Source organism: Camelus ferus, chromosome 3 (genome assembly GCF_009834535.1).
Source record: "Camelus ferus isolate YT-003-E chromosome 3, BCGSAC_Cfer_1.0, whole genome shotgun sequence".
Lineage (NCBI taxonomy): Eukaryota > Metazoa > Chordata > Mammalia > Artiodactyla > Camelidae > Camelus > Camelus ferus.
This window is the reverse complement of record NC_045698.1, coordinates 19,976,145-20,048,233: the sequence shown is the minus strand read 5'-3', so window position 1 is coordinate 20,048,233 and position 72,089 is coordinate 19,976,145. Positions and strand designations below refer to the sequence as shown.

Sequence of the window (72,089 nt, the reverse complement as noted above, 5' to 3'; positions counted from 1 at the left end):
CTCAGTGAAATGCTTTCAATCCACTAGCTCCTTTATCCTATAAACAACTTTATGAAGCAGGCACTGTTGTTATTCCAATTTTACAGGAAAGAAAATAGGCACAGAGAAGTTATGCGAATTAATCAAGGTGACACAGCAGGAGTGGGGCAAAGTCAAGTCCTAAACCTGGATTATCAGACTCTATACTTTGAGCTTTTCTTTCCTAGGTTGTGCTGTCTTTTACGATAGAGTTCTATCCAAACTCCCACATATTTTCCATTTCTGACTTAATGGAGTGATGTGTTATATAAACAAATAACCAAATGATGAAAACTTCTCCAATTTCTCTATAAATCCTACTTGTGTATAACGTATTAAGTTTTTTTTTTTAATTGAAAAAAGGCAGTAACTACAACGAGTTGCAACAGAATAAACATGAAGATGTAAAAGAGGACATCAGAATCATTAAAGGTGGGGGAGTGGAGCAAGAAAATATAGATTTTTCTCTCTTCTTTTCATTCTTTTTAGGATGTGTTTGAGCTTATATGACTATCAGTTTAAAGTTTTTGGCCTGACGTCGGATTCACAGCTTCCTTCCTTCCTTCCTTTTTCTCTTCCTTCCTTTCTTCCTTTCTTTTTTAATCTTTTTAATTTTTTTAAAAATAATTTTTACTTCTATATCTGTAACATTGGGTTAATGTTTGTTTATTAGTTTCTTTCCCTAGATTACATTTGTTAAAAAGGAGGGTCTGGGAATGTCTTTATGACATATATATTTCAACGCATTAAAAATTGGAGCAAGTGATCATAACTTAACCAAAGTTGTCTGTTGGGGGGAGGCTGTTGTTACTGTTGCTGCTATTGATTTGTTTGGTTCTTAACTGGAAAAAAATTAATTTGACTTTAGGCACAGGTGGGGAGAAGGAATCAGTAGAAAGACAGGTTGATGTTACAAGTGGGAGGAGAATTGAGGAGGAAATATAGGTACTCGAGAGTCAGTTAGGGAAGTAGGTAACAAGAGGACAAAGGTTAACCTTAGGATGATAATGTACACCTTTCAAAAAGAAAAGAAAGAAAAAAGGAATGAGGAGGCAGATAAACTTCTGCTGAAAATTTCTATCCCCTGCAGCAGAGGTGGAATAGGCAGTGGGAAAATAATCTAATTATGGACACGAGCATTTAACCGCCTCACTCATCCAGGAAAAAAAAAAAAGTGAGGTAAACAAATAACAATTTTAAAGGAACTTAAGAGAGATTCTGGTTTTGAAATACAGTGTTGTGCATCCCAAACACTGAATGCATAACACAATTGTTACCAAAGCAGAAATGCAGAATTTCAAAGTTTACTTTTCTTTCTTAAGAAATCCCGTGTTGCTGCGGTGCCTTTCTTGTATTTGGAAATGAGTAATAATTGAGCACACATATTTGAAAATTAATAAGTTGGTGTCTGTTTACTTGGTGCCCTTTGATGATGCATCGTAAGTGAAAGAACATATCAACAAATAACAACAAAAAGATAAAGAAGAGCATCCAAAAGCAGTGCATCAAATATCCTAAGCGTAAACACAGATGCTTTATAGATGATCAATCATTTTTAATTTTTAACTAAGATTTTACTTTTGTTCAAACCAATAACTATTGAATTATGCCTTGATTTATATCTAGGTTGATTTATCTCTATAGCCAAATCTGTAGCCACTAATCACATGGGACTGATTAAGTTTACATTTACCTTAACTGAATGTAAATACAATTAATTATTCAATAACTCAGTCAAAATAGCCAAATTTCAAGGGTTCGGTTGCCACACATAGCTAGTGGCTACCATATTTGCCACTAAAGAAAAAGAGTATTTCCATTGACCAAGGCAGCCTTAATTTCCCTTCAGCTTGACTAAACTCTAGACAGGCTGCTTCCAGACTCTAGGTCCAGACCTCCCTTTCCTTACAGCTTTTGAGCTTTTTCTCTCCCCCCTTCAAGGATTTAAGGATCCCTTTGAAATGTAAATATCAAGGAAGATTGCACCTCTATTTCCCAGTGTTTGGGAGAAAGTAGAAGCCTAACTTCAGTAGACACTTCACTCCAGTAATAAAAATCTGAGAAAGTTTACTTTTCCTTTTCCTCAAACCAATTAGCAAATTCAGTAGCCCTTCCCCTGCTCTTAAAATCCTCCTGCTCTTTATCTCAGCGGAGGTGAGTTCATTCTGGCCTCCCTCACCTTGAAGAAAGTCTTCCTTGCCTGCTTAACATTATCTGGTGAAATGTTTTACTCTGGCATCATTAAAGTAAAAAAGCTGTCCTGCAGAGTGGAATCCACGTTAAGGAAGAACAAAGGGAAAATGTTCTGTTAACAATTGGCTGATGTTAGAATAGTCTTTCTTGAACTTTTAAGAAAAATCATTGTCCTTTCTTCCTCTGTGCTTTCATGTTCTTTATGATGGAATACTCATGTCTAGAGAAGAAAAAAGAAATTACCTCAAAATTACAAGATTTCCTGGCAGAATGATTTAAGAGCAACAGGAACTACTGTTCTTGAAGCTCTGATTTTATACTTTGCTTTTCAAAATTAAGTTAGTTATAAGACATTATAAAATAGAGATAACACAATTCACCTCAAGCTTTGAAAACAACTGGTAAATCTTTTACCTGGGGTATCAGCTTGACAACTCCAAACTTGCCAACCTAAAAAAGTAATTAATGATTGAAATCAGAGTTGTTTTTTCTTTCTTTTTTCCTCTTTCTGTGTCTTCAGAGTAAGTCAAATAGAAGTAAATGTTTGAATCAATTAAGTTAAAAAAATTTTTTTTGGATTCTTGAAATGAGTTCAAAAGTGAATAATGAAAATTATATGTAAATATGTATGCATGCATGTGGGGGGTGTGTGTGCACATGTGGGCATCAACAGCTATGTATTTACATAACTTAGCAAACAGAAAAACATTTTTATGGAGGAGTCATTTTTACAGATACAAGTTGTCAAATGACAATAATGCATATTATCATAACTGCATGAAACATATGCATCATATAGCATTTAATATTTCTGAGTTTAGTTTTATTCACTCTACAAGGAGAATTTGGAAACACTTGTGGGGAAACCTATACAAAAATCTATTATTTCCACATTCCGGTCTTTCAGTTATTTGGCCCACACGTATTTTCCTCTTCTATTATTTTTATTGACTTACAACATAATACACAAGGGTTTGTATCAAAATAATAAATCTTTTCTATTTCAAATCTATTTTAATTTACTTTCTTAATATTTAAGCAACATTGCTGTAATTATAAGTACAAGTAGCATAACTTACTTTGAAAAATCCAACTTATTTTCTTAGGTATAAAACCCACAAGGTGGAAGCAGAACTTAATGGCCATCCAGAGGGAAGCTGACCTGTTACAGGCATTTGGTGTACCCAAGCCATCAATCAGTCTGATTTACAGAGGCAAAAGTGCTCATAGACTTGTCCAGCAAGTAGTTAAGTGAAAAAAGGTCAGCTTATCAAATTCGTAAGATTTTATTTTTTTTTTAATTCTGCTGAGAAAAGTCATTCTTACTTGGATATCTAATTTGGTTAAATATATTAATTAAATATCCAAGGTCATTTAGTAATGTAATAACATCTTACATAGACACTGTATGGTGTCATTATAAGACTCACTCTTCCAGTAAGAGTTGGTCCATTTATTAGGACATAATATTGATTTACTTTTCCTAGTGCATCATGAGGCATATTAAAAACTTGACCCTTATCCATAAATAGGTGATATATTGAGGAACTAAATTATAGATATTAATGTAGGACAAACATGCACATGTATAAAAAGTTAATACATCTCTCACATTAACATTAGGTTGTAATGTAAGCATCTAAGTGTATGAAGATCCTGATTAAAATCACAGCTTGGCTTTGGACATTTAATAAATATTACAGGAGAATATAGCAGCAAGAAGCATAGGCTTCCAGAAGTCAATGAAGGTTCCAACACCTGAGTTCAGCCAGCAAAAACAAACAAACAAAAACCCTAGGCTATGAAGTATAGGCCAGCCCTATATGGTTAAGGAAACAAACAAACAAAACCTTTCATCAAGTTAACATTGATTTTTCCTTTACAGGAAAGTGAGTTTTCAGATCTCTTGTTAAGGATGAGGAATCTCGTGCCAAAGCCAACAACATTTGCAGATGTAGGCTTGATCCTTCTACTGGTCATTGAGAAAACAAACAACCAGTCAACCAAAATACACCAATTTTCCATTCTCCTTTCCTTGGTTTTCTTCCTCTCAAATTCATGTCCCATTTTCTGCTTCATCAATGAATTCCCTGCTCTAGTCATTGAAAGTATTTAAAGACTTTCAAGTTAGTTTGATCTAATAAAATTAGACACATTCCACGTTCTACAAGCTAGCTTTTTGTTGATCTAAAAATCTCCTTCAGTTTTGTTTTCTTTAATATTTGTTCAAATGGTCTGTTGCATAAACTCTTTGCCTAGGTTGGAGCCCTGATTTTGGTACAACTAAAGAATCTTTATTTACGAGAGAGTAGGAGAAATATCACAATAAATTCATTTATAAATAAGGAGCACTGGAAAGTAAATTGAAATTTGCTTTAGGTTTTATGTCAAGGGGGGGGTGGCAGTGGGTACAAGAGAAGATTTTTGAGGTTCTGATACCATTAGAAAAGTTCTCAAAGAGGAATGATTTAGTGAGATAGATATTAAAGGTCCTCAGTTAAAATAAGTAAATCACATATTTTTTTCTCTATATTATCGTATTAGCTACTCTCAAAACATTTACCTCTAGCTATACTGTATCACTAATCTCTTAAGGGGTAACTGTTTGCAACCTATCAGCTCCTGTCTGTGCTACTGGAGAGGACACCTCTTGGGGACTCTGGTTCGCCTTAGCCCCAGAGTCTCTTGCAGCAGACTTGTGGGCACATATGTCCTGTGTGACCCAAGCACTTCTGGCTATCACTGGTATCCAGAGATAAACACTTCATGGAAACTGAGCAGTTTCTTTGTCCCCAGTGTTTAAAATTTGGTGCAGTGAGAGTCTAAAATGAAGATACCCTAGAGCTGCCCGAGGCTAATTCTAGCACTCGGAAAGGGGTTTTCAACCCCTGCTGCTTCAGCCTGTGTCACTGCCCTGATGCAGGCTTGCCTGAACCCTGGTGTTCTAACTTCCATTTTCCCAAGGTTTGATTTCTGTTGTTTACTTAAATAATGTAAACAGTTTAAAATGAATAAAAGGTTCTTTTTCTACATACTTCATGGCCAAAACTAAATAAGTGCAGTGGAACAAGAAGAGAAAAAAAAAAAAAAAAGGGTACTCAAGCTGAGAATTGACTTACCGTGATTTAATGATGTACAGGTTGAGACATGCTTGATGATGTGAGAAATAACATCTCACACACTCAAGTGGATTGGAGACAAGAGATCTGCTTATTGTGGATAATAATACAGAGAATGCTCCAAGGCTACTGAATTATCTACAAATGGATAGGGGCACAAGAGGTTTGCACTGAAAGGAAGGATGCTGCATTGAACAGTAGGGTGACCTTGTGCTCACATTATGTTTTCAGAACATCATGATCACAGGCTCCTACTTTTGAAATACATTCATGCACACATACAGGCACACAGGTGAGATCAGGGAACAGTATGTCCTTAGGTCAGTATAGAGGAGTTTTAAAGATTGTGGGTATGTATCACATTTTAAATTGATGATGCTGAGAGAAGAGTGCCAGTCTGTAGTAATTTGTCTTTATCACCTTTGCTTTTAGATGAAAAGATAATTTACCTTTTAAAGAAGGAGAAAGTAAATTTACTGTAAGAGACAAATATATCCATATACAGTTCAATATAATGAAATTGCAAACCATAATAAACCCCTGTGATTCCTTTAGTCATATGCAACAATGCATATTTACTCTAAGGAAATGGCCTCAGCCTTATTCTTTATTGTGATTTGATTTGCTTTGATTTGGTTTTCTACTTGACAGCATTCGACTTCAAAATCTAGGAGGAACAGAACTGCATTATCAATTCAGAAGATGATTTAAAAAAATCATAAACTAATGCAAAAATATTAGGCAAAAATGTCTTTTATACAGTAAGCCAGAGAACAACACAATAATTGAGAGTTACATCAGGAAGAAATTGAAATCACTTTACAGTTTTACATGCACTAAAATAATTGAAATGATTTTTTAATCTAATTTATATATAGTAAATATTGGCAATTCTAGAACTTCCAATATATCCCTTCAAACACCCTTTCCTCCAATAACTGTAAGTTTCTTCTGCATAGCACAGGGAACTATATTCAATATCTTGCAGTAACCTATAATGAAAAAGAATGTGAAAACAAATATATGTATATGTATGACTGAAACACTATGTTGTACATCAGAAATTGACACACTGTAACTGACTATACTGCCATAAATTTTTAAAAAATTTAAAAATTAAATAAAATAATTGACCTGAGTACTAAAGTTGATAGCAGACACAAAGTTCTTTTATAAATTCAAATTTATAGGAAAACTCCCATCTTTCAGGATTAAAAAAACAATTAAAAGATTTAGAAATCATTTTCTCCTATAGCAAGTATTCTTTTCCAGAAAACATCCAGAATAGAGGTAGAAAAGATACTAACAAAGAAGAGTTGATAGTGAAAGTTTAGTGCAAGAATGTTTGAAAGAAGTGTGGTCCTAATTTGAATCAACATCTAATTAGTTCATTTAATTACTCAGTGCCAAGAATAATTGATTTCAGTCCAAGAAACAGAAACACTTCTACTATGGGGAAAAAAAGTAATTTTGGCCCTTTAAATTGGCAGCTGGGCAAAGGTTGCCTCTAAAGAGTGTGTAACATGAGTGAGGTTTTATCTTCTATTTGAACTATTATTTCAACAGCTTCCCCACATTTATCATAACATTAAATACCAAAGTCATTTAGAGCTGGATTATAAAATACTCACATTTCTGAAACAAACTTCCACATCATCTATACAAAAAGGTATCGTGCACACATATAATTAAGAATGTAGATACTAACACTATTAGCAGCTTTTGGGTCATAGCTATTTATAGGTTATTATTTTTATGAAATATTTGTTATATTTGATGTTTTAGTCCCTTAGTGGCAAGAACTACTTTTTTTTTTTAAACCACATTGCTTCCTCTTTGAATCTGTGAAAGGAAGGAAAAACCTCCCTCTGTACTAGTTCTTACTTGTCTACATCTATCAAACTAATGTCTTCTCCGATGAAGAATCATTTTACCCTGCCCTCATCCTGTCCTTAAATGCTTGAACTTAGAATGGGGCACTTCATGTACCATGAAGCAGTTTCCTGGGGTGACGTTTTTCGGGGACTATGGGAACAAAGAAGCTGAACCTGGTCTATGCAGCTTTTTAGGCAGCATGGGGAGTTCCTCCTTTTTATTCTGTAATTTTTTTTAAACTTCTTTCTTTCTTTTTTTTCTTTACGGTGTGAACTGGTCTCAAGTCAGTGTACAGGTAAGCCCTGGCTGCCTCTGCATCTCAACTTACTCCCCCTGGGGACCAAAAGCCTTCATATATCCACAAAATGGGAGCCCACTGATGGATGGCATCTCAAAATAAAACAAACAAAAAGAGCAAGTATTAAAGCGAAGATTTATGTTTAAATGGATTACATAATTTACACAAAAGCAATGCTATCACCATCACCTGAGTGGACTCAGGCGAAGACTGGCCCTTTTTCTAGGGGGAATCCGGGAAGCTTTTGGGAAGGCAAGGGACTTCCTGTAACGAGGCAGCTCACGACATTTGGAATGACTATTTTAAAAAAAGAACAATGTACAATTAAAGTCATCAGCCACATTGTAGAACATTGAAGGTGCTTGTTCCAACTGACTGCTGTCGCATTTAATGTCGTCATTAGCAGGGACCTCTATGCCAACACAATGCTGTCTGGTGGGAACACCGAGTACTTAGGCATTGCTGACAAGATGCGGAGGGAGATCATCACCTTGGCTCCCAGCACCATGAAGATCAAGGTTATGATACCCACTGAGCACAAGTATTCCATGTGGATTTACAGCTCCATCCTGGCCTCTCTATCCACCTTCCAGCAAATGTGAATCAGCAAGCAGGAGTAGGAGCAGTCTGGCCCCTCTATGGTCCACAGCAAATGTTTCCAGGCAGATGGTTAACTGCATTAAACCCTGTCTTGACAAAACCTATCTTAGGCAGAAAATGAGATGAGATTGGCATGGCTTGATTTGGTTTTTGTTTGTTTTATTCTATTCTATTCTGTTCTATTCTATTCTATTTATTTTTGGTGCTTGACTCAGGATTTAAACATTGGAACGGAAGTTCCTTTTAAAACATGGAGACCTGCAGAGGGCATCCACTCCATCCATGAGTCTCTTAGGTCTGTAGGTGCTGGCATTGGCTTCTTATAGCTCAGTAAACATTATTTAATTACTACAAAAACATACCTAATTTTAATTCATCACCTAATCAAATACATAGAGTGCATTTTCTTTCTAAAATGATCCATTATTTAAAAATATTACATACTAAACTCCATCATGTTTTAATGTATGCTTCTGAAGTAGATTCTCTAAGTGCCATGAGCTTGACTTGATCTTTGTCCTACTGAAGTCTCAAAGGCAGAAAAATAAAATAGAAATATCTTACTCTGCAGTGCCACACAGAATTCCCTCCAGGCTGCCTTGCATTTTGTTTTATATTCTATGACTCCTAATATTGCCTTTTAAAAATGTTTCTGCTCATTATCAGATAATACAAGTTAGTTACCAAAATTTGGAACTGGCAGGAAACTATCGACATATTTGCTTATTATACATAGTCTTATAAATATTCATTATTATCATATTTTAGGACTGTACAATGAAATTAAAATTGTAATATTTACTATTGCATTATGAATATATTCTTATTTCAGGAAAGAGTTTTAAATGAGAATTTTGAGTGCTGCATAGTATTTCAATGTATGGGTATATCACTATTCACATAACCAATATCATATTGGAAAATTAAACTTTTTCCTTGTGTATTATTATTATTATTATTATTATTATTATTATTATTATCACTTTGAAATTTCTTTACATGATAGCAGAAAAATCAAGTTGCAATACTGTGTATTTTTGATGACAGTTGAAATAAAATATACAATTTACCTAAGATTCTGTAAAACATTATTATGCATTCAGCTTTGTACATTCCTGTTTCTGATACTGTCTTCCAACTCTCCCACGTTTAAACCTTTGGGCTATGCCCTCTGAACGTAGAGTGAGATGAATTATACCTTCAACCTCTTTTCTGAAGGTCCCCTTTATGCCTTTGCTATAACTGAAACCTGGCTCTTCCTCAGTGACATTCCCTCCTGTAAAATATTGTTTATTATTTTTCATTTAAAATTTCTGTTACCATTGGGTCTGGAGATAGGGTCGTTGTTCTCCTTATTGCTTCCAGACCATTCTCCTTCCTTTCTTCCTAGAAGAGCCCTCCTTATAGTAATTGTTAACTGATCCCCAAGTCACAGCTGGGGATCCTTAATTTTACCTTCTATTTTACCTGTAGTACTGACTCCACAATTCTCTGTCCCCACTGGTAGGTATAAATACTTGGGTCTATTGCTTTGCCCTGTTTCTCACATCTTCCATGCCCTAACTTCTCAACCTATTTATTTTAATTTTCCAGGGTCAGCATCCAAATCAGTCTAGGGTTTGCTCCCTCTATTTCGTTTCCTTTCTCTGGTTTTCATACTCACCTGACAAAATCCACACCCGAGTAAACACAACTTTCCTTTTCTGCCTCACCTGCATGCATCTGAACTTAGGTCAGGGAAACACACCACCCCATGGAGGGATGTCACTCCAATCTCATGACCACTAACCTCAGAAAACCTGGATGTTTCCCTCACGCATTCTCTTCTGTTTCCTTAGTCCATTAACTCTCCTAATTACTTAAACAACGAATTCAACCTGCTTATCTCCCTTAAAGCCTGTAACAACTGCTCCACTGCTGTTGATTTTGTTTCTCCGCTCACCAGAAGAATATCAAAGCAATTAAGAAAGTTTCCCCAATTTCCCATCTCAGCTTCCAAACACCTTGTATCTGAGCTCACATATCCTTCTCTTTTCTGTAACTATGGTTAAATCTGTGCTCCATCTATAACCACCCATTGTGCTACGTTTACTAGATCTCATCTCTTTTTATTTATAAATATCGATTCCTCTGCTTTCCCTTTATCTCCTTTGTTTCACAATGCTGCCCTCATCAAGTAAGCAAATATGGTATTATTTCTCCTGTAAAAATGGCCAACCATGTCTTCCCCAGTAATGACCTTTCTCTGCTCCTTTCTCAATGAAGACAATTAGTATCAGAACTGTTAAAAGTGTTATCTTTTCTCATTATCTCCATTCTTTTCCTATCCACTCTCTCCCTCTTCAACACCTCCCACTTAGGTGTTTCCCTACCATTCTGCCAAAAATTATTTTGTCACTTTTTAATATCTGTTCTCTCACTTTATTCATCAGCAATATTTGACAGAGTAGGGCTAATCCTCCTACGTATTTTCTTCATTTGACTTTGATTATACTCCATTTTGCTCATTTTTCAATTTCACTTATGCTTCTTCTTAGCTTATGGTCTCCCATCATCTATCAAATTCTCAAATTTGGAGTTCCCTGCAACTCAGAACTTGAATCTTTCTCCCTCACTTCTTTAGTTATATAAACCTCTAATGTCCTTTAAATGCTAATACACCACAACATATTTCTTCATTTTGGAACTTTCCCCGATGTCCAGATTCATATAGTCAACTTTCTTCTTAATATATCAGTTGAATATGTGATAACTACCTCATTGACAGCATTCAAAATAGAACTCCTGTCACGTCTTCCCCAAACCTACTAATTCCTCAGTAGTCAGGCACTGAGCACATGGCGATTTCATCATGGCTGTGGTCCAGGTCATAAACCTGTAGAGTTATTTTTGATGCCTCTTCTTCTCTCTCACCTCACTATTACCTTCAAAATATCCAAATTTTGACAACATCTTACTATCTACACCAATACAACACTGGTCCAAGGACTACAGTCCCCTGGATTATATAATAGAAGCATAATTGGTTATATTACCCCATGGAATTTCATCGGCATTACAGTCAGAGTGATCTTTTAAATTCTAAAATCATATCCTTTGACTCTTATGTTCAATATTTCCCAATGGCTGTGCATCTCACGCTCATATTTATGGTGATAAAAGCCAACATACAGTCAAAGTCTCCAAAATTCGGCAAGACACAGTCTGGCAACACTTTCAATAAAAAGAATAACAGTATTTTACAGGAGGGAATGTCACTGAGGAAGAGCCAGGTTTCAGTTATAGCAAAGGCATAAAGGGGACCTTCAGAAAAGAGGTTGAAGGTACAAGTCATCTGACTATATGTTCAGAGGACATAGCCCAAAGTTTTAAATGTGAGAGAGCTGGAAGATAATGTAAAAAAAGTACTGTCTTTTTACTGTAGCATGACATTCGAGTTTTTTTTTTTTTAATCACTATGCTGTACAGAATGAAATGTAGTAATACTTATCACGTTAAATAATTAAGACATACATATATATTACAATAAATATGGCACTTAACCTTGAGAAACATCTGTGTTTGGTTTATGAAAATGGGCATACGAGGAGTTGTAACTTGTGAGTTACTATAAAGCAGTGGGTCGAGGGTCATCTGATTCAGACCAAAAGTCGTAGTACTGAATGTGAATAGGTGAGCTGATAACACAGGCAGTGAACTGACTCTCGTAGGTGTTGGAGTATGTGCGTGTGTGTGTTTGTTCTACATATTCTTAGATGGTTCTATTCAAGTGAGTGGGACATACTGTGTTCACTGGACTTACAGATAAAACTGCACATAAGCAAACCTGGCATTCACATTATGTTTGCATCGTTCCTAATATATCAGTTGTTTTGGAGCAAGGTTTCTTTACAAGGCAAGCATTATGGCAGAACATATGCACTGATTTCTTGTACATGAGCCCGTATTCTCTCTGAAAGTCTGGGTTTTACCCACATCTTGCTTCCAAAATAATGACTCCTGAATAACTACTAGGTTCACTCAAACCATTTAAGCTATGCTAATTTAAAAGATAAAGAACAGGCAAATAAATTTAAAAATTATGATCAGATCACACAGTTTACTTCATAGGAAAAAAAACTGCTCATGAAAATGAGTGCTATTTGGTATCTTAGTAAACACTTAAATTGTGTGCTACAGGATGTACTGGTGTTTAGAGCTTAGAGTGGAATCAACATGGGGAAAACAGGCTCAGCTCCAGGAATTGTTGAAAAGAAAATTAGGCAGTAAGGAATTCAGCGGCTAAGGCAAGTGGATAGGTCACACGTACCGTCCCATGAAGTATTTGCCGTTAGAATGTTTGGGATGATGTTCTATGAGTCTGGGTGGTGGCCAAAGGGTACAAACTTCCAATTATAAGACAAATAAGTTCTGGGGATATAATGTACAGCATGGTGGTTATAGTTAATAATATTGTATTATATACATGAAAGCTGTTGAGAGAGTAGATCTTAAATGTTCTCATCACAACAAAGAAATGGCAATTATGTGATGTGATGGAGGTGTCAGCTAAGGCTATGGTGGTAGTCACTTTGCTATGTATAACCATATCAAATCAGCACATTGTACATCTTAAACTTACACAAAGTTATATGTCAGTTACATCTTAATAAAGCTGGAGTAAAAGAAATATAAATTTAAAATATTCTTACCTACCCATGTAAAAATACATGTCATAGATATCTTAAAAATAATAATCAAGACCAGAGAATTAAGGCAAATAAAGAAAGGCAATAGCACGAATTAGGGAGAAAATGCATCAGTGACGATATCAATTTCTAAGCAAACATCCCTATACTTGGGGTAATCACCACTCTACAGGCTGAGTGATGGCTATGAAGAAAAACAGTTAAAAAAAAACAACAACCATAGCTGGAAATCAGTCCAGCATGTCTGAGATTTTAGTCAGGGTCTCTGGTATAGGTAACAACCGCATCGTTTAGTTCCTATATACATAGTTTTAAGGGAGGGTATTAAACTAGGGTAGATTATGGTAGAATATTGGAATAATAAGTTCACCTTAAAATACCTGGGGATAAACTAAAAAACAAAAACAAAACAATTTTCTTTATGACACACACTCAATATGCAAGAATCAGAGAGAACCCTCGTGTTCAGAGTCATCGGGGGAAAGGTTGGTAGAGGTGGCTGTCACCTGGTGGACTGTCTGGATCACAGGACTTTCTTAATCAATGGGACAGTGAGAAAAGGGCAGAGAAAGGCCTGGCACCAGCAATTCAGTGCTTTGGCCTGGACATGAAACACACTATTAGTATTCCAATCCCATTGGCCAAAACCAATATGGCGTGCCTTCTTTCATAAGAAAGAAAATATGATCTTACTGGAAACACAAAAGGAGAGAAAAACCAGGTTATGACTGGGCTCTAGAAGTCTTGGTATCCTTACCACAGATGGGGACTGAGTATCAGGAAAGCGTGAGAACTCATTTATCAACACCAGCAAAATCTAGGGATGAATAAGTTGTAAGGGTAAGAGACACACTTCTCAACCTCCGAGAATTCATTCAGTCACTCATGTATTTATTTTCTAAGGATAAACAATTTTTATAAACAAACACAGGCCTGAAAGTGCACACTGATGTGAGTATCCAAAATAATTAAATTCCTCCGTAGTCTGTACCGTGTAACAGTGTCGTGGTCACAGGAGTACTGGAGCACATTTTTTTCTGTAGTGCATTAGCATTTACTGGAATTTGGGGTCCTCACAAGTAGCCACATTAGACAATATAGATTCAGTATTTTTTCTAACTAACCCTTAATAAATAAGTGTTTAATATTTTATACCATAGCCCATAGAGAAATTTCCTTCTTTTAAGGCATTATAAATTAAGGTAAGCGATCTTGGGTTAATAGTCTCAAAGACAATCAGAAAAGGGTTTTATATATGTATATATATATATATATATAATTTATATATATTTTTTTATATATATATATTTAGTTTTATACTTCCTTACTTTGACAAGTACCAGCCAAAAGCTCATAAACTAATATTACCCATTTTTTCTTTTTGCATTACTCTCATGATTTACATATTGCACTATGGTTTTTTGAGTAAATTAAAGTAATAAACTCCATTTCCTGCCAAGACTACTTCCTTTCTTCTACTATATGCTTCAGTAGCTTATTCAAGTAAAGTTTACGACTAATTAGAAAAGCCACATGCATTTGGAATTAATATTGTCAGTTTGCGTTAGTGTATATTTAAATCTCTGATCGTGTTATGATTGCAAGGCAGTCTAGTTGAAGTAGAGCATATGTTTTGATCTCTGCACCATGAAATGAAAAAACGAGGTTTTCTTTAGAATTACATGATCATGCATAATAAAGATTCACATGCTGGTTAAAATACATATGGTTAACATGTTAAAGTACTAAATAGTAAAAAGTCCATTAAATAATACCTTGGTTAGATAAGATGATGATGTTATAGAATTAGATAATGGTAGTGCAAACTAATAGGTTTCAAAGTCGTATTTGCATAGTTTAAAGGCTGAAGTAACAGGAATCTAAATGGACATCACATAAAGTCAGTCATCCTGTTTATCTATGGGGAGACCAAGCAGCTTATAGCATCTATAAAGCTGCAGAGGGTTTCTGAAAAATTGAACCAATACTTCCACCAGTCAAAATTGTATCTATGGATTGCTTGCTTGTGCCAAACACAGCTTTGAAGTCACACCTGCTTCTTACATGCTCAGAAGGGTTTATAATCTAGTTGGGGAGGAAATTAAAGGAAAATTGCAATGGAGAGCAGTTGATATTTTGACTGACAAATTGGTTATTTCGAAAATATAAGCTAAAGTATTAAAAGCAAGAGAGAGAGAGAGATAACTATTTCTGTTAAAATTTTATAGAGAGAAAATGTTCTTTTTTTGGAGGACTAATAATAGTGGGAGGAAACTTAGCCAACCAATTACTTTTTTAACAATCAAAAATACACACATATACCACAAACAAACAAACAAACAAAACTTCACAAAGAAACTACTGTGTTTGGTCTAATTGTTATCAGTTAGAGGCCTTATTGGCTGAATAACTAACTAACAATCATAAACCCTAAGATGTGGTCCAGGTCGGTAGTTATACATAGAGATTTATGAATTATTATTCTTAACCCGTGTTTTCCTCTCAATATTGGACACAGTATTTGCATGTAAATTGGCTCTAAATTAACATTAAAACACTTAGATCATGACATATACATTTTAGGGAACTCTACGTGAGGTTTCCAAGTGGCAGGTAAAGATATAAAACAAAAGAAGGCCAGGTTTCTATGGAAACTCTAAGCCTTGGGATCTTGAGCTTCCTGCGGCAGTACTGAGGTGGTTTCAGGGAGGTGTGCAACTTGGGGTTACTTGGGATGTGATGCACATGGTCATGTATAGCCAAGGTTTTATTCTCCTCTTTGTTTCATAGGTCTGTTGCAGAAGAAAATGCTATTTGCAATATGTATAATATATTCATACTACTTTTTTCTTTATAAAAGGTATGAAAGATGAACAGTCCCTGCCTTGTGGGTTTGAAAGAGTGTCTAGGGCACTTAGGCATCTTCATGAACAATCCAAGTATGACTGCACTTCAAAATTAATGAGCCAAGAAAATGAGCCTTGGTTATTTTTCCACTCTCTGACTTCTAATATTACATTTGTTTCTATAGTTAACATTAAAAGCACTACATTAAGTTCATATGAAATATAGCTTTGTTGTTTGATTTAGAAAAAGCTTCCTAAAATCTTCTAATGATAGTCTTGCGTTGGTCTATGCAGTGACCTACATAAAAAATAAAACAGAGATATAAAATTAAATAAATCTGGAAACTGCAAGATGCAGAAAGTACTTTGGAAATGAGTGAGCATACAACACATACTTTCAGAAAGATGGGCTGTATGGTGTGTAAAGTCATTAAGTACTATGGCTATTTTTAGAAATATAAGAAGACATGCTTTCTCTTACCAGTAGAGGTACAAAGTATAAAGTTGGAACTCTGGTCACTTTATGAGAATATTTATCTTGGAATTGACATTTGGGTACCCTGACCTGTTGGATATTTTGAACTGAAAATAAACCCCAGTGGATTGGGCTATATATTTCCGCCATCACACCTGGTGCTATTACTGGCACACAGGTAATATCACAGGCAACAGGAAACTCTGGCAAGGACAGAACAAAAGAAACAGTGTTGAGGAAAACTATCTCTTCCCAGAAAAGAGACGTCATGAGGAAAACAGTAGTTCTGAACCCAGACTTCAATTCCTAAGCACATAAAAACAGGGCTCATTTTGGCAGTATGGCAGTTTTAAACAAAGATATTTGATTTCCACTGAAAAATATACCATAACATGTGTGTGCAGCCTATAGAAATAGCACCAAAACTATAAATACTTTTAGTTAAGTATTGATAAATAAAAATAAACCATTTCAGTTAACTCATATCTGAACGATGCACTGCTTTGGGTTATGTGTGCATCAGAAAACCAGGGCAATAAACTTTTCTCTTTTTTATGACACTGAACCTGTCTAGAGGCTTCATTTTATCATCAGACAACATATGACTCTTATTACTACAGTCCATTTGCTCAGGATTCTCCTAGGCAAAAAATTACTCAAATAAATTAATTTGAGAGACATGTTGTAATGCCTAAAATTATTGTAATGTATCATACTCTCCAGATAATATTTCAATAACAGGGATTACCATTGCCTCATGTCAACAGATTAGATCAGAGCTTCTATTTAGCATAGTAAGGCTGCAGAGGGAGATAATTTTCAAGTTGAGGGAATAGGTCTGGCCCCCTCAACCTCCATAAATACCTAATCTTTGTGCAGGCTCTCAGATGACCATCTTATTATTGAATATCCCAAAGCACTCTCTAATTATCCAGCCTTGATTTTCCTTAATGAATGAGGTTTCCCTTGATCATTTTACTAATTAATACTTAATAGCTAATAACTGCAGATATGATGCTATAAAAGATGCATTTTTTTGTATGTGGTAAATTTTGATTCACAAATATGTAAATAATGTAGATAGAGGTTAAAAGCACACAATTTCATTTCAGACAGTCTAGAGTTTAAGTAAAGATTTTTATAATATTTGAAACAAGCAATCTCAACCTCACTAAATCTCAGTTTTTCACCTCTAAATCAAGGAAGGTATTAAATAAGTTGAAATATGTTAAAGACACAGCGTAGTTACTAGGATATAGTAAACAATCAACATATATTAGATTTGCAAATGGGAAGAGAATATCACAGGGCTGATAGGATTAGTTATTGAAGTTAAATAACCAGGACAGCACGTACTCTGTGTAATTGGGTAACCTAAACCTTCTGAGCTCCCATTTTCTCATATTTAAAGTGATAACGTCTTACTTGAAATTTTGCTTCAAGGTATATATAGGGTACACATTGTAGCTTCTAAGTTTGTACACGTTGGACAAGTATCTTAGCTATTATAAAAATTCTAGGTCATTTACTGGGTCTGACATAATCATATTCACTTTGCATTTTTAATCATAATGATTACTTCCTATTTGATACTATGATTTTGAGACTTAATATTTATTATTAATTTTCCTTCTCCTTAGAATACAGGAAACCATCAGCATAATTAAGTAACATTGGATTAAATATGAATATGAGTGGGGTAACACTGTCCTTCTGCACACTGAGCTAAGTTCAAAGAACTGAAACCTTCTTTGCTTTGGGCACACACCCAAACCACTTTGCTAAGTAACCTAACTTCACTCATCTTCCTCTTTAAAAGCCTAGAAATTGGGTACTTGTTCACTAAAGCTAATCCCATATGTGTTTCATAACTTTTAAAAATTTCTAAGCAAGTAACAATAATTAGGCAGTATCTTTACTACACATGTTTAGACTGACCTCAGAACATTTTCTTATGCATTTTTTGTGCTAACAAAACAACGTCTTAGTCAAATTAGAACTTTTACTAAAATTTACTAAGAATTTACTAAATTTAATTTACTAAAAATCAGCAGTTTATGACTGACTTCTCCATGTCATTGTGGACCAAAGCTCTGTCTATGTGGTTACTTTGCCATGATCAAATTGTGGCTTAAATCTTCTATTTAAAATGACCACTTTGAGTCCCACTGCTAAGTCAGCATTCTATTCAGGATGACCTGAAAAGTGCATACATCACTTCGACTCACATTCCATTGTTGGAGACCTAGTTGGAAGGCCATACCCAGCTGTGTGGGAGGCTGGAAAAATTTATCTTGCTTAGTCAGTCCTGTAGTCAACTCAAATGTCTATTATAGGAGAAGAGGTGACCAGATGTTGTGGGAGAGACAACTAGCTGAATCTGCCTCAATAGTTTTCTCTTGTGATGTTTTTAAGTAAACGTGCAACTAGATTTGTCTTCAATTGTGCAATGGTGTAGTTTGGAAGTCATGATTTCTAGTTAATGCATTTCCAGTACTAAAGTCTGATTTAATTAAAATCATTCTAACACCATGGTAACTTGTTGAACTCTTTACCCCTACACCAACCATCCTGAATTCCCCCAAGTCTGCACAACCCTGAAAATCTCTACCATGCTTGGATTTATGACTATTCAAGGACTGGAAGGGTATCAAAATCTTTAATTTCTTGACAATGACTTAATTTCAATACAACTATAGCCATTGGTTAAATAGCCCTTCTCTTCCCATAAGGACATCCACTTTCTTTTACTCTTCTATTTGTGATTTTTCATAGTAGCCACCAGTTACCCATGTCGGAAGCTGGAGACCGGACCCAAATTTCTCTACCATTTATCTAACATGTCAAATGAATAACGAAAATAACAACACATATAGTATACATATGTACCTATACCTATATATAAAATAAATAACTACATTTTTACACTGTAGGCATTTCTGTTCCAAGCCCCCTCATCTCCATATTTCTCCATATGTATTTTCCTTCCCCTTCTTTTGGTCTCCTTGTCTCTGCTTCCATCAACTCTGCTGTCAGAATAACCCCTATAAGAGGATTGCCTTGAAATTACACTTAAATATTAAAATGGCTTCCCATCACCTATAGGGTGAAAAAAAAATCTCTAACTTCTTAGTATGTTACAAAAGGGATTCATGCCTTGAATTCACCTGCCACTCCTTTCATCTCCATCTTCAGGCAAACTCTGTTTAACTCCCTGCAGTTTCCTCGTCATGCTGCATTTGCTCACACCTGTACATGTGTCACCTGGCAAAGTCTGGACAAAATGTTTAGTAGAACAAAGATGCGGCCTCCACAGAAGTCCTTCAGACGGCTGCCCGGACCTAAATCCTCCCCTGTTCAGCTATCTTAGGCACTGCATCAATGCCGCACTTAGAAACATTGTAGAACCTATTACATTTTATTGTAATATTCTCTTCCAATACTCCCTTCCACGGGGTAAAAAGTGGTATTTATATCTTACTGTTTGCAGCATCCCTGCCAGGTATATGACATATATTCTGTACACAAAATATATTTTAAATAGTCTCATTCTGACTGAGAGCTTTTCAGTTTGTTTGTATTTAAAAAACTTGTTTTCATTGACTCCCTGCATCTATAAAACATTTTCTACCCATATCTTAAATACTGTATGATATATATTACCTTCCATAATGAGTATAATTTTAATGCAAGTGCTTTTAAATGAGTGACTTATGATACAATTTTAGTGTTTTTGGTTTAATAATCCACAGAAAAATAGGAATAAAAACATAATGATAATCTTGGTTGGTTTAAAAACTAAAATATATTTTAAAATATTTAATCTTGAGCATTTGAAATTCCACCTGATTCTAAAAATTAGTCAGTGGATCCCAGTGAGCTTTTGTGCCTTCAGTTCGAGCCTGGGGGCTTTTACTCATAAGTATTCGTAAGTACTTTGCCTTCAGTCAAGGAAATCTGAAGAATCTCATGGGGCAGCAGGGGCATATTATGTTTCTCTAAACCAGGAAAATGAACAAATCAATTTGCATTTGAAATCCGCAGAGAATGAAAACTGCTACTTAGAGTGTTATGCATTCCTCTAGGAACAGTAGGGTGAAGTATTCCTTGCAATATCATATGGTGACATTTTTATTATCAGGAACTATTTTTCCGTGTACAAATAAAAATATGTTCTGTGCTCTTGCTCTCTCGCTGTGAGTAGGGCACTTAGAAAGCTGATTCATAGTGTTAGCCCTGAATCTTTATTGCTTACCACAGGCTGTTTGTCATGTGTAAGTCCTAAGGGCTATTGCAAATTTTATTGCTCCTTACATATGGCTCAGATTATATCAATGTATAAGACCAATTAAGAGGGTCCTTTATTTCATAACTTTGGGTACATTCACGGGAAATTTGTTTTAGAGTTGGCCAGAGTGCATCTATAGATGTAATTTAAATTAAATATCTCAACTGAGAATTATTTTAATGGGACATTATGTAGTATGCTAACTATCAGTCACTTGTGCAAGTAATAATGAAAAAATTATGAGTTCTATGCAAATTTAACATATTAACTAACCAAGGCACGTTAAATCATTACATAGTGAAAATCATGGAACATTCTTGCTGCTCCCCTCACTTTCGGGTCCCAAAGTTCTTTTTCAGAAAATAACAGCAGCAGTCATCTCTAGAACATCTTCCGTCAATGAAGCACCTTTATTCTCCCTTTTATTTTCACACAGTGCTATGTGAGTCATGTGTGTTTATTATCTATATTTTGCAGATGAGGAAATAGCTTCCAAGACAGTAAATGATTTGTCTAAGATTACAAAGCTAATACAATTAATTTGAAAAAAGTACAACTCTAAACATTTTTGTTGCTGGACTGGTTACTTTGTGTTTTGCTCTTCTTTCCAATATCAAATTACTGTAATTAGTGCTTGTCACTTTAGCTTTTGATCACATACTGTCCTGCGAATCTCCTTCTGTGTATCTTCAATTTTGCATTTTCAACTTGCTTATTTCCCTTGGATGCAATCGTGTTTAGTCATTCGTGTGGGGATCCTCTTCCCTCCACTCTGGCTTAAATTCAAACAATGGCCTCAACCTCCTGACCAAACTTATAAAAAAAAAAAAAATCTTCAACTGACCCCTCTGTTTCCTCACTCCCCATTTCATTACTATCTTTATTCACTGCTCTTTTTTTTAACTTTTTACCATAGCCAAATTTTCTGCCTTGTCTACATCTAATTTCTAATTGGTAGGTTTTGCTCCCTGATCAGTCTTAAAATTTCTACCTTGGCTTCTGCAACGCTGCATACTTTTTATTATTTCACCTATGATTTTGATTATATTTTCTACTTGGATTTTACTGGTGCTTTTTAAAAAAATTCCTATATGTGATTTTCAAGATTCTGTTCTAATTTATCTTCCTTTTTCTTGTTAGTCTTACATGCTCAATAAACTATCACCATTATGCCAATGCCAGTTAGATCCAAGACTGATATCACTTCTGAACAGGTACAAATTTAATATTGCTTAATTGCACTGCAGAAGGATGTTTCCATCTCCAGACGTACATTGTCTAAAAAAAATAAAAGTCTAAAACTTATTCATTTCAATGTCTGCATGTTTTCTATCCTGTGTTCTTTCTTACCTTTCTCTGTTTCTCTTTTTCTGTAGCCTAGATAGACTCTTAGTCACCATAATAATAGTCCCAATAATTTTTAAGACTGCTGCTCTCTATCTTCCATTATTCAGCTGTTAATAAATGCCCATTTTTACCTTCTACGTATTCTCTCTTTTACTATAGACTGCCATACCAGATTGTTCACAATAACCTAAGTATATCTCATGACTTGAATTTCCATTACTCTAATGATACTTGAGGGACCTTACATGTGTTAAACAATATTTTTGTGTATACTTATAAATATTCTACATTTTCATATATATATGTATATATATACATTTTATATTTCTGTGTAAAATACTTCCACTTCTATTATGTTTTGATGCCACTTATGTTGGTATTCTCTTTGCTACTAATAAAATTTTAAATGCATTTTTTTAGTAGCATCTCTTCACTTTTTCACATATAACGTGTGTTCTGCCACAGGAAAATTACATAGTTGTCCCTGGATAATTGATTTGTTAGCACTTTTTATTGGAAATCTATCTTTCTATTGAGAAGTGTTGGGATGTAGGTGCCAGTAGAGTTCTTTTATGAGCCTATATTGCTTAGCATAATTGCATAAATTTGACTACTAAAAGGTTCAAACTGAGACATAATCTGATTTATATCTTCTGGTATTTTCATTCACGTTACCATTTTGACACATGAGAAATTTGCTTACCCCTTATTTAGAGAAAAATTATTCATGTTTCACGCCTATAACAAACAGGCATCCAGAATCCACTCAATAACAGGAAATTTAATAATCACTAAAATACAAAGCCAAAGAATAAATCATCTCTTTGTCAATGAATCCCCAGAAGTTAGATAAGAAAATTTCATTATTTTAAAGAGTGATGTGTGGAACATAGGAATTAATCTGGCAACGTTAAGAAAATGAATGTGGCTACATGTAAAATGCCTTCTTAATTAATCAATTTTAATGCCGCTGTTGTGTTTTGGGTAATTTTATAGATGTCTTCTCTGGACAGTGAGTGTAGAGACTATTCACAGCACTATTAAAAATCTGTATTAATTATAGACCGAATTTGTGTAGCGCAAGTTCACTAATTACGTTCACACAGGCAATAGAGTTCTAGCCTTTAGAAAACTGTATTACATAAATATGGTTATGACTTTATTACTCAGATGAAAAAAATAGGGCTGATATATATTCAGTAAGTTATCAAGTGTAAAAATATTAGTAAATGAATAACCAGGACTCGAATTCAGATTTCTAGACTCTGAGTCCAGGGTTCTTACATTGGAACCAAGAGTAGAAAAAAGATTCTCAGGTCTCCTTTTTTCTCACTTCCTAACACTTACGACTACTTCCATCACACTGCATTGCAATAGGTTTATCTGTTGTCATTGTGGTATCTTTTTAATTATTAGGATTCTTTCTTTTCTTTCCTTTTCTTTTTTTTTTTCTTTCTTTTGTTTGTTTCTTTTTGTTCTCCATAGGTAGTTTGAAAGGAACCAATCTGGCTACCAAAGTTCTAACTCCATTCTCATTGGCAGTGAAGCCAGGGGCATTCAGGTGGAAGTAACATCCATTGGCAATCTTGTAAAGGTGTAGCTTTTGTTTTGAAGAACAATGACTGAAGTTATTTAATTTAGTGAAATAAAATAAAATGAATATGAATGACAGCAAATGAAAGTGGCATTACATCTTACTACCCTCTTCTCATATATGCCCCTCTGAGTATCAGCTGTACTTATACTACAGTGATTAAAAACTGAAAGCAAAAGCCACTTGATTTCAAAAGGTATTGTTGGCAATTACTTACGGTCAAGCCCTCACCTCTCTATCAAATGGAAAAACAAGTTCAGTTAAATTTCTTTTCCAAATGCTTTTAAGATTTCTTAAATTTGAAGAATATTTAACAGAAAGCACTTCAATTGGCAGAATAGAAAAGGAAAAAAAAAAGGTTTAAAAAAAAGCAAAACAGTAACTGTCAGATACTGTAAAGAAATGAAACTGCCTCCTATCTTGAACACAGAGAGAGGCTGGGGATTTTGTAGCACAACCTAGGAAGAATGCACAGATGGGCTATTTTAAAAGATGAGATAAATAAAAGTCATGTACAAAAAGCTTTGAACAAAGCATGATTTTGGAAATATAAATTCAGGAGTAATTTTTCTTCTTCATCCAAAACAACAGTAGGCTGTTCATGTGTTCTGCACTAACTAGTTAGTTATTATAGGATCTATTTGGAGATAAAGATAGAGGCAGAGAAAATATAAATGCATGAAAACATGTGAAGAAATTAGCACACCGTATTTTAAAAAAATTCCCCAAAACAAAAAAGATCTTGAAAAATAGACTTCTGCAAGGATATTTGTGTGAATTTGTGTTAACAAATACAAATTAAAATAAGTTGTGATATTTAATGTAAAGCAATACTTTAAATTTGTTCTGCCAAATACTTTTTATTCGAAACTTAGTTTCTTACCAGCAAAGTAATACCTGTTGGAAATAAATCACATTAAAAAAAATCATTTAAAGGCATAGCTTGGAAACATTGATGGTTTGTTTCCAGACAACCAAAATAAAGCAAATTTTGGAATAAATTCAGGAGTATACACAAATGTTTTGGTTTTCCACTGCATATAAAAGTAATGTTTAGACTATACTGTGTAATCTATTGATTGTGAAATAGCATTTTGTCTAAAAATACAATGTACATACCTTAATTAAAAATATTTTATTGACTAAAAAGTGCTAACCATCTTCTTATCCTTCAGGGAGTGGTAGTAACATCAAAGATCACTGATTATACATCACCGTAACAAATATAATAATAATAAAAGTTTGAAATACTGTGAGAATTACCAAAAATGTGACAAAGAGACACAAAGTGAGCAAATGTTGTTGGAAAAATTGTTCTAATAGACTTGCTTAATGTAGAGTTGCCACAAATCTTTAATTTGTAAGAAACACAGTTTCTGTGAAGCACAAGCAAGTGCAATAAAATGATATATGCTTGTATATAGACATACGTATGTATCGATAGATACTTATAATCTTTCTATTAAACAGTTTTGCACTTTAAGGACAAAACAAAGCCTTGTCTGCCTGAACATTGCATAGCATTTTCATGCTCTTGTAAAATATTGACATGAGTGTCACGACTTGAGGATCACTGGAATGTGGGCAATTAACACCAATCTCAGATTTTATATCTTGTGGGAACTTGCTACTTTGCAAATATCTTAAGAAGCTTTGGTGTTAAATAACTATGATGGTGTCACAAAATTCACACACATTTTATTTACTGAGAAACACTGAAAAATATCTATTACAAAATGAAAGAAAATACTAATTCATAATTTAAAAATCACTCAATAAATATGCTGTTCACATTGATACAACTTTAAAGCAATTACTCAGAAATAGAAAAGGTAAATATTGAAAACTCCTAGAGAAACTCGAGCTAAAATATAGTTTATCTTTTCCCATCAAACTAATTATTGTAACCATTAGAGAGTATCTCCGGATGTTAAACTAAAATTTAAAGTGAATATAAAGCACATTTTTAAGTGAAAGAGTATCTATGTATTATTTATGAGAAAAAATACATGTAGTGAGAAAAAGGACATCAGTAACTAAAAGAGATTTTCTTCAGGCTGTGGTTTTATAGTTGATTTAAGTTAAACTAAGTATTATAAATATAATATGAAATTCTACTTCTTTTGCAAGAGAGTTTCAACTCTGAGTAAAAATATTTATCAACTAAAAGTAACACATTTTACATTAAAAATGGCATTTTATCACCAAGTTGTCAAGGGGAACCATGAACAACCTCTTAAAAATTAATTAAAAAAACAATAAATCCTGTTACCCTGGAACACGTCACCAAGAGTTGATAATTCAAGTATTTAAATTCCAAATTGATTCATGGATTCAGCATACTGCTTTATGAAATTGAAATTGCAGCTCATATATAAAATGTCTTCAGATTTTTTTCTTCTTAACATTTTACTATATCTGGAATGTGATTTACAGTAGCTTTAAATTGCTGCATCTCAGTCTTTTTGGTTGCAATGTGAGTAGTCTTTGGGCCTACAGTATCATGTCTTTGCTGTATTCTCCAGAACTCTGGAAAATTCTATCTTATATACATCATGTATATTTTAGGTTAGATCATCCCAATCATCCCTGCTGTTTTCAGCAAAAGTTGATTCAGATATACTGTGAGGGCAGAAATATTGCACAAACCATAATTTAAATTTTATTTGTATTGATAAGATACACATTATAAAATTGTTAAGGTCATTCTTGCTGTCCTGACCCAGATTTCCCACTATCTCAGAATGAATCTCTCCTAGACAATTCTTCCCCTCTGACTACCTCAATCACCTGGAATGGTGACAATCTATCATAGAGACGGTTTGGCCAGCAAACTCTTTTAGCAAAGGTCTCTGACACTCCAGTAATATGACTTTAAACAGATTACTTGATTTCATTAAGCCTGTTTTATCTGTAAATGAGGATAATTATGTTAATTACTACATAAGAATGTGGTGAGAACTGAATGAGCTAAAATTTAGAAAATACTTCACATAGCTCTTAGCATGTTGTGAGCATTAATTAAATATTAGCTATTTGTTGTAATATTTAGAAAAGTTGATATTATTGTCTGATTCTCATATTTCTGGAAACTTCAAAAAATGACTACTGCAAGTACGTAATAAAGTCACATGGTATCATGAGAAACATATTACAACATATTTTTTAAATCACTAAATATATCAATTGTAGAGTTTATTGAAAGAAATGTGAGAGTCACACTAGTCCCTTCCTGAGAATTTGAAATTATTTCTAATGTTTAAAGAAAAATTGTGTTCTATATAAAAGTGTTTCAATGTTGCATTATTATCTTTAAATGTATTCTGGGAAACATACTGTAACTATAAGCAGATGTCAACTGATACACCTTGACCTTTGGCATTCTATTAAATTTGGTGTAATCGCTCTGCTCTCTATCCTTGTAAAAATCCCTTGAATGTCTTGATCTACCTCCTGGTACTCACTTATCCCTCTATACCCGCATGCTCTTCTCACATCTCATTTGCTATGGCTTCTCTCTTCTCCATTGCTCTTTAGGTTATAGTACATAGTACTTGTCTCCCTTTGCTCTTGTGTTCGGTCTTCGTATTGATTTGTATGAGCAATCACGTTCCACTAGTAGCTTAGGAAACGGGCTAAGTCTTGTTCACTGATTAATCCCAGTACCCGAAATATTTGGTGTACTGTAGGCCTGCGGGCATTCGAAGGATACCTGTGACTGAAAGGTGAACAGTGAAGACCTTGTCGTTTCTCCAGGTGTTTCACTTTGTATGCAAACTTTTTTTCTTCTCACAACACTCTTGTCAACCTGTAGTCCAGTTTAAAAAGTGTAACACCTACTATCAATCTTTAACTCTTTTCCAATCCAAAAAGTTGAATGAATTTTACAATTGTCATTAAGCTATAGGAGCAAAGTTAGTTTAAAAGTGTAACAGATTAAAGTTGATGTGTTATATTATATGTGTACATGTTTATATAATAAATGTAAATATATTTGTTTATGATTTTCTTGGCTATCTGAATTGATTATAACTCTTTTAGGATAAGAAAAAGGACACTGGAACTAAATTTAAATTGTTTTTTCTTTCCCGTATTAGCAATAGCAAGGGATACATAAGGGTAGTGTGCTTTTTGTTGTTTAAAGGAAGTCATACATTCAATAATCAAAAAGTAGACTTGTTATGTCAATACTAATTGGGAGGAAAAGCAAAGTTTCTGCTTTTTGTGTGTATTCACTTTCAATGTTCTTGCTTCTGTGCAAGTAATTTATCTCATTCCATTTGGCATGGACCACTGTGGCGTCTCCAGCACTATCATCTAGATTGTTTACATAAAGACCCAGTAGGGGAGTATACTTGTTTGATCGTGTGGAGTTATGTTAAAATAAAACAAATAAATGCCCACAGGTAGTTCATCAAGGTGAAAATTTAGCTGTCTTTCTAAACTGGAAGTTGAAGAACAGGGAAACAATATGAAAATAAAAAAACAAAGGTGTCTGTGTTTGGAGAAATTGAGTGAATCAGGAGGACACTGATTATGAAATCTATGTACGCTTGAATGAATATTTGAAATGTTAAGATGCATGCTTGTTTCTTTAATGACTTTTCCATCTTTATCAAAAAATGCTACAATAATATTTACTAGATATTTAGGACACAAATATGAAGACCACACTCTAGGACACAAACTGTAAACAACTTTCTTTTGTAAGATTCTTCTAAAAGGATAAGAAGTTATTTCACATGTGAGAAGCTAAAAGAAATGTGAAATAAAATCAAAATTGGTAAATACTCTTGACACACTCTCCCCCAAAATAATCATTGTTTAATTCTTCAGAACAGAAGCTTTCCCTTATAACAAATGTATCACTTAGTCATTTATGTGATTTAAAATATCCTAGCTCAATTAGGATCAGCCATGTATAAGGAAAAACTCACAATGTTACTGGCTTAAATAACAATGAAACTTTAGTTTTCATGTGAAAGAATTCCCAAGTTGGGCAGGTAGGATGACTCTCAAAGTCAGCAGGGACATAGGGTCCATCTCTCCTCAACTCTGTCTACCTTAGCAAATGAATTTTAATTTTAAAGTCATTCCAAGGTCCTGGATAACTGCTGGAACTTACATCACTCTCTGCATTTCAGGAAGCAGGGAGGATGGAGGGTGGGTAAGGGCGCTGTATATTTAAAGACTATTTTTAAAGGTCCCATTAAATCACTTTTGCTTATGTGTCATTAGTCACAAGGTTACACCTAGTAGCAAGAGACTGAGAAGTATAGCCTATTAACTTGGAAAACTGCCACATTCTACTGTGCAGGGTTGGTATTACTAAGGAGGAACAGGTGAAGAGATATTTGTGTGGGCAAGTAAAATTCTCTGCCAAGGTCTTTAGTGCAATTATATTACATTTTATTTTTTAAGTATTTTTTTGAAATTACCTTTATCTATATTTTTCCTTAATCAACATATTATGATAGGATTATTTCCTCAAGCCATTAGGTTTTATTCTGAATAAATCATTAAATTTAGGAATAAATAATCTTGGATCTAGTCTCTGCTCTGTCGTAAACTCTTTACATGATCTTAGGAGGTTATTATATGGCACTGGACTTCATTTAACCTGAAATATTTATGTCTTGTAAATTTAATTAACCATAAATAATTATACTGCCTTTCACATATTTTCTACTTATGATGCAGATAAAATAATTACATATTAACACATATTTTTCTAAAATATATCACAATCATAACCCTAAATGTAATTAGAATGCAAGCCCTAATGTAAAATTTCAAAAAAAATATATTAGGTACCATATTTAATTGTAATATATTCTAAACAGTTAAAAAATTTTCCTAAAATTTCATTTTTGTTGTGATTTCCAATGAGTCTAATGTGAATTTTATTAATTTTCTAAAGAAGCGATTGGCAAATTCATTAATTTATTGTGCAAATAATCCTCTAGCACCTAGGATGTGACTGCTATTGTTTTAAGTGCTTATAATACTTAGTAAGAAAATTACAGGTGGATCTATATCTCTTAGTGAATCATAGTTTAACAGGTAAGAATAGAAATATATAGATATTTTTCTATTATATATATCCATAGACATGAGGGGACATTACTGAGTAGGGCTGAGGTGCTTAACAGCTGTCCCCATAAAGATGGTGGAAAGACCATCGGATATATGAATCTGGAGTTCAGGGGAGAGGATTTGTTTGGAGATAGCTCTTTGGAAGTTGTCAGCATACTGACAATATTTAAAGGCATAGAAATGGATATGGAGTTAGAATTCCAATCTTAAAAAAAAAAAAAAAAAGGATTCAAGGTGAGTGTAACATTAACTACCATGACACAGGAGCATTCAGACAAAGACATTGAAAAGAAGCAGCCAGAGAAATAGAAGGAAAACAAAACAAGCACTTCTCCTGGAAAGCATAAGTGGAAGTACAGTGCTTCCGGCAGAAGGATGTGTGGTCATCTCGTCCACACGTGGCTGATGGTGAGTAAGGGGAGGTGTGGCAAACAGCCACTAGGCTCGGCAATGTGGAGGGCAACAGGGACCTTGAAAAGCATGTTCAGAAAAATGGAGAGACAAAGCCAGATTGGATTCAAGAGAGAATGGAAAGAAAGAAATCTAGCACTTCAGGAGAGACAATTCTTTCAAGGAGTTTTACTGTGGTGGGGGGATTAATATAATTTGCAGTGCCTGTAAATTGACATCAAGGTTTGTCTGATAATTGTTCATAAAATAGAAACGAAAAATAAGATAACATGCCATATTCGTGACAATCGCTTGAGAAAAAGGCCAAATAACTGATACAAGCAAGAAAAGGGACAAGCACTAGATCAATGGCCACGTGCAGGCTAGAAGGCATGAGATGCAGTATGCGAGTGGAAAGAATGGCTTTTATTTAAATACAGGTGATTGGCAGTTCCTGCACTATGATGTAGAACTGGGATTACAGAGGTGAAGAATGACAGTTTCTGCTGGATTATGAAACAGAATAAAGCTGTATCCTTTACCAAGTTTGAAACACTAGAGTTTTTATCATGAAATCTATCGAGTTCAATCTGGCCTTGAGATGTAGAAGTGGAGCTATCCACTAGTTACTTGGATATATATGAATATACGCAATATAAATAAATATAAGTAAACACGATCTAGAGTTACAAATGTGTTGTTTATCTGTGAATGGTCATTAAAGAGAGGACATTAGCTGGTTAGTCTTAGGACACAATGTGAAGAAAGTGACAGAGGGCTTAAGTACAAGCATTGCTGTATTTAGGCAGTATACATATATCCCTTTTGAAAATTTCTAACAATGGAAAAAATGCATTACATGATTTGATTTTAATCAGACAGTTTTAAATTTATGTTTATTTTTGTGTATTATTATTCTGTCACCTTCAATTTCATTAATAATATCCCCTTAGTGACTTTGTACAGCTTTCTAAGGAAATAGTTTCTCACAATCGTGTTAGTAAACATCTGTGTTTATATTATCTTTACTGTGTCTGAAACAAATTGTTTTAGCTAATCTATTTTCAAAAATAAAGATATTGTCAATATATAGCCAAACCCTGAATGCACTCTTCAGACTTTTTCTGCTATCTTTATTGTCTCCTTATACATTTTGTAAATTTTATTTTCATAAAACGTTATCCTTCAGTTGTCCCCGCTGAATATATTATTTTAGATTTGACCGCTCTTCTCCCCCTTCAATTATCATCTTACAGTTACCTAAATCACTCCAGTTGTGGCTCTAGAGAAAAATTAACCTTTTTATGTTAGTTTTAGAAATGGAATTTTTCAATCCAACCTAAATGGTGCCTTAATTCAGAGAAACCAAATATCATCTAACATAGAGGAGAGAAAGATTTTTTGGTAATAATATATCCTTTAACATTTCCCCACGTATAATTTCCTACAGATTTTACTGTCTTTGATAACTTTTAAAATCATTTTTACTAAGGAACATAAAGCCCACAAGATTTCTAAAAGACTTGTCCTTTAGTTGTAACACAAAATCATGCGTTAAGCCTCAGCTGAAACTCTGTTACAACATATTTGTTTGAAATTCTAGTCCCTCTTTGAGAAAGGCAAGGTACTAAACACATACTCTGAAATTGTTCTTTCATACAAAGCCTTATATCCACAGGAAACAGTACTTGTGGGACGTTTTTATTTCACTTTGATACATATTGAATTTTTGAAAGCATTTTGAAGGCTAGTACAGGGTAAATCGAAAAACTACATATATACTATAAACCAAGAATAGGTCCAGTTGAGCAGCACACACTGGCCTAAATTGGTCGGTCTATCTATCTGTCTATCTATCCATCCATCCTTGTTCTGAATATAATATGCATAGGTTAAAGCAAATTAAACATTTTAGAAAGACCTGAAATATAGTCTTAGAAATACATTTTCACATGTGTAGTTAATTAATTTTATTAGGCACAACTTTTAACAATATGTATTATTTCTTAATTCATGTATATAGGCCCTGACATATTTCAGGTAAGCTTTCATAACTGTTTTTCAAAGACAAGCTGACTGTGGAAAATTTAGAAACTAGAATAATCACTAAGATTCAATATTTTAGGGGACTTTTTACTAAGAGTTGTGATAATACTATATAATATGTCAAAATCTAAGTTAGGTTTAGATTAATTCTTGTGGAGAAATATTAACTTCAAAGCTATTTTAAAAAGAGCGAGAAAATATTGGCTTTATGAAGTTGGTTGTTTAAATAACTTTGTTATTGCTACTGTAAGAGTCACATGCCATGGACTATACTCCTATGAAGGGGAAGAACATTAGAATAATATATTTTAATGTGTGAGGCCAGAGGAGCACTGCAATGTTGGAATATCTCAGAGCTAAGGCCTGGGAGAATATTTTAGGAAACTAGTTTGTTTTTCCTTTGGAAAGGTAGAAGTAGCAGCTGTGGTGGATAGATTATTGTCCTTGACTCTTTCCTTCCTCCTCGTGCTGTCATTATCTGCCTCTGCAATGCCGCCTGACAGAGAGCCATGTGGGCTTGACCATGTGACATTCTTTGACCAAAGGAATATGGTTGTACAGTTGCAGCTGAGGCTCTCAAACACAATGTAAACATTTTGCCAGCTCTCTGAGCTTGTCACGTGAAGGGCTGGCCTCAGGGAGCCATCGTTCCTTCTGTCTGAGACTCAGAATGAAGACTTGTGGATCACAAGAGACTCATAAAGACTCACAAGAGACATCAACACATTGAATAACTTGGAATTAATGGATAAATTCCTAGTAACATAGAAGCTACCAAGACTGAATCATGAAGCAAGGGAAATTTTGAACAGACCAATAATTGGTAAGTAGATTGAATCAGAATTTCTTTCTAAGTAAAATCTTGGCTGTACTCTTGGACGTCTTCTTGACCAAAGTCTCTCAACCTTCAAGGATGGTGTGAATTAGAATTCTAGAAGCTATTACCCAGTTATTATTTTTATGATATTTAATGGCTCTTTTCCTCTCATTATTTAGTATTTTATTGATTTTTTCTAACTGAGAATTTTTAATGGTGTTAAATATATTTTTATTAAAATTTAAACAATGTTGATTTTATTTTTAAGAGACTTAAACCATATTATAAAGTCTGTAACAAATGGTTCTATTTCTCAGCACAATAGACTTTGCCAGAAATAAGAAAACCATTCTTTAAAATTTAGATTGACTTTACCTTGTAAATATGAAGACAAAAACTTTAAGCATCTTATTCACATACAGGGATTCAATTTTATGCTTTGAAAATGTTTCTGTATAAACATATTATTTTGACCCAGAGGCAATTCCTTTTGTTCTACTTAAACTTCTTTGAACTATGCAATAATAGCAACAGGCACATTAGAAAATCTTTCAAAATCATCCTAAATTTACAAAAAATATTGCATGCATTTTTATTTGCAGTTTTTATTTTTATAAAAGACAACTGTAATCTACTCAATATTAATAAATGTGTCTATGCTTATAAAGAAATTATAGAAGTGTATTATCAACTTTCCTTTTTTTTGGTCAAGGTAGTCAAGCATTGAAATAATTGATTGCACATAATTTTATAAATTTAAAATTGTATCTCTCTCAACAATATATACTTATAATATCAAGGAAAAATGTTTAAAGAAGATGGATATAACGTTCATCTCCTAATACTTCCCCTACATAACAGCCTCAGTGGCAGCAATGTAAGGCATATTTTCACAGTATCTTATAGAATGACAAATAATAATAATACCATTTTTATTTACATATCAAGCATTCTGGAGGTAGGGAAGTTCATGTTAATTATTTTTATGTAAGAGCGGTAATTCTGGAAGTCCCAGTCAGAATTCTACTTATGTGGCATTGGCAAGCTTTTAGCTAATTTTACTAGACTAATTCCTTTTTACCTCTGGAAGCGGCGGAGGGACCCAATTTCCATAAGAACACTGCCACATCTTATCCCAGAAATTCAGGTTCTATTGCTAAGGAAGAACAGAGCGCTAAGCATTGTCTAAAACTTGAGATTATTTTGGAGACCTAATCTAAGCGTCTTTTAAACGTGTAGCTAAACGAATAGATTTGATTTTACTCCTAATGTAAGAATTATGCTCTTTTGAATTAAAAAAAAAAAAACTGCTAATGTTGATGTGGCAATATAGGTGAGATTTTTTCTGACAGACTCTCTATCACACTTCTATATACTACCTTTAATTAATCTCAAACACTATTGTATATATAAGATTTGCATCTTCACTGTCAGAATAAACTTACACTTAAAAAAAAGTCAACGGCAGTGTCTAGTAAGTTTCAGAGAACATAATGGTGTTTGATATAAACATTTTAATTTTAATTTCTTGGCTGAGCAAAGCTAAGATTTTATTACTCTCAAAGTAATATTTTATGGAGAAAATAATTTGGTTTCAGAAAAAATGTTGTGATCCCATGAAAATATAATTATAGACGTTGCTTTAAAATTGTTATTTTACCACTTACTTTACTTTCTGGAAATTAATAAACACCGTCTATAGCTGTAACCAAAGGATACAGACAGTTAAACAATGCATTAAAGTTAACTCTAGTGGATAAATATCAGCCTTTTCAAGTATGAATGATATATGCTAAATAGAAAAAACAAAACATACAAACAAAATAGAACCTTGAAGTTGCATTTCTAGGATGACTAAGTGGTACTAGCACTGAATTGTGTAGCTGATGTTTTTTAAATCTCTTTTAGTGATTACTCTGATTTTTTCCTGTAATTTCTGGATTGGTGGCTGCTATGCAACATTTTCAGTAAATAAAAGTCATTTTTGACAGTTCACAGCAAAATAATAAAGACTACTTTTTCTTTATTGACTTCTTGGCTGGAAATAGTTTCTTTATCTTCAGACTACAATCAGACAGCTCTTATACGTGCATATACGTGTAGGTACATTCATACAAGTGTGATACATATTATTTCGGTAGGATCTATTTAATTTTAAATGTATTTTTTTAGATAATATTTACTTTTTTAGCTAATATATCTTGACTACCTAAAGTACATTGGGCTTTAAATTAGATGTCGCAGACATAATATTAAGTGGGCTATACAGGACCACTGGCACCTGCGGAATTAAAGAGAAGGGAGACGCATAGGTAAGCAGCCAGACAAGCACCGGATGCCACGTAGGATATTCATATGATAAATACAGGGTTCCATGTGAGTGCAAACATCAGGTTTAGGAGATTTTCCAGCTGAATCTGAGGCTGGAGCGAGAAGGGGGTGGCAGTCATTTGAGGTAGGAGAAGAGGGACAAAGAACACATTGCATAAATGAAAGAGTATGTTAAAAACTAAGATGTAGTACAGAATTTGTTACATTTAAAGATCTGGAAAATGTTTTTTAATAGCCTGAATGTGGAGTTTGACTAAGGGTGTGGCCAGACATAAGTATAGTTGTAAAAGGAACCATGTTCTAGGACACTAACAAGTCTGTTTTGGAGTTTACACTAACATTAAGAGAAATGAGGAGTTGTAAATGCATTTTAGAAAGACCACCTTAACTGCGATGTGAAACATGAATGGATGGACACAAAAGAGAGAAAGGAAAACTGTCTAAGAGTATATGTTAATAATTATAAATTATAGTATATAATAATATAAATTATAGTTTGATATATGGCACTGGCAGTAATGATAGAATAAAGTAGACATGCTTGGCAGACATCTGGAGGGTAAAATTATTAAAAATTAGAATTAATTGAATATGCTGTGGCTTAGGGCAATGGAGGAATGAAGGATGTCTTTGGAATTACTGGTTTCTGAATCTGAATGAATGGAAAATAATCACATGAGGTAAAAAACACAGAAGCACAAACCAATGTTGTGGGAGACAAGGTATGGGTTCAGTTTTGGACATGCTGAGTTAAAGAGAATTGAATACAAGTGGGCATAAACTATACCAAATTATTTCACTGATTTGCCGCACTGAGAAGTAATATTAATTATGAAATATATAAAAGATGATAGTAAAAAAGTTGAAAATCACAAAAATCTAAGAGTTTTAAAATAAAGATAATAAAACAAAATGTGTAGAGTATTTTTAGTAGAAGCACACCATGGTCGAACATATAAATGATACATGGAATAAGAAAAAAGAAGAACCTAGGAGCAAAGCATGAAAATGAGCATTCCAGAGACATCTTAGTTATATTGTCAGAGCTTTTGACTAGGGCATTACTTCTTGAAACTTCCTCTTTTCTTCCTATAGTGTCAGTGACAACACAATCTAATAACATTTTCCTGTCTATCCCATTTATATATTTAGAAAAATATCACTTATAGGCTTACATATAAAGATAAGGTACTATAGTCCTTGAGTTTATTATTAGGGATAATATTTAACTTTTACCCTTTCTTGTCTAGTGAAGGCTTTTAGCGAAATGAATAAATTTAGTTATTTGGACTCTAATTTGATTTCTTATTATGTGATATTTAATACGTGTGCTATTCTTATTATGAAAGATCATTCTAGTGTATTAGAATATTGAAAATTCAAGTTGTTTTTTTTTTAAGCCATAGAAACTCAGGCAGAAATTACAACCACTATTCTTATGGAATATAGAAATGGTTCTAGGATAGCATAGGGAGTTAAAGTCATTACCACAGTACTCACAGACTTGGTATAACACAACAAATTGTGATAAAAATTTTATTAAAATAGATTGTGCTTTAGCATTTTACTATTAGGATTATGTTAATAAAGTTGTTTTATTTAAGAAAATGAAAATAAAGTAATTGGAAGAATAATAATTGCCATCACTAGTAGCCAAATTTATTCTTGGCTAAAAAATGTTTATGTTTTAAAAATTAAATTCTGAGTGTAAAAATTACATATAGATAGATAGTTGGAGGTACACATATCAATATCAATATGGCTATAGATATAGATAAATCTACATACATTAGAATATATATTTTATGAGGACCTCCAGGTTTAGAAATTGAAATGCTGACAGAAAACACAGATTTCTATAAAAGAAAAAGTGTAAACAAATATATATGATATATTTATATTACCATTTTTTTTATACCTGTTTGTAAGTATCTCCCATTCAAGAAGGAGTAAGATTTACTCTCTGTTACAGTACTTCTCACTATCCCAAGACTGTTTATTGCACAAATATTATGGGCAAAGCAGTATTTTTTTCTGTCCTTACACAAGCTTTTGAAAGATTGAAGAATAAAACCCAAGTAAAGCAGAAGCAATGAAATTCAGGTAACTACACCAGTACAAGCAGCTGGAAGTAAGAAAAGTAATACTGAAGGCAGAGAAGAAACAGTGATTGATATCCTTGTTGGAAAGATGGATGAAATCAGGCTGACAGTTTCTGTCTAAAATTGACTTTCCTGCCTCTCCTGCAACTTAATTTTATTTATTTATTTTGACATATGACTTCACAGAAAGTATTTCAAAAGGTGGTTTTATTTGTGTAAGTTTGTAATTAAAATATGAATGTCAAAGGCGATCTGTTTCTTTGCTTGATTTTGTGTTGTTTTTCTTTGTGCTCCTGCTCAGAAAGAGATGTGCTTTATGTACTTTGCTTAATGTCAATAGATCCAGTATATGTCTTGGGCTGAAAATACAACAAACGTGCCTCTTGTCTTTGAAGTTGTCATTTGTCTCTCTTTCCCATATTTTCATGACAGGTATCTCCTGAGAAGACTAAGTGGCATAATAGGAGATCAGCAGGAAATGTAGGCGCCATGTTCTATGTGTTAATACATCAAACGTGCCAACATTAAGATGAGGAATGGCTTCCTGGTATAAAGATTAAAATGTGTTTTCAGAAAGAAAACAGCCCTGTGTGAATTATGTTTCTTGCTTAGAGACCAAATGCAAAAATTAAATTGTATTGTTAATGTACTTTCCACAGAGACATAAAAATCTGCTTTCTGTTTTCACAGTATAATATTATAGATGGCTAATGAAGTCTTCTTTGCTTATCTTTTCCAATCCTGTGGGATGTCTTAAGTTGAAAATTACACCCTGATTAGTGAAGGAAGCTGAGTTAAGAACTACGAAGTGCTTTCAGAATCTATATAATTAAATGATCACAGACCAAAAGTTTAAGCACTACAGGGAATATTTACGCTACTTTGTGTATGTGTGTGTGTATGATGAAACAAAACCTGGTATAGAGAAGATAAAGGAAATAAGAAACAACATTTGATTTCTTCAGGTATTTACTTAAGATTGGTCATATAAATAGATATATTTATATTTTATAAAAATAAAATATAGGCATTAATATTTGAGAGGTTTCCAAAATTGTATTTGTTGATTAAATGTGTTCATTGAGTGCCAGACATGTTTGAAGTTGATTATAGTGAGACATACAAGACAAGCAAGGCTATTACTTTCAAAGATATTAAATACTACGGGTGGGAGAGTAACTTAGTAAAACGAACAAAATTAAGCAAGGTTTAACTGATAGTTTAAATAAGAGGATTAAGAGAAGAAAAGTATGATTTCTAAGTGTTTGTCCTGCGCGTGTACCAGGAGAGTAAGTAATTCATTGAGATTAGGAAGACTAGGGAAAAAAGCAAATTTAGACTGTTGGAATCAAAATTCTTTTGTGGCATGCTAAATTATACATGTCTACTAAATATCAAAGGTAAACTCCTGACCCAAAGACAGTCAATCAATTAACCGATTGGCCACCGTCAATGACCTGGTCTACCAGGAATACACTTTCTGACCTAGATGGCCTTTTGGGAATGGGGACTATTTAAACTGATTGAGTTCCTTTTGCCAGGACAGAACACTCATCCCATAAATCTTGGCTACCAAGTTCTCACACTTGTCATCTTCTTTGGAGAACTGCCCTCATTAGCCTCCTTAGAGATTATGCCAACGGTTTCAAGGCTACTAAGTTTCAGAAGGGTAGGGTATAGAGGTTTAACTCCTGGTGTTTGGTTGGACTACCTCCTTGGTGCGTGTCAGCCCCATCAGGCTGAAGCTCTCCTCCAGCACATATCGCGTCCTGGCTTAGCCTCCTTTCCAGCCCTGCCCCACTTCCCTCTGTCCCTTTCTGAGAGGACTTCTTTAACATAAGACTTCCACAGAAAGCACCAGCTCAGGCATTGCTTCTAAGAAACTGATTTAAGATGCTTGTGTAACAATCAACCGCTGCTAAAGAAACATGACAGCAGGCTCCCGCGGCTAAGCTGTGTCTTGAACTGTAACTACACTGATAAATAATGCTCTCGATTCTGGGAGACCTGATGGAAGAGGCACCTCTAGTTTCCCTTAAGACTTGAGAGTGTAGTATATTGCTCCCTTCTTTAATTTATTGTACTTACTTCAAAAGTTCTTTGTTATCTAAAATCTGCCAACTGCATCAATGCCCCCTGCACCGTGGAAGAGACTAAGGAACAGAATATATAATTCAAAAAGGCATACTCAGAAATTATATTTCTTGTTCATGTAAATGTGCTTTAATTAAATAAATAAAGCTGTCATTTGGGGAATTTTTAGAATAATATTTAATTGAGTTTTTCTTCTGTAATTTGTAGTTGGAGAAATGACTAAGAAAATTCAGGGTGGAAAACTCGATGTCTGTTAAGAATTGAATCTTACACATTTCCTGGCCCTGTGTTTACTGCCATTAGCAGGTCCTCGTAACTTAGAATATTTATCACAGATTTTAAAAAAGCAATGTGATCATGGATCAAAATCTATGATTCTCCACACTTCCTTTCCCAGCGTGTATAACACCTCTTGCAGTTTGGAGGGGGGAAGTGGGTGGAGTGTGACCACTTTTGCAACTACAACTTCACATTGGGGCATGGTGCTTTTTCCTTTATTTTTTTCCCTTTTACTTTCTCAATTAAATTGAGAAATTACAAAGCAGAAAAATGTTGCAGCTAATCCGCTGGGAGAAAAATTACATGCATATAAAATAAAGTATACTGCCTTTTTCATGAACAGTGGGTGAGCTATTTGAAAATTTTATGCCATTAGCACTTTCAATATGTCATTAACCTAGAAAATAAGAGGGAATAATGAAAGCCATTAAAAGCAGTTGAGTGGCCTGCTGTAGCCTGGCCAATAAGAGAATAAAGAATGAGAAATCAAGCAAGACGTTCTATTATATTACAACTTGGCAGGACTGTGTCTAGAAGGGAGGTGTATGTGTATATATTTAATTTTTTCTTTCTCCATACTATGCTTTTAATGTATATAAGACAAAAGAAGGTTTTTAAATTTTAGATAGGATTACCAAGTGCCAGTCATAAAAATACCAGCTAAATCTAAAATGAAGGTTATTCTTCTAAATTTGAAGCACTGAGCACACTCTGTATGTCCTCCTAAAATCTGTTCTATCACAACTTTCTGAACCACTGTGTTCAGGTAAGGTTGCATTTTAAAAGAAGAGTCATGAGGCTACTTTTCCACTGGCTACAAAATTTACGTACTTCTTGTGTTATGAGACACAAGACAAATATTTTTCCCTGTGAATGTTAAGTACCACCCCCTACAACCAAATTTCTTTCCTCTGCCTGTAGTCTCACCTCAGCCATGACCAAATCTGGAAACTCTCAGAATCTGCTGATTTTTAAACTGACTTTGATATAAACCAGTCATGATTTTGTGCTATGCCCAAGACTATACTGACTTTATTATGGGTATCAGGTTGAAGGGAGAGTCAAGATTGCCACTAAAATTCCTTATTAGTCCAGGATAAATGTATGGAGTTACTGTCCTCTGGCTTGGTAAAGTTTGATTCTGCTTCTTTAAAGAAACCTAATGCAGGAGTTTAAAGCAGACAGATGGGGAAAATTACAAGCAAAGGCAAAAGAAACAAAAAGTGAATGGGGGCCAGATGTTTAAGTGCTTGAGATTCAAGAACAGACATGAGATTAATTTGAGAGGAATACACCACATATTGTAAGAAACAGTTTGATCAGATGGATAAGGCCATGGGAAATACTGATAGAGCTGAAGCCCAGGCTGACCTGTGCACAGTTTCCTTCCTTAACAAGGTAGCTCTTTTGACAATTTCCTAGCAATAGAATTTGACTGTAGTAGATATTCTCAGTCTGGAATTTCATGATGGGAAATATTAAGAAATTAAATATATACATATGCACTGATTTGCATGCACTGATTTGAATCTAACCTATGACACAAATGAACTTATTTACAAAACAGAAACAGACCCATAGACATAGGAAACAAACATGGTTACCAAAGGGAAAAGAAGGTGGGGTGGGGGATAAATTAGGAGTTTTGGAATTAGCAGATACAAATGACTATATGTAAAATAGAAAAACCACAAGATCCAACTGTATAGAACAGGGAGATGTAACCAATATCCTGTAATAAACCATAATGGAAAAGAATATAAAATATATATATGTAGATAGATAACTGAATCACTTTGCTGTACACAAGAAACTAACACAACATTGTAAATCAGCCATACGTCAATAAAAAAGAAGCAAAAAGGATATTGAATTTTCACATATAATATAATGAATCCTTAGTGAATTCCCATATCAAATATATAAATTCTATATTCTTTAGTATTTTAATATTTTTCCATGAACTATTTTCTTTGCAGCAAATTTTTAGCGTTGTTTTGTTTTGATATTCTAGCAATACTGCTGAGACTCTAAAAAATAATACTAGAAGAAAAATACACATTGCTTGGTTTAGCAAACTGTGTAAATAATATATTGATAACAACTCCTTGCCTTTTTTCAAGTACTAATTTTCAGTTCAGTACATGTGGTTTGAACGATTTCTTATGTGTACTACCACCAAGGAGTTAAATAAATAAATAAATAAACATAAAACTGCCATTTAAATTTTATCTCAATCTCCTTATAAAAAAATCAACTAAATAGAATAAATGTGTCAGCTAAGAAAGTGGAGGAGATTTCAAAAATTATTTTGTAAGTGAAATTGTGCATGTTTTTGAAAGTACTGTACATTCCATAAGCTAAGTAGCAACTCTGTGTGTGTGTGTATATATATATATATATTTATGTTTCTATGCTGTTCCATTCTACAAAATATATCTACTGTTCTGTCATTGCATTGTATATTCTCTTCTATTTTTACACATATTATTTTGCACATATTAATTGGCCCTCAGAAATTCAGGTGTTTGAGCTCTTCAATTCTACTTGGTTTGAGAGAGAATCTGCATAATTTCTACATGGAAAATATATCTGAGATACCTGTTTGCTCAGTATGACTGTAACGTAAATATGTTCATGGACACAGAAATAAAAATATAAGCACTTCCATAATAGCTATTTAGAACTCTAAAACATCAGGATGAACATTGTTCCTATTGCTGATCGTCATTTTCAAACTCACAAATAAAATCATAGGAACAAGGACCATTTGAGTGACTTTGGTATGTGCAACGTAGAAGTAGAAAACAAAAATAAAAACATATGGCAACCTGGAGCCCGAGCTTTAGAAGTTAACAGCCACTGCTTATCTAAAAAATATATTCTGTGACCAATAGTGAAGTTTATACAGATCAGTTCAAACCATTACACTGAATTTAAATTACTGTCCATTTAAAACATATTAAAATTTATTTCAAAATGTCTCCAACCTTATTCTGTCAGAATGAGTTGACAGAATAAAATCAACAGTCTAAAACAGTCCAAATTTGCCTGTTAAAATTAGAATATTTCAGTACTACAGAAGGAGCATCAGACATTTTGAAGTCTGTAAATGCTCTTCAGGGACAAGCATTTCCATAGTTAGGGAATGCCATATCCCTAGTTGTTTAACTGTGGCTCAGTTCTGACTCAATCAGACTGTATTTTACTTTGGCTCAAACATTTTTCAAAACTCCTAAATATCTCCAGCATCAGTTACCTTGTTTAAATTTAATCCAGTTATTTTTTCCCCTATTACCTGCCTTTGCATTTTAATGTCTTTTTTTTTCACAGTTGTCAGCTCTAAGTATCTGGCCATCTTACCCTCTCCAAAATTTACTCATACCCTGCATATCTTCTGAAGGGATTTTGCATGGCGCTAACCCCACATCTGAGTGCTACAGCTCATCCTAATTTCACTTGAGACGCTAATTATCACAACTGGATGAATGAATCAACCGTCTGAGTTCAAGTATTTGCTTTGACATTTTACCTGAGTTTGTCAAAGACTGTAGCTTTCCACCCATGACCTGGAATCCTCCTTCTAAACCCATTCTTATAACTGAATGACCACTTCCCAGTACCAATGTTCATTTACACTAGTTACCAACTATTTTTGCCTTGTTTCATCATGCTAAATTATGCTATAACCTTTCTCTTCAAGATGCAGACCACCCATCTCTTACTTTGTTTCTAGGAATCCAGGTAATATGCATCTTTTTTTCTTGACTCCCTACTGTCTCAGATTTTGTGCTCATATATGTCATATAAGCTTTGCTTATGTTATCTTTTTCAACAAATATCTTGCTCAGGTAGATAGCTCTTGTCTGAAGTCTCAGATCCTTTGATTTTGATTTATTATTCTAAATAAACATGTTTTTAGGGAATCAACTTTTACTAATGTGGAACCATCACTTAAATAATTAGTCGTATTTAATAATTCAAACAGCAAGCCATCAGAATTGAAGACTATAATAACCAAACACCAGAGCATATAGCTCCACCATTGTGCAACAGTCTGTGGGTTAGCACCTCAAAGGTTATTCCGTTCCTTACTCACTTTCCCATGTGGTCATTTCTGGCAAAATATTCCTCAATTCTAAAAAAAAAAAGTATTTCTTCTTCTACTAGTTTTATAACATATGTGTATATGTGGCCCTAATGACTTCATTCATTAGTCATTTCTCTGTGTACTGTTTTTAATGATACATTTTTTGTCCCAGAAATTATTGATATATAAACAGAAACATAGTTTATATCTTACTTTTAAATTCATAATACCAAAAATTCATAATTACTAAATTTTGGTTCATAATTACCAAAAATTTGGCCATCTAATTTTGTATTTATGTCATTATATATATATCAAGAAAACACTTAATAAGTTGAAAAGCTATATTTTATATACATATTCCCAAATTTGAGAGATCATTTGTAGCATTTTATGTGGAAATTATATTTAAAACACCTGCTTGTTCAATATGGTTCTAACATAAATGGACACAGAAATATAAATATAAGCAATTATGTAATAGCAATTCAGAGCTCTAAACCATAACAGTGAACATTTTTCCTGTTCATATGCATGTGAATTTATATGTAAATATCAATATATATGAATATATATATTCATTTTAAACTCAGGCCTTTCCAAAGAAGACGATCCTGAGCACAAGTGATATTTGATAAGCTTTCTCACTTGACGTCTGTGGTGTTTGTTAAAACTTGATTTCAGTGTCCCGCTTGAGAGTTCCATCTGGAATTCAGCTTGCTTTTCAAAACGCCTCTGCAATGTAGAACTGCTATTTATTTGAGATGTACTAATGTCCTCACAGAGTCAATGCACAACAAAAAAATGCTGTGTTTGCGATTTTTTGAGTCAGAAAACTGCTGGCACTGAAAAATGAAGAACAAATCCTTGCATTCTGGCAAGCTCCTAACAGCATTGAACAATTAACGCTAAATCATTTTGAGCCAAACTTACTGTCCTAAGATCTGATCTCTTTCCTAAATGATGTTGTCAAAAACAAAAACGCGGGTGCATTTTTAAAGAACGAAAGTAGATGTGAATTTTTTTTTAAATGACCATAACTGCTTTAAGATAACTTAACATATAAAGTAGCAAATGGTTTTGCTTGATAGAGTTAGCCTTCGTGTTGTAATCTTTTGATTTCTACAGTTGAAATTCTGGTACCATTATAATTAGTCTCTATTATGAATGTTTTTTGCATCTGGGATGTTTTATTTCGTGCATTAAACAGGAAGCAGCACGAAATTATGTACTTAATGTAAGCAGACACATCCCAATTCTATGATGAAAAATATATTGACTTTAAAATAATCTGAAGAACCTATTACGTACGTGTGTGCCTGTGTGTAAAGGTAACTTTAAGCACTGTTTTATCACAGCTGCGATAGCATTTTAAGTGCCCTATATTCTGACTAGTCACAGAAAAGCAGCCAAGTGGAAATGACAGTGACTGACAATTACAGAAGAAATAAAATCTCTTCCAGAAGTGCACTGAGACCTGTGGACCTCAATCAACTGAACTACAAATCCATTAAATGACTTAATTTTGTGTATCCAACTGTGAGATATATTTACCACTACACTGACAAGAACTATAGATAATAAATGCATCTTGTAATACAATTCACCTACTAGTAAGTGAGTTACCTATGCTGAATAATCTGTCTAACAGCCTGACACTGTATATGAGCAAAAACTCAAAACGTACCATAGAGCTTAAAGAAAACAAAGGCTAACTAAGGTAAATGACTAATATCATCGCTTTTTTTTTAATAAAAGGGCAAACTTCAAATCAAAAAATGTTAATTGCCACATTAAAACGCAGGTATACTTTGTTTCATACGTTTATGCTTTGCTGTATTGTGCTTCACAGATTTTACATTGCTTTAAGAAATGAGATGTTTGTGGCATCCCTGCATTAAGTAAGACTGCTGGCACCGTTTTTCCAACGGCATTTGCTCACTCGTGTCTCTGTGTCACATTTTGGTAATTCTTGCAATATTTCACATTTTTTCATTATTATTTATATTTGTTTTGGTGATCTGTAATCAATGAGCTTTGATGTAACTATTGCAAAAAGATTACAACTCACTGAAGGCTCAGATAATGGTTAACCTTTTTTAGCAATAAGGTATTTTTAATTAAGGTATGTACAATGTGATTTTAGATATAATGCTATTGCACATTTAATAGACTACAAAATAGTGTAAATATAACTTTGCATGCAATGGGAAACCAGGACATTTGTGTGATTCACTTTATTGCAATATTTGCTTTATTGTGGTGATTTGAACAAAACCTGCAAAACCTCCGAGGTGTACCTGCATTCTGACCAATCTACTATTAAAAGATATGTTGAGTCATTTTAAATTAATATCTATTTTTAAATTATCTAGGTCACAAAAGAGGAAGAGATAGACATTAACTTTAAAACAGGCTTGCCCAAATTCCATGTGTCTTAGAGCCTGGGACATGTTAGAAACGGTATATTCGCCAAAAGACACTTTCCTCAGTATACCATGTATAACATATACTATAGTACATGTTTCCACAGCATGTACTATAATTTATACTAAAATCTCCAGTTAATTATATTATTTTTTAAAAACATTACATATAAAATAAATTTGCCAGTGATAGAACAAGCTTGACCATTCAAAAGTTCATAACAAAAAGAAAATTATTCATTCACTCACCCATTTATTTATTGAAAAATGTTCATTGAGACAATACTGTGTGCCAGGGATCTGTAGGAGAGTCATGGTTGAAAGAATTCATGTGACTACCATGTGATTTTAAGAAAGTGTTATTAAAAATTTGACAATGAAATCTCTTTCATTCAACAGAATAGAAAAAGTTATGCCAAGGAAATTTAAACTTTAAGTGTATTTCCTCACAGGTATACAGAACACAAGTGGAAACAATAAAGTTAGATGAAAACCTGGCTTAATTTTCATCAGTAATCTTTCATCAATAATTTTATGTGATGAATGAGTCTTATGCAGGGGTTAATTTATTTGACTGTTTTTCTAATATGCCTGTTCTAGAATTTCAGCAATTATCATCAATTTGTACCTCAAAACCTGTAAAAATATAATTTAGTTTAATTTACTTTGGCATTGTAATTGCTGACTGGGAAGCAAAATAAACAGACTGCAGCTAATGCATACATCTTCTATGCTGGAAAGAAGCATATGATGATTAATTATTAGAAAAACCTTACACCAAAATGAGTTGTAACCAAAGAAATGATGGAAAATTGGTCAGCGTTAAGTTTAGGGAAAATCTAAAATAAGCATACATTATAATCCCTTTATTGCCTTAACTGGAAGACAAATGGGAAGATGTGAAGGCTATATTGTACAAGTATTTAGGTAATTACATCTCAATTGATTAATAATATAAGTGATTCATTTGGAACTGCTAAAGAAAAAAATAATGAGACCATGAAATAACTATGTGGTACTTCCTTTCAAATAATTTGTTTAAACAGTCAACTTGTATTTTCTATGTATTTATATATGTATAGGCACATGTATATTTATACACTAACACAGTATGTGGGTATGTGTTTGATAATGACAATTCATGCTATGTTATGAAAACTTTATCTTATCTTTTTAAAAATATACTTTTCCTATCTGTCTGATACATCTTCCTATAGTGTTATTGAGAACGGTAAATGACTTATGTATTATATTATATATTCATATTTATATAAATTATCTGAGCACTGTGAGGGAGATACCAGATGTAAAGTTTTGTACATTTACAAGTGATACTAAGAATAGAAGACTAAAAGTATCAAGATGTCAACATAAAATAGTATTTGGCCTGGACTTAAATTTCAAATCAAAACATGAGTGCAACTATTGCTTTAGGAATAAAAACATAAATGGAATTCTAAGAAGGAAGCTAAGTTTATTAAGCACCTACTATGGCTTGAAAGTATTACATAGTTTTACTTTCAAAAATACTTTTTTAGGGACGTTAATATTATTTTATTTCATTATATCATAAAAGAAATCTGAGCCTTAGAGAAGTTACATGACTTCCTGATGATTAATTATGCAGTGACTAACATAACCAGGAAAAAATAGACACTATTGGATTCCAGTTCAGCAAATTAATATTTGTTTTATTTATGGTTCTTTTTCTTTTTTAATTGATGGATAGTTGACATACACCATTATATTAGTTTCAGGTATGCAACATAATGGTTCAATATTTTGTATATATTGCAAAATGATCACCATGACAAGTCTAGTTAACACGCATCACTGTAAATAGTTACAGAATTTTTTTCTTGTCATGAGAAATTTTAGGATCTACTCTCTTAGCCACTTTCAAACATGCAATACAGTATTATTAATTATAATTATCATGGTATACATTACATCCTTGTGATATTTATTTTAAAGCTGGAAGCTTGTATCTTTTGCCCCTCTTCACCTGAGCTTTCTGTGTGTAGTATGATTGTCACCCCGACTTCATGAACTCTGTCAGAGTTCTATCTGTTTTCTCCACTTCATTTCTAGCACCACTGATGTGCATTGGGAGGCAGAACAACTGAGAAACAAAAATGCAAAAGTGGTTGGAGTTGTGAACCCTGTCAGCATCCCTGCTCTAATACTCCTTGAACCGCTGGGTTTATTGAGAGCAGCAATACGTCTCTGAGCTCCTGTCCTATGCCCTGCAATGGAAATATGACACAGAAAGGATCTCCTGCATAGCACTATTTACAACAAGCCTACCTCTACCCTCTTTATCTAAACTATACATTGCCAGTGGTTTTTATTCTGGTGTCAACAATGTATTTGTTTCAACCTAATCACAAAAGACCATGCTAACTCATATTACAATACATGTGTCTCTTTAACTTTATTTCTAGTTGGAAAATAGATTTTTCTCCTTGATGTTCTAATCATCATGATAAAAATCTTTGCTTTTAATCCTTATCTAGGGTTATCTTTATAATTAAGTTTTGTGTGCATTTCTTAGCATGTATAATTAACTTTTATGTATACAACTTAGAAATTCATGGAACTGAGCCTAATTCTATGATTTAGTACATTCTCTAGGTAATAAATAACCTAGTGTATTTTATTAATTGCTTAATCCATTCAATTAATACACATGTTTTAGTACTGAATGTATGACATATGTTTATATGTAAACAATTGACAATGTTAAACCAGAAAAAATGTTATAATTAATGATACAAATAAAATGATTCTATTTAAAGTTCTACTGGAATTCTAGTCATCTTTTGTCATTATGTACTTTCCCAATAATTGCATACAAACAGGACTATATAGTAGAAGATTTGATATTAAAAGTGAATCCTTAATTTAGGTGAGGTTAAGCACTTCTAATACAGTACATTCCTTTCTCAACATTAAGTTATCAGGAAAGAAAAATGATTAATTAATACAGAGCTGTAGGAAAGGATATCAGGAAGTTAGTTACTTCATCTCAGAATTGTACATCCTAAGGAATAATCCCAACTGCTCTGTTACATTTTGACATTCATACCCCCTAGCAAGCACATCATGCATCTAATTAGATAATGCTAGATAAATATTGAGACATTAGCACTTTCAACTAATTTCATATATTTGCTAGTCTACTAAGAATATCTTTATTACATTATTGGATAACATACAGAGTTCTTCATTTCAGTAGGTTTTTTTTTTTTTTTTTTTTTGGTATTTTGCTGCAATTCTATATTGCCTTGTGGGATTATATTTTAGATTTACTGCTTCTCCATAGTCCATAATGATACACGTGAATCTGATCAAATTTCAAAGCCACATGGACAGCATGTGTGAAGTCACCCTATAAATAACTGACACTGTTTAAGTTGCTCTCACGTTTCTGTGTCAAGGCAGACCAACACGTTCATGCCCATGTTTCTAGGCTTCACGTTGGGTTAGGGACCGTTTTCAAGTATTTAAACTCTGCAGTCAATTATGTGTTCCCAATTTGTCTCAAGAATTGAAATTTTCTTATAGAAGATTTAAAAATTGTATCTATAATTGTTTCTTCATGTGCAGTGATGACAGGAAGGGACGTTATCCTGTAAATAGAATATTTTAAAGAGTTTATTCAGAGTTTTCATGTCTTAGAAAGGGAGACATGACAGTAATGTAGGGCAAACTTTTTAAACACTTGATTACATTTTCTTTAATATGAATAATACATCAGAGATAATTTACTGGTCAATAAGAACTGAACAAAGTATTGATTCCCACAATTATTAAACTGTTTCTAACTAAGAAAACTTTGTTGTGTTAAAAGAAATGCATTCTGCAAGTTATGAGATAGTAGAAAATAAACTGATATAATACCCTCCTTTCTTCTGGTCTAACAACATTGAGACAGAGCCAAGCAAGACTCCTCAGCACTTAGCTGAAGCCAAGAGTCAATATTTGCCCCTAGAAAAGCCCAAATCTCCACTGGTAGCTCATCTCACTGAGGTTTCTCTTTCCTGGAATTTTAGTCCTCACGGCTTGTATAGATCCCTAAAGGACTGATTTAAAAATATATTAGACACAAAGACAGATTTAATGAAATGAAAGAGAGAACACCAGAAAACACAAGTACTGAAGCAAAGAAACCGAAATAATGAAAAAGAAAGAGCAAAAGAGATGTGGAACAAAGCAAAAAAGTCCACTACATACAATTTAAATTCAATATGGAGAAGAGATAAAATGTGAGGTAGAAGCAGTATTTCAACAGACAAGAGCTGATAGGGAAAAAAAAAATTCAGCCCAAGGATTCAAGAAATTCTGCAAGGACCAGACAAGGGAAATACACAGCACATCGCACCTGGCTGCATCCTAACAGAACAAGTGAAAACCTAAAGCAGAAAGAAGCATACAAAAAGTGGTCAGAGGAGAAAAATAGGCATCTTATATTATTATCTTCAAAGGAACAATACTGAGTGGGAAAGCTGGCTTCTGAATGGAAATGATGAAAAGCAGAAGACAAAGGAAGGGTATTTTTAAAGGGCTGAAAACAACGTCAACAAGAAATTCTACTTCAAAACGTCCCCCCAAATTTCTTCGAATATAAAGTCAAAAATAAAAGATTCATTCACATGAATAAAAAATGGACAGTATTTATCACTGTATCCAGAGAAATTTTAATCACCTTTCCAGTAGGAAAAACATCTGAGAGAGAAATAGGGAAATACAGTATGAAATAAAAAATAACACAGAATGTGAATATATAAATAAGCACAAAATCAATATTGACTCCATTAAAAATGTATAATAGTGCAGAGTCACAATTTGGGAGAACAATAATAACAAAGATAATAATAAGGTAAATAAAATTCAAGTGAACTAAGGCTCTAACATTATACATAATAAGATAAAATATAATTATTCTGTTGAAATGTCATAAGTTCAATTTCTTCATGTTATAATCTCTAGGCATCGCTCCTAAAATTATTTAAGAGTAAGAAATTACAGGTTAATTGACAGAAAGTAAAATAATAAGGAAGGGTTAATTAATTCAAAGTAACAAAAAGAAAAGAATGTTCAATACAAAATGACTGGTCATTCATAAAACAAATCCTAGTGTCATAGCAGCTATAAATTGAAGTATAGAAGTAATTATACAAAATATAAATGAATAAATATTCAAGTAAAAGACTAAAATGATCAGAGTGGCTAAAATACCAAATCCTTGTATTTGCTACATACAAGAGACACATGAAAGGAAAGTTGGAAATGAAATATAGAAAGAAATTGTACTTTACCAAATTATACTATACTAAACTCTAACCTAAAGAAGACTGGCAGAGATATGCTGATATTTGACATGATAGATTTTAGTGTTAGAACATCATACCATATGAACAGAGACAGTATGTAATTCAATTCATCAGAAATACTGCACAATTTTAAATATGGATACATACAACAGCCTATCTTCCAATATTTTTTAATTGACAGAGTTAAAGTTGATATAGAGAAATCCACAGTCATTAAGAAATATGCTTTAAAATAACACATGGGCCAAAGAATACATCACAATGAAAACTAGAAAACACTGTTACACGAATGAAGATTTCATTAATGAAGGAAAAAAAATAATCCTTGTCAAGTGTACTTAAAGCAGTGCTTAAAGGTGAATTTATTGATTTAAGGGTATGCATTTGTATTAGCTTGGACTGCCATTACAAATCACCATAGACTGGTGACTTAAACAGCAGGAATGTATGGCTCACAGTTCTTGAGGCTGGGAAGTCCAAGATCAACATGTTGCATCCCCTGGGAGAGCTCTCCTCCTGACTTGGGCATGGCTGCCTTTTTTGCTGGTTGCTAACCTGATGCAGAGAAAGAGAAAGCAAGCTCTCCAGTGTCTCTTATTAGGGCACGTAATCCCATCATGAGGGATGTGCCTTTGTGATCTCACCTAAATCTCATTACCTCCAAAGATGCCATTCCAAATACGATAATTTGGGCCTAGGGATTCAACATAAGAATGTTGGGGATAGGCAATCACTTGTAGCAATGTTAAAATAGAGGAAATTCTAAAACTTTAGTGAAACAGGCTTCTATTGCGTGACACCAGAAAAAGCACAGCAAGTCAAGGTCAGCATTTAGAAGGAAGAGAGTAATTAATACATAGTAAACAGTAAAAATCAGTAAAATAGGAAAACAGAATAAAGAATATTTTTAAAAGATAAACTTAGTTTATTTTAAAAGTTGATAAAATAAGGCAAGAGAGACTGATCAGGAGATAAAAACAGAAAATTACAGTTACATAAGCATGTAAAAGGAATCATGACTAATAGGTACATTGCTAACAAAAATAAGTTAATTATGCAAAATTTTATGGTGATAAATTTGGCATTTTAGATGAAATGGTTGGACAGATTCCTAGAAAAATAGAATTTAACAGTGATATAAAAAGAAAAACAAAAAACTGTCTATTCCCATACTTATTAAATAAAAGTTTTTTGAGGAAAGTCCCTGACTCAAAAGGATTTACTGGTTTAAACTTCAAGATTTCCTAAGTATTATTCTAGGTATTTTTCTAATGACGAATATTTGCTTGGCCTCTGGACACAGAAAGATATTGAAAAGAGACAAAGGGACACTGAAGAAAGAGGCAGATCACTCCAGATTGGTAGATGGCAGTTTTAAGAAGTAAGAGAACTTACAAAGGAGGTTTTTCTTGGGCAGCCACGAGACAAGCAGATCTCTGCACCCACCCACCAGAATCTTTAATGTTTAAATAAAGGCCTTAACTAGGTTCAGTCACATAAACAGTCCAGATGGTCTTAAGAACACACTACTCTCTCAAGTCTACGTCCGTGGAATGGCTCTGGCTACAGCAATGGTGGGTGGACAGTTCATTCCAAGGATGGGGGTTGGGGTGAAGAAGCTCTGATTGTCTTGGTCCAGCTCACAAATCAACCAGTAGTCACATCCTCTCCATAATCTCCTCTGAGAACAAATTATCAATTTTCTATTTTCTGTATTCCAGGAGACAAGCAACAAAAAAAGAAACACATCTTATTTCACTCTATGAAACTATGAAAACCTTGATACCAAAACCTAAAATGTACCTTAAGAATGAAACTTTACCAAAAAAAAAAGTATCTAATAAAGGCAGATGAAAAAAATTTTAAACAAAATATTAATAAATAATAAAATCTACAAGTGGGCTTATTCCAGGAATGCAAAAGAGAAAAAAATCTGCCAGGCTTCTGCTTTGAATGTAGAATCTGGAAGCATCATCACTTTCACTCTTAAAACAGTATAAGGAAATTCTGCAATTTTCAACTTGGATGATCCTGGAGGAATTATGCTCAGTGAAATAAGCCAAAAAAAGAAAGACACATACTGTATGATCTCACATATATGTGGAATCTAAAAAAGTTAAATTCATGGGACTAAAGATTAGAATAGTAGTTACCAGGGATCAAGGGATGGGGAAAATGGAGAGATATTGGTAAAAGTGCCCAAACTTTGAGTTATCTGGTAAGTTCTAGACCTTCTAATGTACAGCATGGTGACTATAGTTCATAATACTGTATTGCATATTTGAACTTTGCAAGAGAGTAGTAGATCTTAACTTGTCTCAATCCATAAGAAAGCAGCTATGTGAGGTGATGAATGTGTTAACTTGATTGTGGTAATCATGTCACAACACACATATATATAAATTCATCATGTTATATACTTTAAGCATATACAATTGTGTTTGTCAATTATACATCAATAAATCTGGAGAAAAAGAAACCAAACAAAGCCAAAAAAAAAAAAAAAGGCTAGATAATTTCTAAAATAATGTATTATCTTGAACTCCTGAGAGCTGAGAGCTAAGTTCACAGGACAACCAACTAATAAGAAATCTAAGGAAAACAGTTATCTATAAGACATGGTAGAATTCAATCTGGTGCCTACTTGGGGCAATCACTGGGGTGACTGTAAGAAAAACTGAGCTAAATTTTATTTTAGAAATTGCTGAAGACTAACTGGACTTAACAGGAGGATACAGAATACCGGGCAGCTAGAAATGCACAGGAAAAAAGCACCCACTCCTGGTCTAGTCTCCTTTGCTCTCATCACATCTTCATGAGTAGAAAACAGAGAAGGCTCTTCGTTGGGTCAGGTTTAGAGAAGGAAAACACCTTTCACTGCAAGAAAGACATTCAGCATTGCCGGGATTCTTCTCCATTACGGCCAGTATGGAAAGCAGTGACAACAACCAAAACGCCTCATCCAGACACTAAGCAGCAAACTGTCAGCCTCATGAAGGCAGCTGAGCTTCTGCCCCTAACAAGGAAAGCCAAGGGCCATGTGCACGCGCATGTTGCAGTTAACACGTTCACCCGAGAACACACACGTTTTTGTATCTAATTTCACAGGGTCTCATTCCCTCCTAATAAATCCCATCACATTCCCTTGACATACTTACAGAGGCCACAATGTTCACTGATTTTTAACTCTGTCAACGCTGCAGCTGCCAAAGTGAAAGAAATGTTTAAGGCCATCAGTAATATTTTGAACTGAAGCTTTGAATTTCTGTGCTTACTCTGAGAGTCACTCAGAGGCGTTAGAGACAACCAGCCCTCCTCATTTCCCCCTCTTCAGGGCACAGTGGCAGGCACGCAGTCTCCTACATTCTAGTCATGTATCTTTTGATCTACTTGGAACAGACTAACTTACGACCAAATTTGCAGCTATATACTGACCACGGGCCGTGCCAGTTACTTTGCCCAGATATAAAAAGTGTTTGAAAGCTCATACTGAGCAAAACCTATACATAACTGAATGTCAATAAGGTACTTGCCCGTTCTTCTCCAGAGCCAGGGGGCCATTCTGAGCCAGGCTAGAGGAACAGGAGCAGTGGGCCCCACCTCCAAACCCCTGGCGGATGGAGGCCTTAGTGGGGCTCCCCAGGTGCCCTTTCCACTTGCTGCCTGCCCCCTCCTTGGGATGCTGGGGGGCACACACTGAACCGTTCCTGTGTCAAGTGCCTTTGAGATCCAGATCTTTAAACTGTTATGTATTTATTAAAAAAAAAAAAAAAAGACAAAAAAACCCTTCAAACTTCAAAACCTTCAGGATCCTCGTTAGGAAGCAGTGGGATGAGCAGGCTGACTAGGTCTGTCAGGGGCTTGCTGAGCAGCAGCAAGTCTTCGGCGGCAGGAGCGCTCCCTCCTGAGCCGGACTGCGGTGCCTGCAGGGCCAGCCGCACTACCGCGGAGAGGTAGGTCAGCTTGCCGTGCAAAATACGAGGCCGGGAAAACCGCAGCGCGGCGCTGTCTCCTTGCTGTTTTTATTGTCCACGTCCAAGCACTGTGTGGCAGTTTCGGCGAACAGGTGACAGACATGACCAACCAGTCCTTGTTCATAAAGGAGCTTCATCTTTGAATCTTTGCAGGCAACCAGATTGTTGAGCAATGCAATCACACTTTGCATGATGTTACCCAGCATGTTCTCCTGATGTTCCAGAATTACTTCAAAAATGCGTGGGATCAGTTTGCTTTCTTCCACAAGTCTGGTGAAAGACAGGTTGTGTTCTGTCATGGCAACCAGCGGCTTCAGGGAGTACGAGGGTACCGGGGTGGGCTGTGTCAATTGACAGAATGAGTCAAAAATGACCTCAAAATTGACACATGATAATAATAATAACAACAACAATAATAATACACTTTGCAATGTGATATTGAATAGCAAGAGGAAATTATTGTGCAGACACAGGCTCTAATTGTTCAATCTTTTCAAATATAATTTTATTGGGCTTTGAGAGGAAATCATTCAGTAAGTCTTTCAAAGTTAAATTGGAATTTTGAATGTAAATTCCTTAAGTAGGAAAAACATGATTAAACTACCTAATTACATTCTGGTAGTGGATCACAAAGAAAAGGAACTTGAGTTAAAAATCTAAAAATGACTCACTTCAGTGCCCTGGAACAATATTACCAATTTTCTCTCCTTTCTCACTCTGGTTTAATTATATCTGCATAAGTACCCATTAAAAACAAACATCATAAATATTGTTTGATACAGTGAATATGCTTGATGGAAACAGAAATGTCCTCCATTTTCTACGTTATAAATCTCAATTCATTCTTAAAGATTCAGTGCTAATGTCTCTCTGTCCTTAAACTTGCCATGTGTTCTTACTTTACTGGCTCCAGAAGCACTTTATACATAAATATAATTAATTTTTTACCTCATGTCAATAACTGTTTATGAATTTTCTTTATCTTTTCTCCAGCAAGGTATATAGAATATGAAATATAATGAAGTCAGATGTATATAACTTTTATCGGCTTACATTTCTTTATAAAAATGACTTTGAGAGAATATATGAAATAAAAATAATTAAATCAACTGTGGTGATTTTATATGTGTGTTTGTGTGTGTGTGTGTGTGTGTGTGTGTAGCTAGCAATATAATTAGGAAAATTATTGAATATTGGATATTTTAAAAATAACTATTACTAAACTAACCCAGTTGATTATCTTTTTCCAGAAATCGAAAGACTATAAAATAGAATTAGAAGACAATTAAACCAAAATCAAGTATGTAATCTATATACATTCCCACTTAATTACTTATTATGTGTGTATAAATAATGTATATGAGCTATATATATACAAACAGATAGATTTACATAGATACACACATATCTATACATACATGTATAAATAGTGTGTGTGTGTGCGTGTTTGTAATGAAGACACATACATTGTGTTTATGTGTGGTTGAATTGTCCCTCCTCTGGTCAAAATCCTTTCCTGTTTTCTTAAATGGATAATACCTACTGGATTAATGATAACTGTATAATGGTTATCAAAGTGCCCAGTTAGGTAAGCATTTTCACTAAATGAACGGTTGTGTTGGGAAGTTCAGGTCCCCTTTTCTTCTAAGAATTCCAATCAATATTAAGCTGAGTGAGCCATTACCTGACTCTTGGCCATTTTTACCTTTCTTGATTTTTTACTTTCTCTTTCAAATTTTGTTTCTGAGTAAATGGATATTAAAAAATATGGCCTTATGTGTACACATTTAAAATGGGAAAATGGGAAATTTTGACAGCTGATGTAAACCACTGAGACAGCATTTAAATAACCACAAAAATCCTTTAATAGATGGTTAGTCATTCCTGCAAAGATGATTTTTCATTTTGATTCAACACCATAGTTGTTCCCCAAAAAGCCTACCTACATTTCAGAAGTTCTGATGGATTTGGCAGATCATAGAGCATTGTATTATATGAATGGAGGAATATAGTAAATATAGACTATATTTCATTTATTATTTTGTGTAAGTAATTTTAAATAGGTGTGCCTTTTATAGAACATAATTATACTCCAAATATTTGTAGTTTAAAATCATAATTCCTTATGAATTATTCAATAGTAGAAACTGAATAATATTTTTGAAAAGCCAAAAAGAATTTCTCTATAGTTACTTAAATCCAAAATGAGGAAATACATTTCCTTCAAACTTCCTAAATTATTTCATTCTAGGTTAAAAACCAACATGATGAAGTTTATCCCCAAAGGTACTCAGTGGAAAAGTTATAAGCCATGGAAAATGGGGCTTAAATTCAAAGTGCCATCTCAGAAAGCGTAATAAAAATAGATTTTCAGTCTGCCCCAAACACAAATAGTAATGCCATAAAATATGAAATATTGGGAGTATGGTATTGCTATCTTTAATTTTTATAGTGGAGTTTTTCTCAGGTCTTCCCCTATGCTAGAAAATAACCTTACATCCTGTGAAAGTCATCCACTTCTTTTAGCAGACCTGGAAACTTGGATGAGGTCTCAAAACATGTGAATGAAAATATGCAGTGACTTTGAAGTTGGAATACATTGTTGCAATTTATATTACCCTCCCCAAAAGAATTTAAAAAGCCAAATAATTAGAAATCATCATTTGAAATGACCCTTGATGGAATAATCAATCTACATGTAATCAACAAGGGGGGAATTGGAAGGGCCCAGACTGACAGACTTTATTTTATGGCTATAAGAACCTATTTCCTACCATTGGATCATACCTGTCAAGGAGCAACCTCACATGTGGGGGTCAGTGATTCAATCTTGCATCATTTTGCTCTACCTCCTACTTGCAGTGATTCATTGGAATGAAGATTCAGGTAAGATTAAGGGAGTGGGGTTGGATTACATACAGTAGGTATCCTGGATCATGGATTTCTAGACCTATGGCCAGTATGATGATTGTGTGTGCCTGTGTGCATGTTTGTGTGTGTGCATGTGCGTAAACATGTGTTTCCCCTGCTCTATTAGGACATGATTCCATTATTCCTTTGTTGCTGTCATAAATTTCTTTCCATGCAGCACTCATCTGCAAGCCACACTCCCATATGTAACCAAATTAAATTGCCTGTTAATCAGTTCCTTACGACAGGCAGCTACTCTGTCTCATTGCTCTCCTGACACCAATTTTTATAACATAAATCATGATGCTGTATAATTTTTCTATTAACACATATCAATAAACATCCATTAGGCAATGCCCCCAAAAGAGCAATATCAGAGAGTTTCCAAGGTTTCATTCTGTGATAACCATACATGTCAACAGTAATAGCAGCTCTGACGCTATTTACTACAACTAAGTTTGTGATAGAACTCACACTTCTGTTTTATTTTATAGGGACGGGTAAAGTGTGGGAAACTTTAAATCACTAGGACAATCATTTTTGATATTTCCAACATAAGAGTTACCATATGCCAGATATGGGCCCTTATTAAACATCTAACTAATGAATTTTATCAAAAACAATTCTAGTGAATTCCAACAAAAATGATGTTCATTTCTCATGGCCAGTTATGGGAATTTCCTCAACTGTTCTTTAGTAATGCCAACTAGATCAGTAAATTGCAGCCAAAATGATTTTTCAGACCAAGTGAGGCTGACTCTTTCAAATTGTTTTCTAAGCATACTGCAGAAATATCTGCTCTTCATAAAAATAATTTCTCTGGTCAGAGTTTTATATCAAGTATCTGGGGTTATAAAATGTGCACATTGTATCACACACAGCGAAGGCACTGGCCGCCAGAGCCTTTTTGCTGGATTTGCTATGCTCGAGGCCTTATTTTATGTGATCCTGGTATAGGCAGGGGTTTCTGAATAAAGGGCATTCCTTAGGGTAACAACCCCAGGGCCAGTCTGGCACCCAGAGAGAGCTGCACTGAGGTTGCTTCCCTATTCAACATCAGGTTTCCCATAGACCAGTTGGCTCCATGTTTGGAACATAGTAACTAATTTTGTTGTAAATATTGAGAATGGTTTTCAGTAATTTAAAGTCTCCCAGCTTTTAAGATAAAAGGTTATACCTAAAACTAGTTATGACTTAACACAATCAGTATCTATGGATATTTATGATTTTTATGATTTTGTTCTCTCCATCCTGACTCAGTAATAAGGATGTTACTGATGTGGTAGCCTCTTGGACACTTCCAAGACTCCGAATGTCCCGTAAAGTTTGTAAGTTGATTCTAATTCTTCAGTCAGTTTCTATTGTTTCTACAGTCCCAGTGACACTGTTTTGTAGAGATGTCTTAAAGATATAGAAAATTTTTTTCCTTTTAATTTTTAAAAAAATTTACTGATTTATTACCAGGTTGAAAATCCAAATTACAATGAACTGAGAGCCTATACAAAGAAGGTTTGTAAGAATAGGAAATTTTCTCAGAAATTAATATATGGAAATAAGTTTCAATATTTTTGCTTATAGAAAGCATTAAAACACTGCAAGCCTGGATTGTAATGTACCTACTAGAATATGATGGTACAGGTCATTAGCAAGGTTACTTCTGTTCATAAGGATTCTCTAATTTGTCTACCAGTTTTAATCAGGTATAAATGGCAAATAAAATTGTAAGAAATTTGAAGTGTACGTGTGATGATTTGATATACTGGGTTAGAATCCCCCATCTAATTAACATATCTTTCATGTCATATATATATATGACATATATATATATATATGCTGTATGTATAACATTTATATATATGAGGACATTTAAGTTCTATTCTTAGTAAACACTGATGTTGTTTTATTTGTACTCAGTAGTCATTGTTTTTATATCCCTGGAGGCTCAGAGCCTCAGAGAGACTTTCTGGATGTTTTTTCTTCCTTATTTCTACATACAACTATTCACTGCAATAATATAACAAATGTCTTGTTTGTTTGTTTGCTTAAATAGATATCATTTTAGGGCAGTCTAGATTCATAGCAAAATTTGGCAGGAAGTACAGAGGACTCCCACAAACACTTGTCCCCCCAACCCCAGACGTAGAATCTCCCCCACTATCAACAATCCACATCAGAGTGGTTAATTTATTACAATTGATGAACCTATATTGACACACAAACATTATTCAATGCTCTTAGTTTACATTACGGTTCATTCTGGTGTTGTAATCACTGTGCGTTTTTACGAATGTGTAAAGATATATACTCATCTTTGTAGCATTGTGCAGAATAGCGTCGCTGTCCTAAAAAAGTCTTCGTATTCCACCTATTATCTTTTCTTCCCCCGCAACCCCTGACAATCACTAAACCTTTATGTCTCCATAGTTTTGCCTCTTCTGGAATGTCATATGGATGAAATCACACAGAATTCTTTCCAGATTGACTTCTTGGACTTAGAATTATGCATTTCAGGTTTCCTCCACGTCTTTTCATGGGATGGTAGTACACTTCTTTTTACTGCTAAATAGCATTCCATTGTCTGGATGTTCCACAGTTAATTTATTCACCTACCAAAAGACATATTTGCTTCCAAGTTTTGGCCATTCTGGATAAAGCCACAACAAATATTCATCACAGGTTTTTATGAGAACATAAGTTTTCAGCTCATTTCAGTAAGTACCAAGAAATGCGATGGCTGGATCACACGGTAAGAGTATGTGTAGTTTTGCAAGAAACTGCCAAACTGTCTTCCAATGTGGCTGCTCTACCTTGCACTCCCACCGGCAGTGAATGAGGCTCCCTGCTGCTACACATCCTTATCAGCACAATTTGCAGTATCCAGGTTTGTTCAAGATAATCACTAGGGTTCTTCTAAGAGAGAGGCAAGAGGGTCAGAAGTGAAGAAAAACACGTCATGATGGGAAGCAGAGGGCGGAGTGATGCGGACAGAGTCTGAGGAATGCAGGCAGCTGCTGGATGCTGGACAGTGCACAGGACAGACTCTCCTCCAGAGCCTCCACGGCTCTGCTGAAAGCTTCGTTTCATCCTTCTGACTGTGAGATGGTGAGAAGTCTAGCAGTTTGTTTTAAGACCCTGAGCCTGTGTTGATTTGTTGCAGCAGCAGCAGTAGGAAAGTAACACCACCAGTGAATTTCAAAGCTGGGTGACATCTGTGATTGGTGAGCCCGCTGCACAGGACAGCCCTCTTTACCAGTCATTGTATTTCCACTAAATGTCATAGAGATTACTTACCAAAAAAAAACTTATTTGGCATCTTAAGAAGTCTTGAAATTATATCACTTTTTAATATATTTCTTAATATGCAAAATCAAGTATACTCTGCCCGTGAGTACATGTGTGTTTGTGTGTATATGTATACACTTTTGTTTTAAAAAATAACCCATGTCTCACCGTGGCAGGGACGTGAGTCTAGTAATTTTATCATTTCTTATTTCCAGTGTTACTTCCTCTATTTTCACAGATATTTGTCTCTCCATGGTAACTTCAATTCCTTATTTTCTGAACCTAACATACTCTGGTCAAAGTTTTAAGAGTAAGAAGACACCAAAATTCCCATGATTATAAAATAGATTTAATTGACTGCATGTATAGAGTTGTGAAGAAAGATTAAATTAATTTTCTCACTTTATTTATTACATTTTCACCTAGAAATAGGTCTAAAACTATCTTTTGGAGTCAAGCTTTTCAATTTGGCATCATTTTTACATAAGCTCTTCAAATCATTTTTTATACCCAAATCCTCTATAATGTGGGAGTTGGTGCTTATAAAATATTTATTAAGTGAAAATATTTGCTGGAAATTTTAAATCTAAATAAATGTTTTTGAATGCTATTATATAATACAGAGATGGTAGGAAAGTTTGCAGCCTATGCAGTGTAGAATTTATCCTGTAGCGAACATTAGTGGGCCACAATGTAGCAAACTCATATTTATACACAGTCTGCAGTTCATGCTTGATAATGGGTGTATTTTCACAGTCACACCATTCTTATTTTATTTGAAGCAACCAGAATTCTTTCAAAATTTTAAATTTCTGAAATATTTGCATTGTTTTAAAGAGACATGCATCCTTCTCAGGCCTTGAGGAAAAGAGTAAATCCTATTTTTCCTTTACTCCCTATCTGGATGTCTGGGGTAATTTTGCTTCAATCGCCACTTTGAAAGTAAGAGGTCTTGTCATTCCCTTCCATCCGCTGAAAGCAATGAAGCATTACAATTCTCTGTCCATCCTATTAATAGATTTGCAACTGAAGCAAAAGAAATTTAAGGCCTTTCACAGATCTTGGAGAATTTTACAACAGTATCACCAGCAAAATCCCCTAGAAAATAGCACACAAAGCATAACATACTTTTTGATATGATAGGAAATTTAGAGTGCTTATCAAACTCTTTATACTGATATAGTGTTCTTTTTTTCTTTTTCAAGCTACAGCACAATGGATAATGCTCTTTTACTCATATTTTGAAATTAAGAGGAAATGTTTTAAACTGACAACATTAAGAGAACAAGTGAACATTTTAATAAAGAACATATAATTTGAAGTGAATAAAAATTTCCTTTGGAATTCTATCCCATGAATGTAGAATAATTATTATTTTCAAAATAAAAATTTATAGGGAGGAATAGTGATTGTCAATTATATCAATTAGTTCTTTTTCTTTACTGTAATTTCTCAAATTTACATTCAAACATATCAACCAATCTTTTTAAAGCTTGGACTTAATATAATTATGGAAAGTACCTAAATAACTTGCTTCTTAGATTGGCTCTGCAGATTCCAACTAAGCCAACTGCCTGCTATACACTACTGAAGATGGAATAGTGACATAAATAGAGACCAAGTTATGTTGCTCCACTTGTAAGCAGGACATTTACAAATTACGCAGGCTAGTGGGTATTTTATTTTCTCTCCTACATTTGTTCTACACTCTCACTAGCTAAACCTTAGCTTTCCGTGGGATAGGATTAAATCTGATCCACAATCCTAAGGGTGGTCTCTAAGGGGCTGAATCTGGGGCTATCAATCCAGGATGTGGCAGCAGAGTATTTGAAAAAAAATTTTTTTTTTTAATATTCAGGTTTGGGAATTTGATTGAGTAGATCTAGGAGGAGATTCCCAGCATCAACATGCTTTTAACGTCTGTATAGGATTCTAATATAAAACCAACATTGAAAACCACTGAATTAAACTATTTGATCGAATCCCATCAATCTTGTCAGGGTGATTGGTTCGGTATATACCTTCTTAAAGGAAACAGTGGAATAAGATGCATTATTCAGCATGCAAATTTTGATACAAGAGTAAGTATCATGTGGAATTGAGAACATTGGTAAGTCTGGAGCACAAATTGTCTTTCCTCCTCTTAAAAGTTTGGAGTATAAATATAGTACATAAAATTGCTTCAGTCACTTCGAGGATGAAGCCAGCCCAAGGAGTGATCAAATTCCAAGAGGATCACAGAAATGTTGATTTAGTCTTGATTATGCATCACTTGCAATATATCCAACCTTAATTATTTGCAGTTAAGCCTATAACAAAAACCCTTTTCTTTTTTGATTGAATTTGAGTTAACATTCTAGTACATCAAATTTACTCAACTGATATAAAAATAGAAGTCTTTTAGACCTTGCCTTGTCATTTAATATTGCTTCTAATTATGTTTTTAGTCTTGTGCATTATGTTCATTCTTAATTATAAACTGTATCCTATTCCTTCATGAGGACTGCTATATTTAATCTAGCCGGAAAAGGAAAGTATGTAAATAGAGTAGAAAATAACACTCCATGGTAGTATGAAAATATCTCAAAGTAAAACAGAAGAATCCCCTCCATGGTCAGAAGAGAAAAAAACATAGACACAGGACAAGATTGTACACCACTGCTGCTATTATTCACCAGAATATCTTTTATTTGATCTGTGCCATGGAAAAAAACATAATTATAAATATTGGAAGTTAAGTTACACACTTATAAATGATTTCTTACATCAAATTAACTATAATGTTATTTTAATTAAATACATTGCTCTTGAAAATATCTAGGTATAAAATAAATACTGAAAATAATTACCTTTCTATGTAAGCAACTAGGTAATGTAACACAGTACAAAGTAAAACAAATTTTAAAAATGTAAAATTGTTCATTATATGTAAGAGAATTTTAAAATATTTTATATACGCAAGGAAGTATATGATGAAATCGTAGAAGCTTTAGGAAAATTTTTTCTTTTTCATTTTGGGAAGTTTTACATAAGATCAGAAAATAATTTATAATAAAATATATTGTGTGATTTTTACATGCTGTCAAAACTATCTAGAAAAAAATAAGTAAAATTAAATTGAAATAAAATACTTACTAGAAATAGATCCAAACCTTACTGTTGCCAAGCCTTATTGAGATGTGTTCAAAAGATATCAAGAAATACTTCAGGAAAAATAATAGCTATATCTAGAACTTAACACTAGTCATTTTCGTGATAAGATGTAGATTCCCTAATAAGAGACTATTTTCACATGTGGAAATCACAATATCTATAATTATTAAATAAATAAGGAACACACTAAAGTTTTCAGGAAATAGATACTCTCTTACACTGCTGGCAAAAGTCTCTTCAAAATAAAATAGAGTAGAGTGAGACAACTGATGATATATATATATACATATGTGTATTAAATAATACAAGTTAGGTATATTCTTTGACTTTTTGTTCTATTCATTATACTATGCTTTACCATGTACTCACTCACACATGCACCCATGCATGTGATTTCTCTTTGAGTTTAGATTATACATGATTTATTTTTATGATTGAGTCATATTTTTGGAATTATCTATAGTATCATATTATTAACTTGTATTCAGAATAAGCTATAAAAAGGAATTCTTTCTTTCCTTGGACTCCCACTAGAATCTACCTTCAAATTATATTTGATTCCATTCTCTTCATTTTCACTCTTTCTCTCTTAATCTGAGCTCCTATTATTTTTAATTTAGATAGCAGTTAAGCTCCTTACCTCCTTTGTCATCTCTTCTGAACTTTCAATTAATTTCTGAGACTCTCATCTGTTCAACATACTTTTGGAAGCCTGGTAAATCAGACAGATAAGGTCCCTGGCTTCATGAAATTTACCATTCCATGATTCAGACAATAAACAGGTAAACAGTTTCAAAACACAGAAAAAATTGATAAACAGATGTAAAATTACACACTGAGTAATATGCTATGAATTTAACCAAAAAAGATTCTAAAATGGATATTAAAAAGTCATGTCAAATAAAAAGAAATTTAGTGAAGGACATAATATAAGCCTTGAAAGATGGAAAGACAAAAAATATAGGCAGACTTATGATCAATGAATTCCAAGTACGTGAAACAGTATGCCTATTGTCTTTCAGTCCTAAAAGCACTAGTATACTCAGGAGTTAGTTTGTTTAGAAATTAATGAGTACAAGAATGAGTAGTCTTTGATATATTTAGAAAAGTAAACAATGGCAGAATATGCAGGGTTTGTTAGGCTACTGTAAAGGAGACTAAATTTTTCCTAAAGCAATGAAAAATCTTTAAGTATTTAGGGGTTGGCATGATACCATTCTTATGTTTTAACAAATCACTTCCTAACCCAAGAAAATATAATTACAATTTTATTAATTTTCTTGTTAAACAACATGAATTTTTTGTGTATATTACTCACTTTCTTATGCTTTGATCTTTACATCATTCTTGGAAATCATTGCTTTTAACAGAATGAACTTTTTAGACGAGTGTCATTATTTGGTTTTTATTTTGCTATGGCTTTTTTGTTTGCTTTTATGAATTTGACATTAATGCTTTTGATCTGTGGACAAAAATGTCTCCTGTTGTAATGTTTAGCTTTATATTGGTTTTGATTTTGTTAATCCTTTTTCAGGATATTCATATTAAACAGGTGGCTTGAAAAGTAACATACATTGGTTATGTTAACTATTCTTCTACCTTCCTTGATACTTTATACGTTATATAGTATAATTTTCTAAGTAGCTTTCTATAAAGCAAGTAGTATACACATTCATTCTATGAGGACTTTATTCCAGACCTTCTGTTTTCTAACATTATGAACACATATTAAGTTGTGTAATTGTCTTTTTTTTTTTCACTACATTGGTTTTTGTATTTGGATACAGTATACTAAAATTTTCACTAGAATATAAATTAGAGCTTTTATTTGGTAAAAATATATTTCCTGTGGCAACTGTGTTTTACTGAAGATCGTTTACCTTGAAATGAAAATTACAGAATGTCTAAGATAAAATGAGAATGAATTACTATGTGTTATGAATTGTAGTATATGGTTAAATCAATAGCTTTAAATAGTTATAAAGCCAAAATAGAAATAATTAAATTTAGAAAAATTTTAAAAAGAAAAATAAATTTTTAAAAAGAAAAATAAAAACTTAAAGATTTAAATATAGGAGAATGGCATAAAAATAAATATCCTATTAAATAAAATTTTAGTGTTTTATTAATCACAAAAACATGAAAAACAATTTTAATTATTTGTACAGAATTGGTGCTCCACAAAAAGTATGAAAGTAAAATTTTGACAGTTTCTGAGACTATAAATAGTATTTTATTAATGTTTTTATTTTAATATGTGTGATACAGCTACAAAAATGAAATGGAATAAAATATTTTGAGATAAAATGTCAACAGTTTGGTCACACTTACCATTTCAATTTATCTAAAATAAAACACCTATGTTGACTAGAATATATCTTGTACCATTTTATGCTTTTTTAAAAAAATTAAACACACATACACAATATTATAGAAGAAAATTAAAATTTTAATGGGACAGACCACTACAACACAAAAAACTATTAGAATTATGTATTTTATACATACCTGGAACTAGCTGTCACTCAATCTATAACTTCCAAGGAATGAAGGATTATAACCACAGTAAGGAAATTCTTGTGGAATTAGGTATGGCTATTTTAAGCCCCATGAAAATAAACTGGATGGTTTGTAAGGGTTAGACGAGAAGGCAAAATATCCACAGGAGCTGTAACTCCTAAGACATCACACTGATAAAGATTTCCCATAAATCCTCTGAACCATGGCTGTTCCAATCAAGAGAGTAACAGCCACCCTCTAAGGTGTCACGAGGTTGTAAAGAGCTCAGCCGTCCTATGAACCATATCCACTTGTTTTATGGGGAACATGTTTCAATACTTGCTTTATGGGATTTATGAGCATATAAATAGGAAGATACTATATTAGTGCAAAATAAGTGCAGTAACAGAGATATTTTAATATTAAATTATGCAAAAACCTCCTCTAATCTACTTATGTAAAATAATACATCTACCTCTTAACTCTGAAAAATATTAACTAAACACATTTCTTAATGCCTGTTATGCATACTCCCTATATAGTTCTACATTAATCTGTTTTCTCAAAACATTTGATAGAAATATATATTGTAAATTCAGTAATTAATAGTTTTAACTTTTTTCCCACAGCTATTAGAAGTAATGTCTCTTAAGAAACTATCATTATTTTAAAAAATTTACACATAGACTTAGACTTTGAAATCAACAAGCATTTATAATCAGTAACATTTATTGATGCTTTTACATAATCTGATTGATTTAATTTTACTTTTTAACCTTTATAGTGATACCATTTGATTCATATTTACTATTGTTGACAAATTAATCTTATCAGAAGAAATCCTTTTTTCCATGTGTAAAATGACCTCATTGAAAAAAATAATTGATTTCATTTTGTGAATAAAATACTTCTGACAAGAGATAAAGATAATTAACTGAATAGTAATTTTTCAGTCAGTATATGGGCTAAATTATATATGATACATACTTGAGTTTTACCTGACATTGTACCAGTCATGCTCAAGATTTAAATATTTATCTTCTTAATCAAATTATAAAATTTTCTTTTGGTCAAAATCTACTTTGAAAAATGTTTACATTTTTGCCTACTGAAGGTAGCAGTTACATCAAACATTGCAAAATCACCTACCCCATTAAAATGTATTTTGTTTCTATAAACAAATTGTATATTTAACTATTAATTTTTAAAAACTTCATAAAATAAGTAGTATTTTGAAAATGTCAATCCATGTTAAATTTCATCATACTTAACAGCTGAAGGATGCATCGCCAATCAGGTGAGGATGGAGGAAGAAGTGCATCCAGATAGAATAGCATGTGCAATGGTACTGAGGTGTGTGCTGGCAATTCAAACGATGGAAATAAGAGTTAAATCCTACAGAGCAAGGGAAGATGTGGTAGAGAATGAACCTGGAAGGTAACAGTGTTAACATTCTGAGCCATGCTAAAGGGTTGATCTTACAAATACAGTCTCCTATAATATTATTTAATATTTATGCATTTACCTATGTGGAAAAATTGCACATAATATGAAATTTGATTCATGTTGAAGAATGATTTACATAATTTACATGCAGTAAAAGAACAAAAGAACATCCATAAATGAATGACATATTAACAATGTGAGATTTAGCTGAACTCAGGAGAACATTTAAGAACATTTCACTCTTCATATTTGCATGTTAAAGAGTCATGGCCTGGGTAATTCCTGATACCCATAGAATCAGGGGAACTTTAAATAAAATAAGTTGTCTTAAGTGTGAACTGCTAAACTCCCTGCTTTTGTGATCTTGTATCGGTATTGCCCCAGGATCCTGGGAATCACAATGTGTACCTAGGGTGGATTAGGGTGGACAGTGAGTCACTTTGGGGCTAATCTCATAGGTATCTAGAAGTTACGGGTTTGAAATGCTTCAATTTTTAAATCATATAACCAAGCACAAACAGGCATGACATTTCAGTGATATTTCAGAAATGAATTTATTATATTACAGCTGTTGCTCAGCTGGTAAAACATTTCAAGAACTTCTTTAAATAATAATTTGAAATTTTCTATCTAATAAATCAACCTGAAACATCAACATTTTGTGAATATTTGTATTTATATATTTTTCATCAATGTGGCATTCTTAATGAGATGAATGATGGACTAAACAACTAGTTTTATTATTAATCTTTCACTCTGGCATCCCATTCTATTTATTTCAATTATAATACTTCATGGATATTATGAATTCTTCATATAATATATTAGCTTATGTATTTTTGACAAGACAAATTTTGCTGTAAAGAAGATACTATTATGATGAGACTTTCTTAAGCTGAGGACATAAATTATGACATAAATATATATTTTTAAAAGTAAATTTAAAATTGCTTACTTTGATTGGTCATTCTTAAGACAATGTATTTACTAGCTTTTAAGATAGTAAAACATAATTTATGGATTGCCCAATGTAATTAAATGAAACAGTTCAATATTTATAGAATGCATATGTCTTTCATGGTGACATGAAATTTAGCGACAACAGAAAAAATCGAACACAAACTATTTATTGCTATTTATTAAAACAATAAGCATTTAAATAAGACTACAAAAAATGAAGTGACTACATTTGCCCCTATGACTGTCTTTTCTGGCTTGTAGAAATTTCCTTTTTTCTCAATGATTTCACCTTTTTTGTGCATGGAAAATATGAATACAAAAGGATAGATTCTTGTGAAATGAAAATAATTTCAGTAAAGTAAATCATTTCAAATATGATATACATTTATGTTTGTATTTAATGAATCATTAATTTCTTCCATCATTGCTATTACTTAACATTGTATCATTAAGACAAATGGATTAAGATAATCAAAACAAATATGAAGTCATACCAACAGAGAGAAATGTATATAAGCATTATTTGTTATATAAGTCATTATTACTTATATAAGAACAAAAAAACAGAAGAAACTATCACAAATTTATTAAAATCACAAAGCAGGGAAGCTATTACAAATCTTAAAATTGCAAAGGAAGCTTGCAATCATGGTAAATGGGGAAAATGACCACAATTCACATTTCTGTCCATGGCCCTTTACAGTGTGGCTTTTTGTAGCTCTTCCAATGAATAGGTTGGGCATATTTTCTTGCTTCCTGAGTCATGACATGGTCAGATAACTAGATTTGACCAATGACTCAAGAGCAAATGTGGTATCTGCAGAGACTTGAAAAGCATTTGCACATTTGATTGGTTATCTCTTTTTACTCTTCGGCTAGCTTGTTGTATGATCCAGGAGAGGTACAGAGCAAAGGCATATGTTTATGCCTTAGCATATTAATCATAGTAGTTTTCAATTCAGTCTGATAATTCCAACAACCTTGGCATAACTGAGTCTGGTTCTGATGATTGTTCTGTCTCTTTGAAATGTTCTTTTGCCTCTTAGTGTGAGTATTTGAATCAGTAGACTGAGTAAAGTAGCTTATCCTTACCAAGGGGAGTGGACATCATCCAACTTGTTGAAGGATTGAACAGAACAAAAAGGAGAAGGAAGGGTGAATCTCTTCCTCTGTTCTAGTTAAGACATCCATTTTCTCCTGCACTTGGACACTGGCACTCCTGGTTCTTGGGCTTTGGATGAAGACTGGGATATACACCATCCATCCTCATTTTCAAATTTATGTCAAAATGTTTAGGCAAGACAGTCATGCTTACCTTGCCAAACCTCTTTCTTAAATTCAACTAACTCTAATAGACAAGTTTTATAAAGAAATTGCTCTTTGTATTCTTTCATCAATGAAAATTTCTGATAAAATTTAAATAAGTAACTTTGATTTGCTTGGATGGCTTCTAGTTGGAACATGTAAAATATATAAAATATACTTGAGAAATTGTTCTCTGTGTACCACTATTATTTCCATGTATGAATTTTATTAAACTAATTAGTTTAAGAGATAACATAAATCAACATTTCAACATTTTGAGTTCACAATTCTCTTTTCAATCTTATCTGTTTTTAATCAATGACACGAAGGTTTTATACTTTTAAATAGTAGTCCCTGTGTTTAGCCTGAATGAAAAGGGCTAAGCCAGTGAGAGTTAAGTCAGCTCTCCTCTTTATCACTTCCTTTGGAAACTGATCAACCTCTGGCTAGAAATTTGAAGATTATCAGTCACTGAAGGATCAAAGTAGCCTTGGATCACTCTCCATTCCCAGCGTTAGCATCCTGACTGATCCTCTCATAGACAGTAGAAGCCATCTTTCATTACTTTACCTGTATAGCATCAATTCCAATTGTCTTCCCATTGGAAAACCTTAGGCATTTTTACTGCTTTTAGGAGTGCTGGAATTAAACACTGGATGATACTTAGAAGTGACCATGGAGTGACAAATCTGGACTCACTGGAGGTCCCTCTCAACTGAAGCAGAGGAAAAATGCACAGTAAGTATATTCCATTGAAATAATCCTATTGATGCAGAGTTGTGGTTTAGTACAACATTTTTTCATGAATTTTATTGCTTCAGAAAGCTATTAAGCTTGAAGGATGTGCACATGTATGTTTATTCTTTGCAGTCACACTTAAATCTCTTGAAATCCAGTGAAATATACAGTTAGCATGATTAATATCTTATTTATCTTGATTAGTTTTTTATCAAGATTTTAAAATGCTGAAAATCAGAAACTACTCTTTAAGAAATGTTTTAAGCACAAAGCCAGTTTTTTTTATTAGTTTCTTATTTACTCAAAAATAGTTACATACATCTGAAAGGATTACGCATTATTTCTGAATCTATCAACACCAAAATGATATCTGCAATTTGATCATATGATATTATGAGGACAATAAAACAGGACTTTTACCTAAAAGAGGAAAGAGAGGGAGAAAAAGGGAGAGAGAAAGCCAGGGATAGAAAT

The 72,089-nt window shown here is 33.5% G+C and overlaps 1 protein-coding gene across 1 annotated transcript; it reads right to left on the bottom strand.

Annotated features, from left to right (window-relative positions):
- Positions 1 to 54,001: 54,001 nt before the first annotated feature.
- Positions 54,002 to 57,021, bottom strand: LOC102504103 (serine/threonine-protein kinase ULK4-like). Its single transcript, XM_032468130.1, is given in 3 exon segments — positions 54,002 to 55,357; positions 55,360 to 55,663; positions 57,007 to 57,021. Coding segments are annotated over 3 exon segments (540 nt in total). The 3' UTR covers positions 54,002 to 55,136.
- Between the last annotated feature and the right edge of the window lie 15,068 nt (positions 57,022 to 72,089).